The sequence below is a fragment of the Brassica napus genome, chromosome A5, assembly GCF_020379485.1.
Source record: "Brassica napus cultivar Da-Ae chromosome A5, Da-Ae, whole genome shotgun sequence".
NCBI classification, from domain to species: domain Eukaryota; kingdom Viridiplantae; phylum Streptophyta; class Magnoliopsida; order Brassicales; family Brassicaceae; genus Brassica; species Brassica napus.
The window spans coordinates 15,668,081-15,740,169 of NC_063438.1; the positions used below are offsets into that span (position 1 = coordinate 15,668,081).

The window sequence follows — 72,089 nt, forward strand, 5'->3', positions numbered from 1 at the left end:
AGAATCGGTCTATTCCGACGAATTTCTGACAATTTCGGCCATCAGAATCCCCCTGTTTTCTTGTAGTGGCAGTCAGTTACGCTTATTGCCATTGGCCTAGGAGGAGAATAGAATGGATAGCGAAACACAATAGATCATCGTCAAAGGCAATGGTATTTCGTCGATCTCACCTTTTCTCGTTGTTGATATGTTTGTGTATTCATAGTCTAGATTAAGGCTTCGGAAGTTCGTCTGGACGTTTTTTGTGTTGGATCCGAATTCGTCTAACATATGATGCTTGCTACTTGCTTCGAACAGTCTATGATTTTCTTGTTTTGTTTTCTTATCTAATTTATGTAAAAACCGTCGGGTCGTACATTTAATTCCATTCCTTTAATTCATATTATTCATGTATATAGTTTCCAGTTAAACCCATAATAATGTATACCGTTGGACACATCTCATAATTATATGGTAGAGTCAATATTATTCATGATGAAATGGCTCGTAAAAAACGAGGGTGTTTTTTTTTATAATGCATACAATAATTATAAACAGCCCATTACACTAGTTCAACGGATTAACAAACATGTCCATAAGGTTGTAAGTTCACATTTCCTACCATATTATTTTTTGTTCACTATGAATATCAAATGTACCTGATGAAATAACATCCCTCGTGTTTGTTCATCGGAAAAGAAGAATTAGCAGTCAGTCACGTTTATCGCCATTGGCCTAGGAGAAAAATTGAATGGATAAGAAAAACACGATAGATCGTCTCCCAAAGGCAACAATATTTCATAGATGTCACCTCTTCTCGTTGTTGATGTGTTTTTGTGTTCATAGTCTAGGTTTAGGGTTTGGAAATTTGTTTGGAACTTTTGTGTGTTGGATCCGAATTCGTCTAACATATGATGGTTGCTAATTTCTTCTATGATTTTCATATTTTGTTTTCATATCTGATCTATATAGAGCAACTTGGATGTTTTGATGGCCATATCAGCCCACCACGCTAGTCCGGACCAACAAACATGAAGGTCTTTTTCTTTAAACGACAACTTTAGGTAAAGAGACAAAGAAAACTACACCAATATTACAAGAAGGAATAACAGCCCTAGCGTTTGTTCATCCAAAGAGAATAATAACCAGTCGTCATGTTTATCGCCATGGCCTAGGAGGAGAATAGAATGGATAAGAGAAACACGATAGATCGTCGCCCAATGGGAATGATATTTTGTGGATCTCACTTCTTCACGTTGTTGATGTGTTTCTGTGTTAATCGTCTAGGTTTAGGGTTTGGAAATTTGTCTGAAAATTTTGTGTGATGGATATGAATTCGTCTAACATATGATGGTTGCTTGCTTCAACCGTCTATGATTTTCTTGTTTTTTTTTTCGTATCTGATCTATGTAGAGCCAACTTGGACGTTTTGATGGCCATCCATTAGTTTGCGGTTTCTTCAAGTCGACGTATGTGTATGGCTGGTGCCAGATGTCCATTTGCACATAATGTTCCCATAGTTTTTTATAGTAGAATAGGGTAACCTCTATCTCTCGCTCTCCTTGTTGCCTTTCTTAACCACTTTTATGGTGTGAATTTCTGCTTGTCCACAGTTTAGACAATCCAAAAACCCATCGAGTTACTGGCTAGAAATGTTTACATGGGGCATGTGGATCCACCTTTGGATTTAACTATTAAAACGCTTTACTCCGTTTCCTCAACTCGAGTATCCAAGAGCAGCACATACAAGACCGTTTCAGCCCTTATGGAGAAATCGAATCTATCTTCTATTTTGCAATGAGAGGTGTCGACGGTGTGTGTCTCACTTACACAACCCGAGAAGCGGCAGAGAAGGCCATCGAAGAGCACATGGGTTGTTATCAATGACCAAAATGTTAAGCTCTTATGGGAAACACATGTGATTCCCAAAGAAGTTGTGGTTCAGGAGAATCAACCCCATGACCATGATATGGATGTTTTTAGAGTTCTTATCCATTGAAATATTTATTTCATAAAGAAGCATATGAATAAATAATATATCAGAAGTGATTTGTAAAATTGTCGATGAATAAATAATATTATATTTATTGGTTGATTTCACTCTTGGATGATCATTTTAGTCTCGGAAGTGTTGGGAATATTATGCACTTTTATTGCATGTTGTGCATGATGATCTTGTGAATTTGATGGGTGGAGAAGCATCTGAGCTACAGTTTTCTAAGTCATCAGATCCTTCTGTAATACTGTTGGCTGGACTCCAGAGAGTTGGAAAGACAACATTTTACGACCTCGCTTGTTACCCTAAAGAAGGTATGCTCTTTGTATCAGATATAGCTATGTATTAGAACTCAAGCTTTTTATCAATGATGGAGAATTTGTAACAAAATGAAAATGAATTGTATTGCTCAAGTTGATGTTTACAATGTACAATAAATCATATATATACATTCGGTTTAGTAAATGGAAGCTAAACCATTGGTTAAGCAAAAGGAAACTTAACCAATACCAAATCTATGATTTAATAATCTAATACTCTCCCCTCAAGATGGAAGACACAAGCTGTGAATTCTAATCTTGCCAATCAAGCTTTTGAACAGAGCCGGTTGAACTGCTTTAATAAAGATGTCTGCTAGTTGCAACTCCGACCTGACATGAAAAGTCTTGAGAAAACCACTATGCAGCCGCTCCCTAACAATGTGACAGTCTATCTTCACGTGTTTGGTGCGCTCATGGTATACAGGGTTAGAAGCAATGTATAGCGCATATTTATTTTCGCAAAATACGGTAGCAAGCGAATGAGGTAAACAATGCATTTGAGAGAGTAGAGCTGTTAGCCAAATGAGTTCACAAGTGGCGTCTGCCATGGCTCTGTATTCTGCTTCAGAGCTGCTGTAGGCTGTTTCTTCGCACGCCAAGAAAATCAATGAATCACCTAGGAAAACGCAATAGCCTGTTTCCGATTTTCTAGAGTCAAGACAAGCAGCCCAAGTATGCAGTCAGCTTTATATCAGATGTCACGGAATAGAACATGCCTTGTGTTGGATCATTCTTCAAGTAATGAAGTACACGATGATCAGCCTGGAGATGGATAGATATTGGAGCTGACATGAACTGACTGAGCTTGTGTACATCGTACGTAAAATCAGGTCGAGTATGTGTCAGATACAACAAATGACCCACCAAAGCATCTGACAATACCTCACCATTCGAAGCAGAAAGCTTCAAAATAGGATCCATAGGAATAGAAACCGGCTTACATCCCAACATGCCAGCTTCTTCAAGAAGTTCCAAACAATATTTTCGTTGATTTAAAGAGATTCCAGTTTGATTCCGAGCAATCTCAAATCCCAAGAAGTAACGAGCTAGACCAAGAAAAGCAATCTCAGTATGGTTGATGAACACAGAGTGATCCGAGTGTGTATGAGTGAAACCATCACCTAAGATCACACCAGATAGCTTTGAATTCCGTTGGAGAGATGCTTGCTTGAGTCCATAGAGAGATTTGTGCAGCTTACAAACAGAATTAAGAGGACATTTCTTCCCAATGAGTTATTCATAACCATGAGGAAGACACATGTATATCTCTTCATACATAATATCCAACTGCTGAATAGACCATCCTTGAGCTGCAGCAACATCAAGAAGTAGACAAAATGTCTCTAGCTTTGCAACAGGAGAAAACGTGTCGACATAGTCTAAGCCCTATAGTTGTGTGTAACCCTTTGCAACAAGATGAGATGTTGGCCTTTCGACCGTGCCATCAGGATTGTACTTGTAAGTATTAACCCACTTACAACCAACCGGGTGTTTACCAGGAGGCAAATCACAAACAGTCCAAGTTCTTCTGTCTTGTAGAAAAAATTTCAGACTTCATAGCATTCTTAAACTCTTCGGATAGAATAGCCTCTTGGTATGTTTTGGGTGATTTTGTAGTAAAAGAAGGAAGTTGTGTTGAGATTCATCAAGTTTATCATTGGACAAAAAAAGCCGAAATGGGGTAAGAGGTAGTATGAGTGAGGTGAACTGGTGTATCAGGATGGTGATGAAGAAGATAGCAATGGTACTGATCAAGATAACTTGGTGCTCTAACTTTTCTCCTAGTCCTAGTTTCATTATTAGGTTATCCTTGAGGTATTGTAGAAGAAGAATGCAAAGTTGTAGGATTAGTGTTAGAAGAATCAACATGAACAGGATCAAGAAGCATAGATGAGTCAATCACTACAAGAAAATTGACATATTGTGACAAAAGTTTATGACTAAAATTATCCGTAACAAGTTTGTGACTTATCATTGACGATTTTGTGACTAAATTTATACATAAAAAATCAGTAACTGGTTTGTCACAATATTGTGACTCATTTAGACGTAACCAAGTTTTGTCACGGTTAGTGACATAAGTGTGTATGTGGTAGTGTATGTGGTAGTGTTAATATCTCTCGACGGTGTGAACCTAGATGGAGACCTGCTGGGGTTGGAGTTTGGAATGAAATAAAGTGACAGAATTTTGGGATGCGTATTTAGAGGTGTACCAGTGTTCGGGGATGTTGCAGTGTGTTAGGAATAGCATCGGGGCTTAGCGAAAATCTATACGGAGGTTAGAGATTAATGAATAGGAAGAGATCTAGGAAAGCAGCATGTACTCATAATCCTCAATAGGAGAGGAGAGTAGTCCTTAATGGAATAAGGATTAGGATATGGATATAAGCTATCTTGATGTTGAAAGCTGAAGAGTTAAAGGGAAAGGAGAATGATTTGTATTTGGAAGTGAAAGCTTTAAGTATTGGATACCATTGCTGCAGTAGCCGAGTATGCAGACGCTTTTGAGCATTTTTAAGGACCCATTGAACTGAGATAGTGCATACACCATAGAGCGGAAATACAGAACATCGTCTAGTCAAAGGAACCATATCGGTTAGCACTATATAGTTCGTTGAGTTGTTGGAACCTACATCAAGTAGCTTTGGAGTTCACTAAGAGCGATTTGACATTACGGTATTGCCAGATTTTGATATCAAAGAAAAATATTCAGAAGACAACATTACGAGCTGGTAATGGACATTACCAGTTGTAGAAGTGTGTCTTTGGATCAACTGATGCACAACATGTTCCTGTGAAGTGGATGTACGATGCCGCAAGCGTATTAAGATAAGCACGCCGTAGTGATGATCAAAGACACAATATTCTATTCCACCAGAGGAGTGTGATGGTACTTGGGAGTAGCTTGTTAAGTTTCGTGAGATGAAGTGCTCGCTAAGTTAATCAACGGAGATGTGGTTGGGTAGCACGCAACGGTGAAGGAAGAGATCATGGGACAAGTTTATTGGACGCTGATACCACTCAAATTACCTTAAGGAGTGTTACTATCATCAAAAGAGGTTCAGATGTAGTACTTAGGGATCGAATCCACAAGGAGCTAGGGAACAATTAAATCTAGTGTTTATTAATTCTAAAAGTTGTAAATGTTTAAATGAAATAGCAATAGTAATAAACGAAGTAAATAGTAAATGTAACTTGGTTGGAAATGATATTATATGCAGGGCCACTATTCAGGTATTGGAGATTATAATATCTATAGATGCCTATTTGTTGCATGCATGATATGTTAGAGCTCAATCGCTTAACTCAGTGATCAGCTGTCGCATGTTTCACTGGTTAACATGCTAGATCTCGTGTCTCAACGGTTAGTATGTTGACAACGAAATAGTGTCGATCGATGGTCCTATTGGGACGTCGATCGATACACCTTTGCCTACGTCGACCGATAGTCAGTTGAGGACATCGATCGACGGGTTCTAGCCAGGCCTATGCGCGAGTATGATATGCCCTATTAAGATACTAAATTGGCGGTTAGCCCTCTCTAGCAGTCCTAATATGATAGATAGATGTCAGGATAGGATAAGAAGGGTGCTTGAGTATGCAATCCTATGATCAAGTTCTAGTTAGCAAGGCTAAAACAAGCAATGAATACAAATCTATCATGAATATCACAACAAGGCAGATCTATAGTTTGGGGCTAATCCCACAAACCTATCTGAACCCTGGATCTAAAAATTGAACTACTCAGACATAGCAAAGCAATTCATAACAATGAAGAAATGGGAATTCATAGAATAGATGAAAAAAATGAAACAAGGAGTTCCAATCACAAGTGATCTTCTCTCCAAAACTCTCTCTTCTCTCTCAAAGTAAAACTGTAACAAAAAGCTCTTCTTTGCTATCAAAACACTTAGGCAGTATATAATCTACTAGGTTAAAAATTCGTCAGGGCACTTTCGTAATTTGGCTTGGCCTTGGGTTTTAAGTCCGCTGGATCCAAAATGTCGTGTGTCTACTGTCTCGACATCGATCGATGGTACTTGTGTACATCGATCGATATTAATCTTCATCTGTCGAGGCATCTCTTGGTGTCGATCGATAGCACTGATGCGCATCGATCGATTGTTCTTCCTCTCGTCGATCTCTACATGGTCAGCTCGGGTGAAATGTCCTTTAAGCTCCAAAATGCTCCAAAGTCATAGCTTTACTCTGAAATGCACCTGAACCTGAAAACATACCTAGAAGAGTAGAAAACATAGATATATATATATAGTAAAACACTTATATACCATGGATGAAAACAGGTCAAATCCAAGATATATCAACTCCCCCAGACAATTTGTTGAAATATAGCATGACTGGTGATACTTTTTATGTGACAACTCATCCTCTCACTAGGAACCTAGGTTCACAGCGCTGCAGCGCACCGACCCCAACCCTTCCATTATGAGTCCTCTCTGACTCCATAATTAGGTTGTTGGTGAGACTCGAACCCAGGTCCTCACCCTTTAACAACACTCCTCCAGGATGAGTTGTCACCAATTGATACCTTAGCGTCGAGCGATGTGATGGTACACACGTCGATCGATGTGGCTGGTTGTTGGTCCTCTTGCGAATGGTGTCCAGATCTTGCTGTAGTAGCTCGATTTTAGTGCTCAGCCAGTCCACGTTGTTCTTGAGAGGGTTGTATACGTCGTTTATCCTCGTGTCGATGTATGAGACTTCCCAATCATCCTTGTGTTTTGCTGAACATTGCGGTTTTGCAGGGATCTGGGCTGTAGGAAGACTGACGTCGATCGATGGTGCACGTGGTGCGTCGATCGATGCTGAGGTCGTGGCTTCCTTCTCAAGTTGCTGACGTAAACTCTCAATTTCTGTCCTTATTTCTACCGTACTTCTGAAAAGCTCATTGTAGCCGCTATCCAAAGGTTGATGTGTATCTTCTACCAATGATTTGAGCTCCTCTCACAGTTTTTCCTGAGCTCCACAAATACCAAATACCATCTCGTTGATTTCATCTTTGGTGTAGAGTTCTGGTGCCAGTCTTGTGAGTGTGAAGGAAGTGGCATGTTCTAGAAGACAGATGTGACTCTCTTCAAAAAAAGATGCTCTTTCCAATATTTTCCTGATGTCGTCCTTTGTGACATGTATCATCTCACCAGCTACGCCTCGTGCGTTTCCACACTCATCTCTGTAGACTCCATACTCGTCCCTTCGTTTCCAAGTGAACTTTCTGGCTCTGTACATGTCAAAGCTCGGTTCCCAAATTTATAACGTCTGTCGATCGACGTCGGGTCATCCATATCGATCGACGTTGGTGTTACCCTGTCGATCAATGTCTCAGTTGTCCCGTCGATCGATGCTTGCCCTTTTGGTTGGCGTGATAGATCTGAATTGATTTCTGTTGCGGTGACTCCTACGTGGTTGTTAGGATCTGTTTGAATGACGTTTGGAGTGCCACGTTGCTGTGAGAATAGGTTTTCAGGTCCATTGGCTACTTGAAGGATATCTGCTATGTCCTCTCTGGACACTTGTAAGATCCTTCCATCTATTGCACGTGCGTTGCCTTCTGGGTCCCTGGAAATACCGAATTCATCAGGTGTTAGAAAACCGTAATCAATGTTTGCATTATCATTCAATTTAGAAATAGAAAGATTAGGGTTAAGAGTAGTATCGATTGATGTAGATACAGATGCATCGATCGATGGTAGAGTAATTTCTGCAGAATTTGTGTTCTTGAGATGATTGCTCTTCATGGATTTTCCTGTTGATGTAGATGGAAGAGTGTTCATCTTTTCTGCTTGTGTGTCTGCTCTAGTGTGTGGAGGTGGCTTTAGGAGTGCAAAACATTTTATATAGGTATCTATAAACCTAGTTGGAGAGGAAATATTCTCCTGCTCCTGAATTTTCGCTGCGGCGCGAATATCGATCGATGTTCCTGTATGGGTGTCGATCGATGTGAGCGGTTGTTTTGCTGGACGAGGGTGGGTATCGACCGATGTGGAGTGCACTTCGTCGAACGATGTTGGAAACGTGTTGGTGAACTTATGTCATTCAAATCTTTCATCTGTTGGGGTCAAAAACGGTTACGACGGAATTACCACCCGAAAATCCTCGTAGAACGTATTTCCGAAAGAGTTAGTAAAAGAAGAGACGTAATTTTCGTAAAAATAACATATACGAGGTTTTTACGAAGAAGTATCCTTTGGGATTCAAACCGAACAAACCAAGCTCGGTCGCTACGTAGCGACCGAGCGATCGTCCCGCTCGGTCGCTACGTAGCGACCGAGCAATCGTGCCGCTCGGTCGCTACGTAGCGACCGAGTTCAGCCAAGCTCGGTCGCTACGTAGCGACCGAGCGCTCGTCCCGCTCGGTCGCTACGTAGCGACCGAGCGATCGTCCCGCTCGGTCGCTACGTAGCGACCGAGCTCAGCCGAGCGCTCGTCCCGCTCGGTCGCTACGTAGCGACCGAGCTCGAGCCAAAGCTCGGTCGCTACGTAGCGACCGAGCACTCGTCTCACTCGGTCGCTACGTAGCGACCGGGCTCGAGCCAAAGTTCGGTCGCTGTGTAGCGATTGAACCTTTCCGAACATCGATACGACACCAGTCCATGCATTCTCGTCAAACCTTCGAATGCTATCTCCCGAAGACCGTAGCAAGCTCAGTCCATGTTTCCCGCTATTCTAATTCATCGATCAAACTTCGCGGATTAGAAACCGCGGAAAACTCGTAGTAAACGTGTCGAGTCGGAAAACGGCCCAAAGGGACCTAAAACACGATTCGAAGCCCATCCTACGATTTTCCTAACCAAAAGCCCGTAAACCACAGCATGGTTTACGCTTGGCCCACGAGGAAGGATAAATGTCAAGTTTCCGCGGATAAATACGGAAGTTTTGAAGATAATTATGAAGATCGGGAAAAATGGAAAATCTCCATTTTATGCTATGACGGCTTAAGGGCAGAAGAGTAAAAGCGTAAACCGACCTTGGAGCTAGTATATAAGGAGTCCTAGGCGAGGAGCAGAGTGGAGGGACTTTTCAGAGCAAACTTAGCACTTAGAGCAATTTAGGCAATTTTCCGTTTTTGTTATTTCGAGCTGCGAATCAATTAGGTTTAGCCGTCTTAGGGTTGCTAGAACTAGGAATCTCGCCGACAGCTCTCGAGCCCAGGCTTATACCTTGTTGTAACGCTCATACGCAGATTCGGAATAAGATCTACTTTGCTCTCTTTTCGATTTCTTATTTTTATCGTTGTTATTCTCGTGTTCTGATTGCTTGACGTGTGGTAATTAACAGATATCCGGGTCCTCTGGGAAACTAGGGTTTTCTTAGTTTCCTTATTTAAACGGAAATCGACAGTGTGAATTTCGGTTCCCACAGTTTGGCGCTAGAAGGAGGGGGACTTACGGATCAATCTAACCCGCAAAAGCCACACACAATCTGACATGTCAACCAACGACGCGGATAACGTGCAAACTCCTCTTAATGGAGGCAGCGGCACCGATCTCCACACTCCAGTAGCGGACGTATCCGCGGCCAACGCGCAAGCCAACGCCGCGACGCTCGAGGAGTTCAAAAAGATGTTCGCCACCTATGAGAAAAGGTCGGAAGAACAGGATAAGCTCGTGAATACCTTGACCAAACAGGTTGAAACCTTAACGGCAAGGACCCAAGCTATCCGTCCCCGCGGAACCACCAAAATCCGCGGGAAGAGGCTCGACTTCGCCACCCCACTCGATAGAGCAGGACTCGCGCGGGAACGACCTTCCGGTCAAAACCCTAGCGAGAAATCTCCCCTCGAAAAGGGGAACCCTGAAAATCTTCCGCCCCCTGCAAAGGACTTGGAGGATAACGAAGCCGAACACATTGACCTGGATCCTAGCGATGTCTCCAACGACACCGACGAGGATGTCGACAGACATCCAAGAAGGACCAGAAGCCGATCCGCTCGGGAAGGCTCCCCGTTCGAAAAACCAATGACGGAAGAAGAAGAAGTCGCCTATTGGAACGAACAAGAGGAGCTGGCCGAAAGGCAAACCGAGCTCACTCGCAGTAAACGCCGACAGGCTCGGAAATCTACTGACGAGACATCGGATATCCGCGATCTTCGCGACTACATCACTAAGACTGCGGCAGAAGTGAGAGCCGTAAAGTCTCAAATCCATCATGCTACTAGTGCTGCCCCCGAGATCGATCGACTGCTGGAAGGAGCTCGAAAGACCCCCTTTACCAGTCGCATTTCGGACATGAGGGTGTCCGATCCGGGAAAGATCAAAGTACCGAAGTACGATGGTACGGCCGATCCAAAAGCGCACCTTCAGGCTTTCCACATCGCGATGGGAAGAGCAAGACTGAAGGACGGCGAAAAAGATGCCGGCTATTGCCGCCTGTTCGTCGAAAATCTCGAAGGAGCAGCGCTCGAATGGTTCGCACGCCTTCGTCGCAACACCATCGGGAGTTTTCGACAGCTCGCATCGGAATTCCTCAAACAGTACTCTGTATTCATAGACAGGGAAACCTCCGATGTTGACCTCTGGAGTCTCTCCCAGAGGGAAGACGAACCCCTCCGCGAGTTTATCAGTCGGTTCAAGCTGATAATGTCCAGGGTCAGCGGGATAAGCGACAAAGTGGCCATCGACGCGCTGAGAAAGACGCTCTGGTACAAGTCGAAATTCAGAAAATGGATAACTCTCGACAAACCGCGAACGATCCAGGACGCCCTCCACAAAGCAACGGACTACATCATAGTCGAGGAAGAAACTAAAGTCTTATCGCAAAAACATAAGCCGGCAAGACCATCCTCGAAAGACGCAGATCCGAAGGGGAAAAAGAAGAACTCTCGTAACGACAAGTACGTCCATCACGAGGGGGAAGATCTCCAAGGGGCGCATAACTATGCGATCAGTTCGGATCAAGGCCGGACCACGGGCAACACATGGACTCGCAATCAAGGGTATGACGAAAACACCTTCTGCGAGTTCCACCAATCCCGAGGACACTCCACGACCAATTGCAAAGTCTTGGGAGCAAGACTGGCCGCGAAGCTACTCGCTGGAGAGCTTTCGGAAGTAACTAGCGTCAAGGATCTCATCCTCGATTCTGATCGGCCTCCAAAGACGGATAGAAATCCGCCCGCTGAAAAATCCCCTCAACGAAACCATCCTGGGGATAAACGCGGTAGGAGGCCGGATGACAAAGGGAACGATAACAATCGTCGCAGAGTCAATATGATCATCGGAGGATCACAATACTGCGGCGATACCGTGTCGGCCATCAAGGCTTACCAACGGAAGGCAGAATCAAGTGCAAATTGGCCTACATGGTCTCCTCCTCGAGACGGCCAAAGTTGCTCGATCACCTTCACAGAGGAAGAAGCCGGCGGTATCGACCAACCTCACTGCGACCCGCTCGTCATAGATCTCGTCATACGAGATTTAGAAGTCGGAAGGGTACTCGTCGACACGGGAAGCACGGTCAACGTAATCTTCCGCGACACTCTCAAGCGGATGAGTATCGAACTCGGAGAAGTAATTCCGACGCCAAAACCGCTCACGGGTTTTTCAGGCGAAGTGTCGATGACTCTCGGATCAATCCAATTGCCAGTCATGGCCAAGGAGATCACGAAAATCGTCGAATTCGCGGTAGTCGATCATCCCGCTATCTACAACGTGATCATGGGAACCCCATGGCTCAACGCCATGCAGGCAGTTCCGTCAACCTACCACCTGGGTCTCAAGTTCCCAACGCCGAGCGGAGTCGCGGCCATCTGGGGATGCCAAAAACAGTCGCGACTATGCTTCCTCGCGGAGCATAAGTTAAGGCAAATCACGGCTTCCACAAACGGCAAACGCGCGAAGATAGATCGATCTTCAGCCAAAAGCGCCCCGGGAGAAGACGAAGTAAAATCGTCTATCAACGCAAACGCATCGGACGTCGAGGCTCGACATAAATCCGAAGCCCACGCAACAACTCAACCGGAACATCCGGAAAATAGCGTCGACCCAGCCACGATCGACACGGTCAAGGCGGACATCGCGACATCTACCGCCGAGTAAGAACACTCGCGGCATGAAACAGAACTACGAGATGGCTTGATCCTCGAAAGGGGTACGTAGGCAGCTCGTCAAAAGACGAGTTCAGCTATCCCCCTCTCTAAAAAGGGGGGGGGGAGTGGGTGCGTATACTCGTATACTCCCACTTAGAAAAATCTTCATTATTGTAATCGAGTTTTTAGAAACTTCAAAAACTTTTACTACAATATACGTTGTCCTTTTTATCGAAAACGTTTACGCTTCAGTAAAACACAAAAGAAACTTTCAGGACACGCCTGAAAACGTTAAGACTCTTGTCTGCGGCCTCTTCCGGCCCAAAAATCGTAAAGATTATCATCTTTCAAACACACAAAAATACACGCATAATCCTCGAAATAACTGCGAGACGTCGCAAAAGTTAAAATTCGAGGACAATGCTAACAAATTGTCCGAACGCGACCACCAAAAACCTTACACCCCGTTCGTCGATTGGCCCCGACGAACACGCCAGCCGTCTTAAACAAACGCAATTCGATCACTCTTTTGATCTTTAAAAACGTCCAGCACAAGGACAAAAGCGCGCTACAACAAAAATCCGAAATTTTGGTTTAGCACTTCCAGTTGATTCTGAGAAGATGCTCGATTCGTACCATACAAGTCATATAAGCCGAGAACATATCGCGGACTTTAAATCGGTGCGAGTCAGGAAGAAATCGCAACAGGAAAAACGATAGCCGGCTAGTCACCGCACAAACCTTAACCGAAAGTAAACCTAGGTCTTGCCCTAAACCCAACGCTCTGGTCTCAAACATCTCAAGGCATGATATCTAAAAGATACGAGATCCTAAACCATGTCTCTCCGTTCGTATCTCAATGTTCTCGAAAATCGTAAAGATAAGTAAATTTTTACGAAAATCACGAACGAACCAACAGATTGAACGTCTAATCAGAACTAAATACGAGACGACAACTCGTATTTACTTCAACCCTACTCAGGAAAACTCGAAACAAAACATTTATCATATAAATAAACCGCGTAAAGCGGCAAGGGATTCAAAGCCACCAACGGCCAGTCCCGGTAAATACAAATACGGCCATCTAGGCCTAAACGAAATCCAAATTCAAAGGGCCACACTCGGCCGAAAACAGATAAAAGGATAACTGATCCATCCCTCATAATCCAAAGTCAAAGTCCCCGGACAACGAAGCACCAAACGCATCCGCGGGACGATCCACTTCCTCGCCACCATCGGGAAACCGGTCGGAACCTCCTCGGTATCAGGGGAAACCGGGATGGAATCCCAGAACCCTTGAATCCTCTCGTCAATCGGAGGGATAAGCGCCTCAGCATGGGCACGGTCACTCATCCCACTCTTCATCAAGCTCATTTCCTCTTCAAACACATAGTCGTCGGCTCGCGTCCTCCAAAGACTTCCGACCGAACCACGGCACTCGCGAAAATCACCCACCGAGGTAAAGGCATTCTTGAGGTTCCCGTACTCAACCTGGAACTGCGATGCACGAGTCTTCATCACCTCGACGATTTCTCTTTTGCCTTTCCTCTCCGCTTTACGAACAGCCCGCGCATGATCACGAGTAAGCTGCGCCTCTCGCTCCAGCATCTCGCCTTGCACGCGAGCGAGATCCCGCTCCGCTTTCTCCGCCTTGAAGCGGTAGACCATGGCTTCTCTATGGCCCGCCTCAATGGCCGAGCCCAGCAAGCTCAGGCCCTGCAAAATCGATTGGCATGTTATAAATATATACATAGGACAATCACCAAAAAATTCTCAAAAAAAACTAACCCCATTGATGATGCGAGATCCTTCCGCAACGACTCTCGGCCTCGCCGATTCTTTCGTAGGAGGAGGAGCATCGAAACCCGATGGCAGCCCAGCAAAGAAATCATCGAAATCCGGAATAGGGGCCTCGCTCGAACCGCTCCCGTCGCCGTAAGCAAGGTTCGGATCCCATCCTGGAAGCATAGAGTCATCCATCGAAAACTCTATGTCGCCAAGATCGACATCTTTTCCCTTCCAAGAGCTCGACTCCGGCGCAGCTGTCGGAGCTTCGGCGGGATTCTGGTCGTCGGGTTCGGAGTAGCTTCCCGTGTCCAAAGCAGGACCGGGTTGCACGAATCTCAGTGCCTTCCGAACCCTCTTCGGCGTAAAAGAAGTCCAGAAGAAGGGACCGTTCCTGAGAAGATCCCTCACCGAAATGATGTCCTCGGGGAACGGAGCAAGAGGGTTGATGAAGGGACGATCATTCGGCAACCTCCGGAACAATGGAATGCAACTCTCTTCGACGGATGCAGCGTCTATACGGACAAAGAAAAAGAACTTCTTCCACGAGTTGAAGTTCGAAATAAACTTCTTAACCACTGACATAAATTTACGAGGGACCAACCTATGCTTATCCGTATCCCTGACAAGTTGAAGCCTCAAAAGCGCTTCATAATGATCGACGGAAAGGGAAAGGCCATGCTCGTAGCTTAGGATCAGGATCCCAATAAGGTGCTGAATGGCAAGGGGTGTCAACTGACTTATCGCAACTTCGAAACGGTCCAACACTCGGACGAGAATTTCGGGTATGGGGAACCAGAGGCGACAACGCACTACAAACGCCTCATAACAAGTAAAGTAACCCTCCGGGGGATTGTTAGCACATTCCCCGCGGCAGGGAACCCGAAACTCCACAGCATCCGGGATGTGGTAGAACGATCGCATCGTCGCGAGAAACTCGTCAGTAGTCCTGCTTGCATCCTCTTCCTCGACTCCACGATGGACCAGGACCGGGAACGGCTTCTCCTTGGGAGGGGTCAACGAGCCATAATGAGCAACCCACCATGCCTCGTTCTCGGCAGGATGCACCGAGTGAGGCACGAACTCCATCTTCGGAACGACGAGCTCTTCATAAGGACTCGCGGACGAAGACCCTTTTTTCGCAATCTTTTTCTTGCTCGACATCTTTACACTTCTCTTGAGAGAATAGAGGAAAAGGGTGGAGAGAAAGATAGAAAGTTTTTTTTGAAAGATCTTAGAGAAAAACAAGAAAGTGAAAAAATTATGGAACAAGTTACCTCTCTTCTTATAAGACATGAGGATTTACTATTCAAGCTCGGACTTTCGGATATTAATTCCATCCATCACGCCTAACTTGCCAAACATGCCTAACCGCACGCTAGGATCCTACGATACATGATCCTAACGGGCTGGGGGGCTAACTGTTGGGGTCAAAAACGGTTACGACGGAATTACCACCCGAAAATCCTCGGAGATCGTATTTCCGAAAGAGTTAGTAAAAGAAGAGATGTAATTTTCGTAAAAATAACATATACGAGGTTTTTACGAAGAAGTATCCTTTGGGATTCAAACCGAACAAACCAAGCTCGGTCGCTACGTAGCGACCGAGCGATCGTCCCGTTCGGTCGCTACGTAGCGACCGAGCTCGAGCCAAAGCTCGGTCGCTACGTAGCGACCGAGCATCGTGCCGCTCGGTCGCTACGTAGCGACCGAGCTCAGCCAAGCTCGGTCGCTACGTAGCGACCGAGCGCTCGTCCCGCTCGGTCGCTACGTAGCGACCGAGCTCAGCCAAGCTCGGTCGCTACGTAGCGAGCGCTCGTCCCGCTCGTCTACGTAGCGACCGAGCTCAGCCAAGCTCGGTCGCTACGTAGCGACCGAGCGACCGAGCGCTCGTCCCGCTCGGTCGCTACGTAGCGACCGAGCTCAGCCAAGCTTGGTCGCTACGTAGCGACCGAGCGCTCGTCCCGCTTGGTCGCTACGTAGCGACCGAGCTCAGCCAAGCTCGGTCGCTACGTAGCGACCGAGCGCTCGTCCCGCTCGGTCACTATGTAGCGACCGAGCTCAGCCAAGCTCGGTCGCTACGTAGCGACCGAGCGCTCGTCCTGCTCGGTCGCTACGTAGCGACCGAGCGATCGTCCCGCTCGGTCGCTACGTAGCGACCGAGCTCAAGCCAAAGCTCGGTCGCTACGTAGCGACCGAGCACTCGTCTCACTCGGTCGCTACGTAGCGACCGGGCTCGAGCCAAAGTTCGGTCGCTGTGTAGCGATTGAACCTTTCCGAACATCGATAAGACACCAGTCCATGCATTCTCGTCAAACCTTCGAATGCTATCTCCCGAAGACCGTAGCAAGCTCAGTCCATGTTTCCCGCTATCCTAATTCATCGATCAAACTTCGCGGATTAGAAACCGCGGAAACCTCGTAGTAAACGTGTCGAGTCGGAAAACGGCCCAAAGGGACCTAAAACACGATTCGAAGCCTATCCTACGATTTTCCTAACCAAAAGCCCGTAAACCACAGCATGGTTTACGCTTGGCCCACGAGGAAGGATAAATGTCAAGTTTCCGCGGATAAATACGGAAGTTTTGAAGATAATTATGAAGAACGGGAAAAATGGAAAATCTCCATTTTATGCTATGACGGCTTAAGGGCAGAAGAGTAAAAGCGTAAACCGACCTTGGAGCTAGTATATAAGGAGTCCTAGGCGAGGAGCAGAGTGGAGGGACTTTTCAGAGCAAACTTAGCACTTAGAGCAATTTAGGCAATTTTCCGTTTTTGTTATTTCGAGCTGCGACTCAATTAGGTTTAGCCGTCTTAGGGTTGCTAGAACTAGGAATCTCGCCGACAGCTCTCGAGCCCAGGCTTATACCTTGTTGTAACGCTCATACGCAGATTCGGAATAAGATCTACTTTGCTCTCTTTTCGATTTCTTATTTTTATCGTTGTTATTCTCGTGTTCTGATTGCTTGACGTGTGGTAATTAACAGATATCCGGGTCCTTTGGGAAATTAGGGTTTTCTTAGTTTCCTTATTTAAACGGAAATCGACAGTGTGAATTTCGGTTCCCACATCATCCTGCAAAGATATTTCTATTGCACGTTCTTTCCAATAATCCTCATCGTATTCCTCTGTATGTTCCTCGTTAGGTGAAGTAATTACAGTGTCAACTGCAAAACTTTCATGGAAACCACTGTCTGCCCAACTGCCTATGGAATAATCTTCACGTCCCTCTTGCTTGGAGGTTGGAAGGCAAAGTGTGGGTAACAATGATTAGGTAAAGCGAAACGGTCAACCGGCTGATCAACGTCGAGCGACGTGTTGTTGTGGTCATCAGTCATCGTCGACTCATTGGAATTGATCGATGGAAATATGGGGGTGTCGATCGATTCCGAGTACTCTGTTTCGTACTCCGATTCGTACTCTGCTCCACAATGGCATGCGCCAATGAAGCCAAGTTCTTTCCCGTAACCTTTCTCTTAGGTCGGATTGGGTCGTAGTGGATGTTGGGGTCTATGAGCGGCAGACACAATTTTTTTTTGTTCATGTCACATACAGCTCCCACTGTAGCTAGGAAAGATCTTCCAAGCAGAAGTGAAGAGTTCCAGTTAAGCTTGATGTCGAGGACATGAAAATCTTCCGGGACAAGGGCATTACCAATCTGTACCTCCAGATCTCTAATGATACCTCCTGATCGTTTTTCTGAAAGATCCATGAAGGTGAAGGATTCTGTTGAATGTTCGATGGTCAAACCAAGCTGGTCTGCCATGATCCTAGGGAAGATACTAACTGATGCTCATGTGTCACACATTGAATGGGGAAATTCAACACCCTTGACTACACATGGTATTGCAAACTTCCCAAGATCACTCTTCTTCGTCAATGTGATCCTGTGTTTCATCTTCTCTCTGACTTGATGAAACATTCTCCTAATGTCCTCCTCAATTACCTTTGTTTCTCTGAAGATCATCCACAACCGATGTGTGAAGTAAGCTTCATCAAAAGATTTTTCGATTGGGATTCTGAGGACTCTTTTAGTGAAACCATCCATCTCCTTATCGTTAGCTTCTCTCTTAAGGTTCTTAGGAATTTTCTCCTTTCTTTTCCTTAACCTTCTCCCTTCAGTTTCCTGATCTTCTTGAATAGGTTTTGGTGAAATATTTAAAGGGTTGGGTTTTGGTTCGGGTGGGCTAGCTAATGGTTTAGGTGGTGGTCTGAGTGCGTTGATATAATCGTTATCGATTGAGGGTAACCGCACTCGGTATGTCAGAGGTGCCTGTCGATCAATGGGAGGTGGGGTGTGACGATCGACGTCGGACTCACTCTGTCGATCGATGGTTGGCTCAACCGATCGATCGATATTATCATAGAAAGGGGAGGGTGTGTGAGGATGCTTAGCTGTGAATTCTTCATGAGTTAGAATTCGAACCGCATTGTATTCAGTCGATTCAACAGACGACGTCGATCGATGACTGGAGTAACCCGTCCATCGATCTTCGTCATGGTCTGTCGATCGATGCGAGTTAATTGTTGGGGTCAAAAACGGTTACGACAGAATTACCACCCGAAAATCCTCGGAGATCATATTTCCGAAAGAGATAGTAAAAGGAAAGATGTAATTTTCGTAAAAAATAACCAATACGAAGTTTTTACGAAGAAGTATCCTTTGAGATTCAAACCAAACAAACCAAGCTCGGTCACCGCGCATACACGCCGTCCGGTCGCTATGCAGCAACCAAACCCGAGCCAAGCTCGGTCGCTACGTAGCGACCGAGCGTCCGTCTCGCTCGGTCGCTACGTAGCGACCGAGCGCTCGTCCCGCTCGGTCGCTATGTAGCGACCGAGCTCGAGCCAAAGCTCGGTCGCTACGTAGCGACCGAGCGCTCGTCCCGCTCGGTCGCTACATAGCGACCGAGCTCGAGCCAAAGCTCGGTCGCTACGTAGCGACCGAGCGATCGTCCCGCTCGGTTGCTACGTAGCGACCGAGCTCGAGCCAAAGCGCGGTCGCTACGTAGCGACCGAGCGATCGTCCCGCTCGGTCGCTACGTAGCGACCGAGCGCTCGTCCCGCTCCCGAGATCAAATCCATCATGCTACTAGTGCTGCCCCCGAGATCGATCGACTGCTGGAAGGAGCTCGAAAGACCCCCTTTACCAGTCGCATTTCGGACATGAGGGTGTCCGATCCGGGAAAAATCAAAGTACCTAAGTACGATGGTACGGCCGATCCAAAAGCGCACCTTCAGGCTTTCCACATCGCGATGGGAAGAGCAAGACTGAAGGACGGCGAAAAAGATGCCGGCTATTGCCGCCTATTCGTCAAAAATCTTGAAGGAGCAGCGCTCGAATGGTTCGCACGCCTTCATCGCAACACCATCGGGAGTTTTCGACAGCTCGCATCAGAATTTCTCAAACAGTACTCTGTATTCATAGACAGAGAAACTTCCGATGTTGACCTCTGGAGTCTCTCCCAGAGGGAAGACGAACCCCTCCGCGAGTTTATCAGTCGGTTCAAGCTGATAATGTCTAGGGTCAGCGGGATAACTCTCGACAAACCGCGAACGATCCAAGACCTCTCCACAAAGCGACGGACTACATCATAGTCGAGGAAGAAACTAAAGTCTTATCGCAAAAACATAAGGCGGCAAGACCATCCTCGAAAGATGTGGATCCGAAAGGGAAAAAGAAAAACTCTCGTAACGACAAATACGTCCATCACGAGGGGGAAGATCTCCAAGGGGCGCATAACTATGCGATCAATTCGGATTAAGGCTGGACCACGGGCAACACATGGACTCGCAATCAAGGGTATGACGAAAACACCTTCTGCGAGTTCCACCAATCCCGAGGACATTCTACGACCAACTGCAAAGTCTTGGGAGCAAGACTGGCCGCGAAGCTACTCGCTGGAGAGCTCTCGGAAGTAACTAGCGTCAAGGATCTCATCCTCGATTCTGATCGCCCTACAAAGACGGACAGAAATCCGCCCGCTGAAAAATCCCCTCAACGAAATCAGCCTGGGGATAAACGCGGTAGGAGGCCGGACGACAAGGGGAATGATAACAATCGTCGCAGAGTCAATATGATCATCCGAGGATCACAATACTGCGGCGATACTGTGTCGGCCATCAAAGCTTACCAACGGAAGGCAGAGTCGAGTGCAAATTGGCCTACATGGTCTCTTCCTCGAGACGGCCAAAATTGCTCGATCACCTTCACAAAGGAAGAAGCCGGTGGCATAGATCAACCTCACTGCGACCCGCTCGTCATAGATCTCGTCATACGAGATTTAGAAGTCGGAAGGGTACTCGTCGACACGGGAAGCACGGTCAACGTAATCTTCCGTGACACTCTCAAGCGGATGAGCATCAAACTCGGAGAAGTAATTCCGACGCCAAAACCGCTCACGGGTTTTTCAGGCGAAGTATCGATGACTCTCGGATCGATCCAATTGCCAGTCATGGCCAAGGAGATCACGAAAATCGTCGAGTTCGCGGTAGTCGATCATCCCGCTATCTACAACGTGATCATGGGAACCCCATGGCTCAACGCCATGCAGGCAGTTCCGTCAACCTACCACCTGGGTCTCAAATTCCCAACGCCAAGCGGAGTCGCGGCCATCTGGGGATGCCAAAAACAGTCGCGGCTATGCTTCCTCGCAGAACACAAGATAAGGCAAATCACGACTTCTGCAGCTGTAAACGGCAAGCGCACAAAGACAGACCAATCTTCGGCCAAAAGCGCCCCGGGAAAAGACGAATTAAAATCGTCTACCGACGCAAACGCATCGGACGTCGAAGCTCGACACAAGTCTGAAGCCCACGCTAAAACTCAACCGGAACATCCGGAAAATAGCGTTGACCCAGCCACGATCGACACGGTCAAGGCGGACATCGCGACATCTACCGCCGAGTAAGAACACTCGCGGCATGAAACAGAACTACGAGATGGCTTGATCCTCGAACGGGGTATGTAGGCAGCTCGTCAAAAGACGAGTTCAGCTATCCCCCTCTCTTAAAAGGGGGGGGGGAGTGGGTGCGTATACTCGTATACTCCCACTTAGAAAAATTTTCATTATTGTAATCGAGTGTTTAGAAACTTCAAAAACTTTTACTACAATATACGTTGTCCTTTTTATCGAAAACGCTTACGCTTCAGTAAAACACAAAAGAAACTTTCAGGACACGCCTGGAAACATTAAGACTCTTGTCTGCGGCCTCATCAGGCCCAAAAATCGTAAAAATTATCATCTTTCAAACACACAAATATACACGTATAATCCTCGAAATAACTGCGACACGTCGCAAAAGTTTAAATTCGAGGACAATACTAACAAATTGTCCGAACGCGACCACCAAAAACCTTACACCCCGTTCGTCGATTGGCCCCGACGAACACGCTAGCCGTCTTAAGCAAACGCAATTCGATCACTCTTTTGATCTTCAAAACGTCCAGCACAAGGACAAAAGCGCGCTACAACAAAAATCCGAAATTTTGGTTTAGCACTTCCAGTTGACTCTGAGAGGATGCTCGATTCGTACCATACAAGTCATATAAGCCGAGAACCTATCGCGGACTTTAAACCGGTACGAGTCAGGAAGAAATCGCAACAGGAAAAACGATAGCCGGCTAGTCACCGCACAAACCTTAACCGAAAGTAAACCTAGGTCTTGCCCTAAACCCAACGCTCTGGTCTCAAACATCTCAAGGCATGATATCTAAAAGATACGAGATCCTAAACCATGTCTCTCCGTTCGTATCTCAATGTTCTCGAAAATCGTAAAGATGGGTAATTCTTACGAAAATCACAAACGAACCAACAGATTGGACGTCTCATTGGAATTGAATATGAGACGACAACTCATATTTATTTCGAACCTACTCGGGAAAAACTCGAAAAACGAAACATTCATCATATAAATAACCGCGTAAAGCGGCAAGGGGATTCGAAGCCACCAACGGCCAGTCCCTATAAGCAATAAAAACGGCCAAAACAGGCCCATACAAATCTCTCGGCCACACTCGGCCATAAACATAAAACAGAAAGACAAACATCTTTCTTTCGATAACTACTCCACCGCTCATAATCCAAAGTCAAAATCCCCGGACAACGAAGCACCGAACGCATCCGCGGGACGATCCACTTCCTCGCCACCATCGGGAAACCCGGTCGAAACCTCCTCGGTATCAGGGGAAACCGGGATGGAATCTCAGAACCCTTGAATCCGCTCGTCGATCGGAGGGATAAGCGCCTCAGCGTGGGCACGTTCATTCATCCCACTCTTCATCAAGCTCATTTCGTCCTCGAACACGTAGTCATCGGCTTGCGTCCTTCAAAGACTTCCGACCGAACCGCGGCACTCACGAAAGTCACCCACCGAGGTAAAGGCATTCTTGAGGTTCCCATACTCAACCTGGAATTGAGAGGCACGAGTCTTCATCACCTCGACGATTTCCCTTTTGCCTTTCCTTTCCGCTTTGCGGATAGCATGCGCATGATCACGAGTAAGTTGCGCCTCTCGCTCCGACATCTCGCCTTGCACGCGAGCGAGATCCCGCTCCGCTTTCTCCGCTTTGAAGCGGTAGACAATGGCGTCTCTATGGCCCGCCTCAATGGCCGAGCCCAGCAAGCTCAGGCCCTGCAAAATCGATTGACATGTTATAAATATATATATATACATAGGACAATCACCAAAAAATTCTCAAAAAAAAACTAACCCCATTGATGATGTGAGATCCTTCCGCAACGACTCTCGGCCTCGCCGATTCTTTCATAGGAGGAGGAGCATCGAAACCCGGTGGCAGATCAGCAAAGAAATCATCAAAATCCGGAATAGGGACCTCGCTCGAACCACTCCCATCGCCGTAAGCAAGGTTCGGATCCCATCCTGGAAGCATAGAGTCATCCATCGAAAATTCTATGTCGCCAAGATCGACATCTTTTCCCTTCCAAGAGCTCGACTCCGGCACAGCTGTTGGAGCTTCGACGGGATTCTGGTCATCAGGTTCGGAGTCGCTTCCCGTGTTCGCAGCCAAAGCAGGACCGGGTTGCACGAATCTCAGTGCCCTTCGAACCCTCTTCGGCGTAAAAGAAGTCCAGAAGAAAGGACCATTCCTGAGAAGATCCCTTACCGCAATGATGTCCTCAGGGAACGGAGCAAGAGGGTTGATGAAGGGACGATCATTCGGCAACCTCCGGAACAGTGGAATGCAACTCTCTTCGACGGACGCAGCGTCTATACGAACAAAGAAAAAGAACTTCTTCGACGAGTTGAAGTTCGAAATGAACTTCTTAACCACTGACATAAATTTCCGAGGGACCAACCTATGCTTATCCGTATCTGTGACAAGTTGAAGCCTCAAAAGCGCTTCATAATGATCGACGGAAAGGGAAAGGCCATGCTCGTAGCTTAGGATCAGGATCCCAATAAGATGCTGAATGGCAAGGGGAGTCAACTGACTTATCGCAACTTCGAAACGGTCCAACACTCGGACGAGAATTTCGGGTATTGGGAACCATAGGCGACAACGCACTATGGACGCCTCATAGCAAGTGAAGTAACCCTCTGGGGGGCTGTTAGCACATTCCCCGCGGCGGGGAACCCGGAACTCCACAGCATCCGGGATATGGTAGAACGATCGCATGATAGCGAGAAACTCGTCGGTACTCCTGCTTGCATCCCCTTTCTCGACTCCACGATGGATCAGGACCGGGAATGACTTCTCCTTGGGAGGGGTCAACGAGCCATAATGAGCAACCCACCATGCCTCGTTCTCGGCAGGATGTACCGAGTGAGGCACGAACTCCATCTTCGGAACGATGAGCTCTTCATAAGCACTCGCGGACGAAGACCCTTTTTTCGCAATCTTTTTCTTGCTCGACATCTTTACACTTCTCTTGAGAAAATAGAGGAAAAGGATGGAGAGAAAGATAGAAAGTTTTTCTTAAGAAAGATCTTAGAGAAAGACAAGAAAGTGAAAAAATTATGAAACAAGTTACCTCCCTTCTTATAGGCATGAGGATTTACTATTCAAGCTCGGACTTTCGGATATTAATTCCATCCATCACGCCTAACTTGCCAAACATGCCTAACCGCACGCTAGGATCCTACGATGCATGATCCTAACGGGCTGGGGGGCTAACTGTTGGGGTCAACAACGGTTACGACGGAATTACCACCCGAAAATCCTCGGAGATCGTATTTCTGAAAGAGATAGTAATAGGAAAGATGTAATTTTCGTAAAAAATAACCAATACGAAGTTTTTACGAAGAAGTATCCTTTGAGATTCAAACCAAACAAACCAAACTCGGTCACCGCGCATACACGCCGTCCGGTCGCTATGAAGCAACCAAACCCGAGCCAAGCTCGGTCGCTACGTAGCGACCGAGCTCGAGCCAAAGCTCGGTCGCTACGTAGCGACCGAGCGCTCGTCCCGCTCGGTCGCTACGTAGCGACCGAGCTCGAGCCAAAGCTCGGTCGCTACGTAGCGACCGAGCGATCGTCCCGCTCGGTCGCTACGTAGCGACCGAGCTCGAGCCAAAGCTCGGTCGCTACATAGCGACCGAGCGCTCGTCCCGCTCGGTCGCTACGTAGAGACCGAGCTCAAGCCAAAGCTCGGTCGCTACGTAGCGACCGAGCGCTCGTCCCGCTCGGTCGCTTCGGTCGCTGTGTAGCGATTGAACCCTTCCAAACATCGATACGACACCAATCCTTGCATTCTCGTCAAACCTTCAAATGCTATCTCCCGATGACCGTAGCAAGCTCAGTCCATGTTTCCCGCTATTCTAATTCATCGATCAAACTTCGCGGATTAGAAACCGCGGAAAATTCGTAGTAAACGTGTCGAGTCGGAAGACAGCCGAAAGGGACCTAAAACACGACTCGAGGCCCATCCTACGATTTCCTAACCAAAAGCCGGTAAACCACAGCATGGTTTACGCTTGGCCCACAAGGAAGGATAAATGTCAAGTTTCCGCGGATAAATACGGAAGTTTTGAAGATAATTGTGAAGATCGGGAAAATGGAATATCTCCATTTTTATGCTATAACGGCTTAAGGGCAGAAGAGTAAAAGCGTAAACCGACCTTGGAGCTAGTATATAAAGAGTCCTAGGCGAGGAGCATGGGGGAGAACTTTTTCAGAGCAAACTTAGCACTTAGAGCAATTTAGGTAATTTTCTGTTTTTGTTACTTCGAGCTGCGACTCAATTAGGTTTAGCCGTCTTAGGCTTATACCTTGTTGTAAACGCTCATACGCAAATTTGGAATAAGATCTTCTTTGCTCTCTTTTCGATTTATTATACTTTATCGTTGTTATTCTCGTGTTCTGATTGCTTGACGTGTGGTAATTAGCAGATATCCGGGTCCTCTGGGAAATTAGGGTTTTCCTAGTTTCCTTATTTAAACGGAAATTGACAGTGCGAATTTCGGTTCCCACATTCATCGACATCAGTCGACACCATTGGGATCCGCCGAGACTCATGGAGCTTTCGATTTTGAAGTCTCCTTCCTCAAGCTTTTCATGTCTCACCAATTGCCAGAAATCATCATCTATGATGGCATTTACGTGGTGTTTTCCTTTATCTACTCATGCCTCTCTAGCGGTAGCTTCTTGCCTCTTTATAGTCTCGCCAGTCTGAATTACTCGTGTTTCAAGTTTTCTCACCTGAGTCCCTAAGGTCTCGATTTTGGTGTTCAGATTGTTGTAGGCGGAGTCTATTTTACCGTTGAAATCCACGGTGATTTGTTGTTGTTCCAACAGTACTCGATCAAGCATTTCTTTGATCTTGCTTTCCTGAGTCTGGGGTGGTGGATTCTGGTAGTAGGAGTTCGAGTAGCTTTTGCTGTTGTTGAAGGGTTTTTGAAATTGTGAACTCTGGTTACTTATTTGCCCATTTCCAAAGAAGTTTTTGTTTCCGCCCTGGTTTCCAAATTTCTGGAATCCGGTACCTCCGATGTAGTTCGCATTTTCTTCTCCTTCCGTATCTGCTACTTCTCCTTCAGCTGAACAGACTTTCTTCCTAAGAAGCTCGTGCACCACATCTAACTTAGCTCTTACTTAGTCCATCTGTTCCTTCCCGATAGAGGCTACAGACTTCTTCCGTTCAGAGTTAGTGTTTTTGGTGCTGCTGCTGTTAGCAAGGTTTTTGATAAGTCTCACAGCTTCCAACGGATTCCGAGTAGTGAAGTTTCCTTCACTCGCCGTATCAAGAGCCATTTGATACTGTAAGGCGAGACCTCGGAAGAAAGTGCTTAGCAGCTGCACTTCGTTAAATCCGTGGTGTGGACAGTCTCGCTGGAAGAACCTAAATCTAATCCACGCATCTTTGAAGGACTCTCCAGCCTCCTGCGAGAATGTGAAAATTTTTTTCCGAATTTCTTCAGCGCGCGCCTCATCGAAGAAGTTTCGTAAGAAAGCATTCTTGATGTCGGCCCAGGATGTTAAGGATCCTGTGGGTTGCTTCCTAAGCGAGTGCATCGCTTCTCCATTCAGCGTGTATCTGAAGAGCTTGCACATCAGGTAATCTTCGGGGACTCCTTCCATCCGAATAGCAGCAATTAAATCCTCGAACCGTTCCAGATGGTCCATAGGATGCTCGTGCGGTAACCCAGAGTAGGGTATCTGCGACACGAGAGTATAGTATTGAGGCTTATGCTCGAAATTCTGCTTCTGGATCTCCGGAAGTCGAATAGCTGATCTGTTGGAATAGTACTCATCTGGGCTATTGTAGTCGGCCAGTGGTTTCGATCGAGCGTCCTCATCTACAGGTTGAGCAGCTTCTGTAGCATCAGCATCAGGGATTACAGTCCCCTGAGCGTCTATTTTCTGACCTATTGCATTACGCAGATGACCGGCCTGGTCATACAGGTTTCCGTTCTCGTCCTGTGTTAAAATAAGAATGTTTACCATTTTGACGACACGGTATCGATCAACGTACGCGGTGCAGTATCGATCGTTGTCGAACGATTTGGATCGATCGACGATGAAGGTCTGGTGTCGGTCGACGGTTGGTTGTGTGTATCGATCGACGACGAAGTTGTTGCGTCGAGCGATGTGGAACGTTGACCTCTACGGATGGTGCGTTCCAAATGAGTAGGATCGTCTGAGAACAGCAAGTCTTTCTCCTTGTTGCTTCTGGTACCGCTGGGCATGCACCTGAAAAGACAAGAAAAAGATTATGTTAGAAAGGGGGTAGAGAAAAGAATAGGAATCAATAAAACTAAATCTAATGGCGATCAAAGCTCCCCGGCAACGGCGCCAAATTTGATACCACTCAAATTACCCTAAGGAGTGTTACTCTGATCAAAAGAGGTTCAGATGAAGTACTTAGGGATCGAATCCACAAGAAGCTAGGGAACAATTAAATCTAGTGTTTATTAATTCTAAAAGTTGTAAATGTTTAAATGAAAGAGCATTAGTAATAAGCGAAGTAAATTGTAAATGTAACTTGGTTGGAAATGATATTAGATGCAGGGCCACTATTCAGGTATTGGAGATTATAATATCTATAGATGCCTATTTGTTGCATGCATGATATGTTAGAGCTCAATCGCTTAACTCAGTGATCAGCTGTCGCATGTTTCACTGGTTAACAGGCTAGATCTCGTGTCTCAACGGTTAGTATGTTGACAACGAAAGAGTGTCGATCGATGGTGTAATAACCCTCACGAGCCAGTTAATTTTTGGTCGAGAAAAACTCCGCTCGACCAGTTTGGAGTTTGGAGTTGGTCGATCAGATTTAAAAATAAAGTCGACCCGGTGAATTAATTCCTCGACGAGACTGTCTTGTGGTCGAAAGGCCTCTCATTGATAGTTCTGGTAGAGTTTTAATAATGTGGGTCGAATTTTATTTAAGCTAGACAAGCTTAGTTGAAAGCAAGACGAGATTCGAAGGATGAGAAATTTTAGTCGAAAACTGTCCGAAATTGTCGTTAAGTTTCTTAACTAAATTTGGACCAGTCTAATACCTTCACCAGCTATTCTGCTTGCTTTCTCAGTAAATCAGTCACATGAGCTGCACCTACCTGCTTGCTTGCTTCACTAAAGTCACATGAAAGTCACAAGCTGGTTGCTTGTTTAATAAAAACAAAATAATCTTTCTTCAAAGGAGGGAAAGGACAGCAACTTTCTTTGGTTTAAGTAAACCCTCACCTGAAGCAACTTCTTATGTTATAAAACACCATCTTCTCTCCTCTGGACGTTCATAACCTGCAAGAAAAACCAGAGAAAAATTCAGAGAGAAAGAGAGAAAGAAGAGAGAAAATTTTGTTTAGAACTGAATTGAGCTGAGTATGTTCTGATCTGATCTGAGCCGAGCTGTCTATGGTCTGAAATTGTCTTGAACTGATGTCGTCTGAGTATAACCGAGTTAAGCTGTTGGGAACTGATTAGAACCGGAGTTAGCTGAGCATGAACTAAGCTGATATGAACCGAGTTAAATTGTTAAAGCTTGAACCGAGCTGAACATGGTATCAATCTGTCTTGAACCGAACTGATATGAGAGAACTGAACTGAAATGTTATGAACTGAGTTGAGTTTCTTCTTGAACCAGACTAGTGAACCTTATGTTCCAACTGTTGTGTTTTGAATTCAGATGGCCAAGGAGAGTATTCGGATCAGCCGGATCCTTGTGATGGTTCTGAACCGGGAGTTTATCTAGAAGTGAAGTGTGATTAGCTTGAGCTCGAGTCTAGTACTCCTTAGCCAATCTCATGGATTTAAAGGTGAGTCTAGATAGATGATGAATGAATTATGAATGAGTATGCATGATTGCATATTGAATATGGTTGATTAATTAAGAATTAATCATGAATTAATTAAGGGATAATCATTGATTAATTAAGGATTAATCATGGATTAATTAAGGAGTAATTATGGTTGATTGATTAAGTATTATCCCTTGATCTATATTTATATATGAAGTATTTATCTAGTTTAAATACTTAAGAATTAATAAGAATAATTCTTTGAGGGTATCCCGAGCCTTAGTACTTGTTCTCAAGTACTAATCTATAAGTATTCTATTAATAAGTGTGAATCATGTGAAGTCTTATTGTATACTCACTCTCCCGAAAGTCCCGCATTGCCGTGAATTGGTCCTGCGATATGGATCAAGGTCATGAAGACACGATGATGGGGTCGCACCCTGGAGGCCGTGTAACTGCATGCAGCGTTGGATGTTCTATTTTGGAATATCTGATGGAGGTGATGTTTAAGATAGATTCACATGGATGGATTGAGAGGCCTTATAATTATATTAATTATGGAATATAATTCTACTGCATTCAAATGGTGTCGCTTGCTCGGGATACTATTGATATGTGTTTGGGTGTGGGATTAGACTCACTGAGTAAACTAGTTACTCATGACTCATTTGATATGCAGGTAACCAGTAGGTGGGAGACCTTTACTCTAGGACGGGAAGGAACGGCATTAGCCAGAGGTAGTTTTATTATCCTTGCAGTCGTTTTGATATACTTTATGTATAAGGTTTGTTGACCGAAAACCTCGAGGTTAATCTATAAGATTTTGTAAGATTCTTTTAAATGAATAAGTATATAGTGTATAAAGAATGTTTTTAAAGTACGGGTTCCAAATGATATTAGTCCTTGTCCGGACAAACCAACTATTGGGTATTACTCTTAAGGTTGTAAAGCCTCGGGTTGTACCTAATAGGATATGTGTACTTAGGCGGTTGGCCTAAGGTACCTGGATTTATTTCGGGAACTTCGGGTTAGTCGTTTATGTACACATTGTGGCTTCTCGGTTTGGTTTCAGTTACGAGTGATCGGCTGTGCATGTTCTTGTTCGATTGTTGCACGGCTGGTCAAGTCAACTTATACTTAGACCAGATCGGGGGTGTCACAAAGGTGGTATCAGAGCATGGTTATACGATGCTTGAATGGAACTTGTTTCAAACGTTTTTCGAGTCAAAATGAGTCGCAAGGATAATTAGGATGTGCTGGCTGGTTCCTTCCTCTTAGGATAGATAGTCATGGGTAGTTACCTTACTGTTATCTTTCATACGAGATGCATCAAGACAAGCTCGACGGAGTGGAGTGTACTTACCAATTTTGATCCTGTCAAGATCGAGATTCCTACAGTCATGATTGAGCTTTCTACCGTCATGATTCGGTTTGTTATCGTCATGTTTTGGTTCAATCCGATCATGCTTCAATCCATTATCATCATGCTCGGGTGAGCTAACGACGTGCTCGGGTTTGCTACCATCATGCTCGGAGTTGGTATCATCATGCTTTCCTGCGGTTCCTACAATTTCTAGTGTGGATATCGATATTCAAAGATATATGAGAAAGAGTTGACACATCACTTACATCTTCGGCCCGTGTTTTGTTGAAGTCAAAGTTGACGTTGTTGGTGATGATCCGGTTCAGAATATCCTACTGCATATGACTTATTCTTTCGGCTGCTCATTTCAATCCAGCTTATGCCCAAACGTACCAGAACCAGAGACGTACAAGCCTGATTGATTCAGCACTTGTTTCAAGCTTAACGTTGGTGGCGGAGATAGTTCAGCAGTAGTACAAGACGATGGACGCACCAGCACCATTCCGTTGCAACAAGACATCTTGAAGTTTGTGAACAAGATAAAGAAGTTGGGACAACACCGACAAGTACTAAACCATTCGATGTAGATTTTGTATAGAGGAAGATTTCGAATGCAACACTAGGACCAGAACAACTAATGTGGCCCATTGTTCACAAGATTGCAAGAAGGATATGGAACCATACATCATCAAGAATGATACAGTAAGTTGGTGATTAAGCGTCAAGCATCATTTGGGAAATGTTAGTCCAAGTTAGGCGGATTTCTTTCAAGAGTTCAAGATGGAGTGTTTTCTACCCAAAACATGGGACCGATATGGAGTTCGCACAGTGAGATGTTTCCGCCAAGATTTCGAAGTCAAGTTAATCTGATTTATCCATTATGGTTTGGAGGATGAGCTAAAGATCATGAAGATGTACTATTGTGACTTAGCCATTAATCTCAGAGTAACCCAAACTATAAAGCTTAAGAGCTATGAGGAGTTGGTGAAGGATCACATGAATTCTATAGAAGCCGGTTTTACTGAAGAAGTTTACCAAGTCATGCAGATTATTTAACTATCAACCTATTCAGAAAGAAGGTCAGTTTCAAGTAATGAATCAAGAAAGTCGATGGAGATAATTTTTGTTGGACGTTTCATCAGATCAAGACCGAGGACCCTGAGTTGTTTTGGTTTTGGCTAGAAAGGAGAGTAAGGTGATGATTGTTCAAGCATATAAAATCCTCGATCGCTTACGTCTTTTGCGCTTCGGTGGTGCCAGTAATGAGTACAGAGGTTATCCTACCATGGCCCATGAAGTTACCCGATCTTTTTACCTATACCTAGGGTACCGCTTGTTAAACTTGTTCGCTTTCCTTACCATTAGTCACTAACTAAGTGTTTGGCTATTTGGGTAGAGCCTACACTTTATAGTTGCCTGGACCGTCGAAACCTCTGAAAAGGTCCAATCACAGGTTTGCTTTATATCCCATTGCGTGTTGTGTGCATTTTAAAAATTTATGAATGATTAAATAAATAAGTGAAGGAGTGATCAAGGTGTTGTATGAGACCTTGCCTATGGACGGAATTTTCCGCCCATATTGTGTTTGATGCGGGAACAACACATAGATGTAGTTCTCGGGTAGTGTCATTGTTTTAGGAAGGATTCACTTTAGTGAATTCAGGTACACTGTTCTTATTCGTGGAAGTACTGGCTGCCATTTAGAGTTATGGTATGCCTTCGTATCCCATCCCCATTCCTTAGTACTTCCATTAGAGCGGTTTGTTTCTATCTAGAGTGAGATTGGCTATCTAGTTATCGATCTCAATTAGGATGTTGTTGAGGAAGGAAGTCTTTGAGAGAAGACCAGTTACCGTTGGCCTGCAGTCGTATTCTACTAAGTGTTGGAGCCTCGCTCATATCAGTCTGGAGAGAATAGATAACCTTCAAGATTGCAAGTAGAAAATCAAGATGGCTTATTCATTCGTATTTGAGGAACTCAGTTGAAGGATGAGAATCTAAGGAATTCATAGAAGGAACTGGGTGAAGAGAATTTCGAAGAATAGTATGAGGACTGTGTCATGTACAAGTTCATAAAGTGGAGATGTGGGAGAAGGAACCCAAATTCAACCTAAAATTAAGCAGATGTGAAGTAAATCCCAAGGAAGATTAAAGAGTGCAAGGAAAAAGGTATAACCATAAGGCATATGGGAATGCTCAAGTTGTTAAGAGATCAGAAGATGTATTAACAAAGAAAGTGTGAAGTCATCATACAAGAGTACTTCGTTGGTAAATCAAGTTTGGTATAGGCGGACTTGTTGATTCCTCAGTTACTAGACAGAAGAAGGAAATCAGAAAGTAATAGAACAAGACTTGGATATGCGAAACTTCAATGAGATTGAGTCGTTCAAAAGTTTTTGAAGAGTATCTCAGATAGATAAGAAGGGTATGGAATACTGTAAGGGAAATCATTCCTGGAATAAGTGTGTGTGTGTGTATTTGAGAGTGGCACCCTTGGTCTGAATCATGTTAGCGTGATTGATCGTGCATGTTCTTGTTTGATTGTTGCACGGTTAATCAAGTTGACATTGACCAGACTGAAGATGTTACCTTCACGTATGGCACATCACCTGACGTTCCATATTTCCATGTTATTGAACTGGAGGAAAGCAGATAGAAAGGTTTCAGAAGTAATGGTATTCAGAGATTCAATGATGTCAAAGGAAGTATGTAGATCGCAGTATATGAAAGTTTTGTGCGATGAAGAATTGGTTATCGTGAAAGTGTTTGCTCAGAAAAGAAAGAATTGTTTTAGAAAAGTTGGGGAAATCCGCAAATCTGTTATTTGGTATGTACCGAGTTGTTAAGAGTCGAAATGGTTATCTGTTGACCGGAACTTCTTTTAGTTATGCTATTGGTGAGCCGATTTTGCGTAATCTTATATCAGAGCCAGTATGATAGAACTGCTGAGACCAGAAAACTTGTAACCCTATTTAGCCTATCCTAAAGGTCCTTTGCGGATAGGTGAGCACCATATCAGAAGATTGGAGAAAAGGAAAAATTTGTAAAAGTTCAAGTATTTGGGGAACCATCAGTTGTTTTGACACGGGCAGATGAGGATAAGTTTAGAGTTGGTTATCTTAAACTTCTTGCAGAGACTCCAGTGTTCAGTAAAAGTCTGTACAGCTATGTTTTGAGAATTCGGGGACGAATTCTTTTAAGGGGGGAAGAATGTAATAACCCTCACGAGCCAGTTAATTTTTGGTCGAGAAAAACTCCGCTCGACCAGTTTGGAGTTTGGAGTTGGTCGATCATATTTAAAAATAAAGTCGACCCGGTGAATTAATTCCTCGACGAGACTGTCTTGTGGTCGAAAGGGCTCTCATTGATAGTTCTGGTAGAGTGTTAATAATGTTGGTCGAATTTTATTTAAGCTATACAAGCTTAGTTGAAAGCAAGACGAGATTCGAAGGATGAGAAATTTTAGTCGAACACTGTCCGAAATTGTCGTTAAGTTTCTTAACTAAATTTCGACCAGTCTAATACCTTCACCAGCTATTCTGCTTGCTTTCTCAGTAAATCAGTCACATGAGCTGCACCTACCTGCTTGCTTGCTTCACTAAAGTCACATGAAAGTCACAAGCTGGTTGCTTGTTTAATAAAAACAAAATAATCTTTCTTCAAAGGAGGGAAAGAACAGCAACTTTCTTTGGTTTAAGTAAACCCTCACCTGAAGCAACTTCTTATGTTATAAAACACCATCTTCTCTCCTCTGGACGTTCATAACCTGCAAGAAAAACGAGAGAAAAATTCAGAGAGAAAGAGAGAAAGAAGAGAGAAAAATTTGTGAGAAAAACTAGTTGGAAAATTCAGAAACAAAATTCAGAGAAGAGAATTGAGCATGGACAAACCTTTCTCACCATCCTGTGACTTTATCCAGTGTGTTCTGGTGTGGTTAAGAGCTGAAGGTTTGGTGTCCAAGAGTTTAGAATCACCCATGTTCTTCAGCTATTGATTTTGATCGGTAAGATGGTTGTGGATCAGTTTCTGTGAGAAGTTTTGTTGGTTTGCCTACACTGGAGATAAATTCTGAATAATCCAACCATGTATTCTTGTGGTGTTGATCAGGTTAATTCGTGGTTAGCTTGAAGAGAGACAACCAGTCAAGTTTAATTAGTTGAGTAAAACCGGTAAGCTTCAGTTTCTTGATTCAGCCATGTTTTGATGAGAACCAATTGCTCTATGTTGGTTAACCTGTCAGGATCAGTTGTCTAAGGTCTTGTTCTCTTCAGTCTTGGTTGGTTTATGATTTAATCAGTCTCATAGAACCAGTAGACGAACTGATAAGAATTATGGGAATTAACCGAACTGATTTGATCTTGTTTAGAACTGAATTGAGCTGAGTATGTTCTGATCTGATCTGAGCCGAGCTGTCTATGGTCTGAAATTGTCTTGAACTGATGTCGTCTGAGTATAACCGAGTTAAGCTGTTGGGAACTGATTAGAACCGGAGTTAGCTGAGCATGAACTAAGCTGATATGAACCGAGTTAAATTGTTAAAGCTTGAACCGAGCTGAACATGGTATCAATCTGTCTTGAACCGAACTGATATGAGAGAACTGAACTGAAATGTTATGAACTGAGTTGAGTTTCTTCTTGAACCAGACTAGTGAACCTTATGTTCCAACTGTTATGTTTTGAATTCAGATGGCAAAGGAGAATATTCGGATCAGCCGGATCCTTGTGATGGTTCTGAACCGAGAGTGATCTAGAAGTGAAGTGTGATTAGCTTGAGCTCGAGTCTAGTATTCCTTAGCCAATCTCATGGATTTAAAGGTGAGTCTAGATAGATGATGAATGAATTATGAATGAGTATGCATGATTGCATCTTGAATATGGTTGATTAATTAAGAATTAATCATGAATTAATTAAGGGATAATCATTGATTAATTAAGGATTAATCATGGATTAATTAAGGAGTAATTATGGTTGATTGATTAAGTATTATCCCTTGATCTATATTTATATATGAAGTATTTATCTAGTTTAAATACTTAAGAATTAATAAGAATAATTCTTTGAGGTTATCCCGAGCCTTAGTACTTGTTCTCAAGTACTAATCTATAAGTATTCTATTAATAAGTGTGAATCATGTGAATTCTTATTGTATACTCACTCTCCCGAAAGTCCCGCATTGCCGTGAATTGGTCATGCGATATGGATCAAGGTCATGAAGACACGATGATGGGGTCGCACCCTGGAGGCCGTGTAACTGCATGCAGCGTTGGATGTTCTATCTTGGAATATCTGATGGAGGTGATGTTTAAGATAGATTCACATGGATGGATTGAGAGGCCTTATAATTATATTAATTATGGAATATAATTCTACTGCATTCAAATGGTGTCGCTTGCTCGGGATACTATTGATATGTGTTAGGTTGTGGGATTAGACTCACTGAGTAAACTAGTTACTCATGACTCATTTGATATGCAGGTAACCAGTAGGTGGGAGACCTTTACTCTAGGACGGGAAGGAACGGCATTAGCCAGCGGTAGTTTTATTATCCTTGCAGTCGTTTTGATATACTTTATGTATAAGGTTTGTTGACCGAAAACCTCGAGGTTAATCTATAAGATTTTGTAAGATTCTTTTAAATGAATAAGTATATAGTGTATAAAGAATGTTTTTAAAGTACGGGTTCCAAATGATATTAGTCCTTGTCCGGACAAACCAACTATTGGGTATTACTCTTAAGGTTGTAAAGCCTCGGGTTGTACCTAATAGGATATGTGTACTTAGGCGGTTGGCCTAAGGTACCTGGATTTATTTCGGGAACTTCGGGTTAGTCGTTTATATACACATTGTGGCTTCTCGGTTTGGTTTCAGTTACGAGTGATCGGCTGTGCATGTTCTTGTTCGATTATTGCACGGCTGATCAAGTCAACTTATAGTTAGACCATATCGGGGGTGTCACAGATGGTCCTATTGGGACGTCAACCGATACACCTTTGCCTACGTTGACCGATAGTCAGTTGAGGACATCGATCGACGGGTTCTAGCCAGGCCTATGCACGAGTATGATATCCCCTATTAAGATACTAAATTGGCGGTTAGCCCTCTCTAGCAGTCCTAATATGATAGATAGATGTCAGGATGGGATAACAAGGGTGCTTGAGTATGCAATCCTATGATCAAGTTCTAGTTAGCAAGGCTAAAACAAGCAGTGAATACAAATCTATCATGAATATCACAACAAGGCAGATCTATAGTTTGGGGCTAATCCCACAAACCTATCTGAACCCTGGATCTAATAATTGAACTACTCAGACATAGCAAACCAATTCATAACAATGAAGAAATGGGAATTCATAGAATAGATGAAAAGAAATGAAACAAGGAGTTCCAATCACAAGTGATCTTCTCTCCAAAACTCTCTCTTCTCTCTCAAAGTAAAACTGTAACAAAAAGCTCTCCTTTGCCGTCAAAACACTTAGGCAGTATATAATCTACTAGGTTAAAAACTCGTCAGGGTATTTTCGTAATTTGGCTTGGCCTTGGGTTTTAAGTCCGCTGGATCCAAAATGTCGCGTGTCTACTGTCTCGACATCGATCGATGGTACTTGTGTACATCGATCGATATTAATCTTCATATGTCGAGGCATCTCTTGGTGTCGATCGACAGCACTGATGCGCATCGATCGATTGTTCTTCCTCTCGTCGACCTCTACATGGTCAGCTCGGGTGAAATGTCCTTTAAGCTCCAAAATGCTCCAAAGTCATAGCTTTACTCTGAAATGCACCTGAACCTGAAAACATACCTAGAAGAGTAGAAAACATAGATATATATATATAGTAAAACACTTATATACCATGGATGAAAACGGGTCAAATCCAAGGTATATCAGACGCAATGGGCATTATAGTGGGCAGCAAACAGATTTATCAGAATTCGAAGAGGAACTGCCATGGGTAAGGATAAAGAGGGTTTTAATGGAGCTTTGCAGTTGAGACTTGTTAGTTGAGAATAGTGGGGTGTGAGGCCGTATATGATTGATGCAAGAGTTGTATGTGTCAAAATGGAAATGGAATATGATAACAATATATTTTTGTTGTTGGGTCGCCAAGGACATGGCAATCAACCTATGTGGTGTACATGTGTGTTGAGCTTAGAGAGGAAGTTGGTTAATGGATCTGATAATAGTTGAATCCATGCAAGACATTAGCTACGACTCGAGCAAATGGATATCCCCTATGAGAATTGTGTGAACAACCATGTTGAATCTCTTATGTTGGACCAAAGTGTGGGAGGCAGAATCTCGAGCCTGAGATGATCCAGGAAACCGCTTAGCAGATATAATTGTTGATGATGAGCTGCTTTATGAAAGGATAGAAGAGGTACATGACCATCAGAGAATTACGTCGACAAGAGTGCTGGTGATATAGAAATGCATATGAGATGAAAGCAATCTAGAGATGAGAACGCTGTTGGAGAATCGATTTGGGATTTAAGAGGACGGTTGATCTCCGTGAGGAATATGGAACCTGGTCTGTTGCATGAACCATTAGATTTCAAAGGACGAGTTGTTTACCCATTGGGGTTCGAGATGTTAGAGTTGGAGTATCGACACACGGAATTCGGGGACGAATTCCATTCAAGTGGGGGAGAATTGTAACGGCCCGGTTCCTGGCCCAACAAGTTTCATAAAGGAATGGACCCTTCTACGGCCCATTTGACAAAAACCTAGGGTTCCCTTCACATTTTCCTATAAAATGAGTTGCAGCCCCTTCTTTTGTCTCATGGAGAAACTGAAGCGAAGCTCTGCAGAGAATTCCCGGAGACCGAAAACCCTAACCGTCGAGCTCTCTCTCCTCTGAGCCGTCTCTCTTCTTCTCTCTCTCTCTCTCCGTGATCTCTCTCCTCTCTCCCTCCTCCTCGCCGGTGCCGTGTGGTGGTGGTCGTGGCGGTTGCAGCCGATTGGTGGCGGTGGTCATATCTCGCAGCTCTCTTGTTTACTTGTTCCAGATCTCATCCCCTTTGTCTCTTGTTTCAGATCCGGATCCAGATCTAGGCTAAGGTGGAGTGTCTTGAACCCATCTTGTTCCCATGTACTGTATACTCCTTTATCTTAGAGTTAGGTTTGATTAGACCTTGTTTGAGAGCTAGGTTGATAGAACATGTTTATTACTAGGTTGATAGATGAATGGATCATGATGCATAAGAACCCTCATACTGTTAAATGGGACTTAATGAACTATCTTTTGTTGTTGTGGTGATGCTTGATTGGTAAATGATACTTGTATGATTGGCTTGTGTACTCCCATATGTTGATTGTGAATGAAAGCTAGGAGGCTAGTAAGAAACGAATGCTAAGATAATAGATGACTATTGATTGTTAATGCTACTATAAGTAGAACTTGAGTGCAATGTGTAATGTGTGTGACACCGATAACGGGTTGCGTCTAGTGAAGGAGTTCAAGTACGAGTCTAAGTGTAAAGGAAAGTGAATGAGAATGAGAATGAGAATGGATAAGTGAAAGTGAATAAGGATGTGAAAGCATAAGTGAGTGTATAAGTGAATAACGTTAAGGTTAAGCATGAGTTAAGGGAATCATATAGAGTCTAGAGGGAGTACGTGGGGTAGTAGTTCTACGCTAGGCACCCATAGGAGTGTTGGAAAAGCTATGAATAGCTAAGAACATGAACTCACTCTTTAAGAATGGAAGAGACAATCAACTTGTGATTGAATCCTCTCAGCAAAATAATCTACACAACCATCTGAATCTAGAGAGATTAAGTGGCTGTGAGATTGATACAATAATTAGAATTAAACTAAGAACAGATTAAAGACTCTAGTTTGAATCTATTCCTTGAGAAGTGACACAACACTTTCAGTTTGTTCACTTAAGGAGAATAGGAATTAGAATCAGTAAGCTAGAGTTTAAGATAAATAAAAGAAGAGTTTAGAGTGAGGTTTTACAAGTATTAGGCTGCCTTAAGAGAAAGAAAGTTAAGACAGCCTCTAAACCATAACTCTAAGATCCTTACATTGTGAGTATTGTTTAGACACAAGTAAGGCAGAGAGAGCCACGAAAATAGACTGAGAGACTTGTATTGATACTGGATAATTATTACGTACAAGTGATGGAGAAGCCTTTAAATAGGCAATACACAAGACTAAACAATTATTAAAACATGGAAACATAAACAAATAATTATGTAGGGAACCAGAACATGCCAAAGGAGATACAGCCAAGGTATGGCACGTCCAGGAAGAGTAGAAAGGGACAGGAGGAGAGGCACAGTCTCCTTAGGTTGATAGTGACAGCCCAGCTCCCTTTCATATGCACCCATGTGACTTTTCTCTTCACAAGGAAACCAGCCTTTCATATTTAAATTCAAACAGGTTTCCTTGACATCTTGGAGGTTTCCAACGTCCCTTATTAAGTCTACACAACTCCATTCTTGCCTTGCAAGGTAAGTTAGGTCAATATGGTAGCTTGTGGATCAAGTCTGAATGGACCAACTTCCATTTCAAGTCAATGCAGCATCTTTTCTTCTACTTGCCTTGAATCCATAATGGCTTGCTTCTTGTTTCATTTGTTGGCTCCTTTCCTTGTTGCACAAGTCATGAATACTTGCAACACACTTCATGACTCTACAGCCTCCTTCTCTTCTTGCACACACGCCTTGATCATCTTTTCATTGTCTTGGCCGTGTGATCACTCTCTTGAGGCTTGTTCATGGCTTGGATAGCTTCTTCTTCTTTAGTTTGGTGTGGAGATGCTTGGCCTTCACTTCCTTTGTTTGGCCTTCACATCTCCTTGTCTTGCTTCACTTTAATAAGGAGCTGTGGTGGAATCCACAAGAATATGGGGTAGTGGTCTAGCGAAAGCTACCCACGGAGAAAAGAGAAGACGAGCCAGCCGCGAGAGGCGGGATATAAAAATGTGCATCGTAGAGTTCTTAGTTCATGGTCGGGCATATGAGTGTTAAAGGTGGCATAAGATTGAGTCGGTCTTGTATGTCGTGTCGGTTAAGTCTATGGTTTGACGTGTGTGGCAATGAGTGAGATCATTATATTGACTGATCGCTAGTTCATGGTCGGGTATCCGGATGTTAAAGGTATAATAGGATTGAGTCTTATGCTTTTGTGGGGCCCAAACCCTTTAAACCCCCTCTAAGAGCATCCACATTGGTTTAGTCTCTCAAACATTGTTTCTCATATATTTATATTAGTATTTCAACAGATATGATTTATTGAATTAAATTTTAATCTCTAAAAAATTAGAGCACTAATAGATGAGAGACAGCTGTGGAGCTCATTTTTTCCCATTCGGTCAAAATCTCCTTACAAATAAGCGTTCTTCAATCCATTCTTCTCTTTCATCATTTAATGTGTTTAATTTTATTTTTTTGTTCAGGTACTCTCTTAAGAGATTATCAATAATGCTGCGCTAAGGACCCTTTTAAATACTCCGATAAAGATGGCCTTAGTTGATTTGGGAGATAATTGATGAGAAATCACCTTATTCCCTTTATTTATGAGGCGTGACATCTTAAATCCAAAACACGCCGAGTTGTTGCAAAATACACTACTCAAACATTAATACCCAATCAGTATAAAATTTTGCATGAATTTTGTGACCTTTTTGAAAACTCATATACTATAGTCATAGGTAGAGAATCAAAGACGATGCAATATGACACTGGTCGTAAAGTAGAACCGAAGACTAGGGAACGAGAATATCAGCCAGCCGGAATATACGAGGACAAGAAAACTTAGCGTAACAGTTAGGAATATATTAAACCTTGTCATGAAGAATGATACTAGTTATTTTCTGTGGGAAAGAGAAGAACTATATAATGCTGGCTAGCAGTATTGTTTACGCATGTAATGTTTTCAATAAAACCATAATTGTTCCTTCTCACATAGTAACATGGAGTGATGGAACTATCTAAGTAAATACACTTTGCCATGGAATAAATTTATAAATTAAATAAGGGTACGATATCATAATTTTAATCATTAAAAATATAAAATATTTATATACTGAAAATATAAAAATCTGAAGTGGTATATAAATGGTTTGTGTCAAGTAGTTTTTTTAATTGGAGGCATAGCAAATAATGAGCATTAAACAAGTTATTCCTTGATGTATTTTTTTTTAATTCCTTGATGTATAGTAAGATTATTTCCGAACCAATGAAACCACTAGAGTGACAGACGTTTTGTTCATGCAGCTAGCATGTTGAGAAACATGGTGTGCATATTTTGCAAACAATGTATCGATACTAATGGCATCTCCAAAGTGAGCTACGAGCATCGTTTCAATCGCTGCTCTAACGCAATTAGCCTCTTTTTCCCCTGGTTTAGCTCTACATAATTGCAAGCTACTTTCTTCCTTACTATGGCCAAGATCAAATGCATGTGTCTCTAAGTCGTTTATTTGGAATGACCCCTCATTTCTAATAATTTCGTTTACTTCTTCTTCGGTGGGATCATAAAATGGCATGTTGAATGAATTCACGGTTGATGCACTCACAAGTCCCTATACAAGGATCACGATGAAGCGAATCATTAAAGCCAATCAACCATGCGTGAACATATAAAATGAATATCTTATTATATTTTACGTACCTCGATGACTAGGTCGCGGAGAGAATCGGATAACAATGTCAAATGATGACAACAGTCCCTGTACAACGGATCATCTATAGTGTTTCTGCCGAATAATGTGATAACCATGCGTCCATTAGATACCATCTCTTCAGACCGCATTCTTAAAAATGTCGTAAAATCTTTTTGGAATTGATTCAAGTAAGCCTTGTATTCACTTAGAGGACTTGAACTTGTTATGTACACACCCATCTTGTTCTTCTCCAGTCCTTCCGGAACCTTATAAGACCCAAATTTTCATTATTATAAGCTTTGCACTTATAAAGAATTGTAAATGTCTTTTTTAAACACTTTTGAATGTCTATAAGTAGAAAGCTATAATTAAATACTTATGATACCTTAGAGGGGTAATTAACACTGTAATTTGAATGAATGAAATGGAGACTCTTGCTAGGAAAGAGCCTTGAGTAAAAGGAACCAGGTACTCCAGAGACAAAGCATGGTGTATTGCTTGTGAGCTTTTCGTTGAAGAAACTTATGAATTTGAACGTCGTGTTGAAATCATTACCAGGGAGATCGTTCAGACAACAATCTATCTCTGGCGGGTTTTGGTTCCGTTCTTGACATAACGCATTAATTGTGTTGACGATCTCAGACATCGCCAAAAATGTGTTTTGTCCAGAAGAACAGCCCAAATCTGATATTTTAATGCATTTGGGAAAGTCCAAGTTTGTCATCATTTCTTTGGTGTTTTTAACCAATATGGGCTTGCTCATTGATAAAACTCTTCTCTGCAGAAAACAACGAGAGCTACAAATATTACTTAACAGATTGTTTCTTTTTTTCCCTTGCTTGCGCTCGACATTTACGTTTATACTTTGTAAATATTTTATTTTACATGCATATCTTATGAAGTCTAACTAGTTGGAGTATAGTCAGAATATATGATAAATATTAGTTTGTGTATGCTTTTATGTCTTACAAAAAAAGGAAAAAAAAAATACATAGAAGATGAAAGAACCTGAAGAAGAGAGTTAGTGGCGTAACTATTGTGTCCATCACCTCCCCTCATACTTAAGATACTCACACCAGTGTTATTACTTCTCTCTTCATCAAGGTTGTTCATTTCATTTTCACTCTTCCCATCAGACCTGCATCGATCGCATGTATAGAAAAATACATAAGATAAATACATACATCTAAGTCAAATTAGCATACACAATCATGTGATGTGAAGGATGAATTGGTGAGAAGAACCTTGACGAAGAAATCGAACGGATGAATCTTGAATTCATTTTGCGCACTATTCAAGAAAATAATTAAAATTGAGAACTATAACAAGATGTTATGTTTTGTTTGAGGGAGGCTTACCCCTCATTCACGGTATTTATAGAGGTGGCACATGTATTCCACACCGAGGTTTTCCAACCAAACACATCTGCACCTTGAATCCGTTTCTTGGTCAAAACTTTCAGTTTATTTTTTCTTAATCATGCTGAATAGTAGGGACCATCAGTTACCTGCCATGCCGTTTTTTGTTGCTACTTGTTGCCTTTTTATATATTTTTGTAACGGTCACATTTAAGATATTATTATAGTTATAATGTTTTAGTTGATTAGGGAAAACTAAGAAGTCACCTTATTCACTTTATTTATGAGGTGTGACACCTTAAACGTGAAACACGCCGAGTTGTTGCAAAATACACTACTCCAACAACATTAAATACCCAATCGGTAAAAAGTTGTTTTTTTTTGGTCAAAACCCAATCGGTATAAAGTTTTGTTGTGAATTTTGTGACCTTTTTGAAAGCTCAAATACTACAGTCATAGACTCTAAAGAATAAAAATATTCAAAAAAATAAAAATGCACGAAACGTTAAAAATCAACCCACTAACGAAAACATGACATAAAGCATTCGAATTTATATATAAACCTTACATTATTTCAGTATAAGTAGATGAACAAATTCCAATCAAATAAGTCTGTTACATTTTAAATAATTTTTTTTAACAACACATTTTAAATAAATTGTTATTAGTGTGAATGAAAAAAAAACATCAAAATAAATTTAAACATTATATATAAATGCAACATAACAAAATGATATTAAAAATGAAATAATATAACTAAAAATAACAAAAGTATGAAACTCGAGCGTGGGCAAAAACCCTGTTTTGGACACTTTAAAAGGACTGCACGCCGTCGTCACCCAGCTTGCTCTCGTCTCCACTCTTGACCTCTCTCTCTCGTTTCCACCGTTGAAGGTGTAAAGTCTGGTTCAATCAAACTCCGGGTTAGTCTGAATAGTGTTAAACCGAGATTGGAGGTTTAGCGAAGTGATCAGAACGATGACGTTTTGATAAGTGGGAAGCACGTGTACAAGAGGTCGTTACACTTTAAAAGAGGACGTTGAGAAGTTTGTTACGATCATCGGAAAAACAGAAAAGATCAGAGAGAGCTTTGGCGATCAGATCAGAGAGAGAGAGAGAGCTTGAGCCGTCATGTTGAAGAAGCTTGGGAAGCATCACACCACAGAGTATAGGAGGTAGATCGATTACGTGTTGTAAGTCGATCACATACTCTGTTCTCAGCTCGATTGAGATCTCCGGATCACGTATCTTGTTCATACGTTGTAGATCGCCATTGTTGATTGTTTGAAGCTCTCTGAAGCGTAGTAAAACGCGCCGAGGGACGTTCTTTCCCTCCCCTGTGAGTAGATCAGCGAACACAGGGTTAACAAAATCGTGTCATCTTGTTCTTGCTTTAACTGGCAATTAAACCTGAATCGATAGTATTCTAGGTCAAACTGGTTAAGATCTTGAGCTCAAATCGGTTTAAAACTCTACAGAAGGTAATTTCATAAGTTAGAAACAGTATATTCTTTCAAAAAAATGTTTTTCAATCTACTTTTAGAATAATAAAATGTATTTTTTGGCCCACTCTTGGTTGTCCCCATCTATAAATAATCTTTTTTTTCCATGATAGTAGCAACTTTGGTGATTTATAACAGTATCAATGTTGGTTTCTCTCTACGGAAAGATTTTCTCGCGAAGTTTTTGGATTCGTTTAATGTGCTGATTCCATAATGTCTCTGGGTTTGTTTAAATGTCTTTGGGTTTGTTTTAACTTTTATTGTATCTGGGTTTGTTTATATGGAACTCAGGCACAATCGATTACAGTGTGTTTGTGATGCAGCGCATCTATTAGCCGTTGAAGACTTACAAGCTGTTCGTCTTACTTGCGCGCCAAGCAAAGGATATTGTAGTTGTTTTGGTTTTCTTTTATTTCAGAGATAATTACAAGTTATTTTCCAGTTATGATTAGGAGTTATCTATTTAGGTTGTATATATATTCTCCTTAAGACCTTTGTAGTTCTCACGTTGAATTTAATACATTGCTTTTGCAAATCGAGCTATCTTACCTTCAAGAGGAGAACTCTTAACCTATTGTTTTCGTCGACTGTTTCGTCGAGAACGAGATCCGAGCTTGAATTTGAATTCTTCTGGAGAGTTAGAGTTTGAATTCGTTAATAAAGCTTCCGCCTCTCTATCAGTTGGTATCAGACACAGTACATTCTGGGAATCAACTTCTCCTTGCAACAATGCCGCCAAAGAAACAAAACGACTCTCCGAACAACCGTGACGTTACAGATTGGACGGAACTTCGTCAAACGCTTACGGCTATGCAAGAGAACATTCAGACTACCATTCAGGCGTCTATGATGGAGATGGGAGACATGCTAGCACAGAGATTCGCTGCTCAACTTCCTCCTATCAACGAGGACGACGACGCAGAGAATGAGGATGTTAGGGTTAATCCGTTTGCAAGGATAGGACCGTTTGGTGATCAACGACGCCATAATCAACGACCTGCTGAGGTCATCGATCGAGGACGTCTCCAAGATCAGCGCTGGGAAGCGGGTTTCAAGGTAGAGATCCCGGAGTTCTATGGCGGAGTTCGTGGTGACACACACCTGGATTGGATGGTGGCAATTGAGGAAATTCTGGATTTCAAACAGGTTCTTGAGGAGCGCAGAGTACCATTGGTTGCGATGCGATTTCGTGGTCATGCGGCTTCGTGGTGGAAGCAGTTGAAAGTCACGCACAACAGGACAGGTCGAACTCCAATACACACTTGGGAGAAGCTTAAGAAGCACCTGCGTGCCACTTTCCTACCACACAACTACTATCGTCTTACTTACAACAAGCTTCAAAACTTGAAACAAGGATCACGATCTGTGGAAGAGTATGCTGAGGAATTCTCTCTGTTATTAACAAGAATAGAGATATATGACAGTGAAGATCAACTTGTGTCGCGATTCATTGGAAGACTTCAGTTGCGGAGGCTCACTGCCGTGCTGTCTCCTTTGAACAGCAATCACATTCTTCATCCTCCAATTTGTCTTTCTCCAGCGTCAAAACTTCGGACGTCAGAGTCTACTTCGTCTGTGCCATCAATGCATGCTAAGGACTCTGACACAGGCACGACGGCGACACGACCGCAGCCGACACAAGATATCAATAATTGAGACTCTCAAATCGCATACCTGCGATAAAGTGTTTCTCTTGCGGGGAGCAGGGTCACCGACAAGCGGCTTGCCCGCATAACACTCGGCGTGGTATGATCGCAGATGACAAAACCGGCGAGGATGAGGCTGTCTATGATTCTTATGAAGATGAAGACATCGTCGAAGATACGACAACGCCGGATCAGGCAGGCACTGTCAAGTTGCTCGTGGTTCGTGATAACCTTGGATTTGACCCACTTTTATCCATGGTATATAAGTATTTTACTATATATATATATATATATATCTATGTTTTCTACTCTTCTAGGTATGTTTTCAGGTTCAGGTGCATTTCAGAGTAAAGCTATGACTTTGGAGCATTTTGAAGCTTAAAGGACATTTCACCCGAGCTGACCACTTAGAGGTCGACGAGAGGAAGAACAATCGATCGATGCGCATCAGTGCTGACGATCGATATCAGGAAAATGCCTCGACAGATGAAGATTAATATCGATCAATGTACACAAGTACCATCGATCCATGTCGAGACACCAGACGCGAAATTTTGGATTCAGCAGACTTAAAAACCAAGGCCAAGCCAAATTACCAAAATGCCCTGATGAGTTTTTAACCTAGTAGAATATATATTGCCTAAGTGTTTTGACGGCAAAGAGAACAGAGCTTTTTCTAGACCTAGTTTTGTTACAAGTTTCATTTGGGAGAGAAGATCACTTGTGATTGGAACTCCTTGTTTCTATTTCTTTTCATCTATACTATGAGTTTCTATTCCTCTGTTGTTATGAATTGCTTTGCTATGTCTGAGTAGTTCAACTGTTAGATCCAGGGTTCAGATAGGTTTGTGGGATTAGCCCCAAACTATGGATCTGCCTTGTTGTGATATTCATGATAGATTTGTATTCATTGCTTGTTTTAGCCTTGCTAACTAGAACTTGATCATAGGATTGCATACTCAAGCACTCTTGTTATCCCATCCTGACATCTATCTATCATATTAGGATTGCTAGAGAGGGCTAACCGCCAATTTAACATCTTAGTAGGGAATTTCATACTCGCGCATAGGCCTGGCTAGAACCCGTCGATCGATGTCCTTAACTGACAATCGATCGACGTTGGCAAATGTGTATCGGTCGACGTCTTAATAGACCATCGAACGACACTCTCTCGTTGTCTGCATACTAACCGTTGAGACACGAAATCAAGTCTGTTAACCAGTGGTACATGCGACAGCTGATCACTGAGTTAAGCGAATGAGCTCTAATATATCATGCATGCAACAGTTAGGCATCTATAGGTATTATAATCTCCAACACCTGAATAGTGGCCCTGCATCTAATATCATTTCCAACCAACGATGAGGCCACAAGAAGATGGATGACAAATGGACAAGAAATGATGAGGCCACAAGAAGTTTCATTGCATCTTGGTCCAGAATGTGCAGAGATGACGTGGATGCTTGCTTTCCAACAAGCAGCTGTTTCTCCACCCAATAGCCAATCACTACCACAGTCAAGCTAAATGACTATAACCAAGCGCTGAGTGGGAGGCAACACACTATTAGGTATTTTATTTAGGTTTTATTAGCTAGCATTTAATTCCTTTTGTTTTATTTCTTTCAGATTTAGGAGACCCAAGTAGGAGGATCTGAATATCGACCGACGACGAGACGTCGACATCGTTCGACATAGACAACCACACGACGATCGATGTAACACTTTCACATCGATCGATATCTAATCCGGTCAGATGTATCTTTCTTACTTGTTACATTTCGTACATCATAAACTATTCATCATAACTTCGGCTGAGTTACACTGGGACAGTGTAATTTAAGTCTGGAGGGAGATTTACTGATATAATTTATTTTATTCTTATGTAAAAAGGAATTTTAAATAAATTATGCTTAGCTATTGAAAATAGGGACTATAATCTTATATTGATTTAAACATGAATATCTAACCAATCTTTAGAACCATTTTAGATTTACTGATTGCAGATAGCACTAAAGATGCTAAAGCGGATCAACCAATCAACTACACACTTGCTTTGAACCGTATGAAGTAACCAAAGCTGATTTCCAACACTAAACCTGACATAACCGCTTGTCTTGGGGCTTGGTATACATGGGATCGGATTCTTCAGACAAGTCTGGAAGGTAACGCCTGGTTTAGATTATGTATCACATTTTCTCTCTCTAAATTTCGACCCTAGATTAGTTAGTGAGTGTCAAAAAAAAATAATAATAATAATAATAAAATAATATAAAATAAGATCTATTGTTTAATTATGATGAGTCTGAACAGGACTTGGTGGCTAAAACCATTAAGGCTTGATTCATAAAGACTCAAATAAAAGAGTTCGAAACGAGACTTGGAGGCGGTAATCTTCAAGGCTCGCTTTCGTAAAGAACTCTTGGATATAGATCAAAAAGAAGTGAACAGAACTTGGTGGCAACCACCATTAAGTTTTGATTCATGGAAGCCTGTCCAATCTTGGTCACTGATCCTGCAATGGAAGCAGACTTTGACTCAAGAGAGAAATTTAGAGAGAGAGAAACTAGGAACTAACTTTTACCTGCAGCTCCAGATACCTGTCTGAAATCCTTGCATCCTGTGATCGATACTCCCAAAGTAAAGCATTCACTTTATATTTATGCTAAGAAATGAAATCAGTAGAGGGGATGTCAGACGTGAATTGATGAGTTGTGTAATGTTAGAAATGGTTGCTAAGCTAGGATATTCCATAGTGTGCTTTTGTGATTAGGACTTTTTAATTGTGGTTGCAAAATTGTTGAGGAAAGATTTCTATGCTTTAAAATTTTAAGTCCCCAATATTTTCAAACCTCTTTCAGAGAGACTGCCTGTATGGTTTGCTTGAGGACAAGCAAAAGGGTAAGTCTAAGGGAGTTGATATACCTTGGATTTGACCCACTTTTATCCATGGTATATAAGTATTTTACTACATATATATCTATGTTTTCTACTCTTCTAGGTATGTTTTTAGGTTCAGGTGCATTTCGGAGTAAAGCTATGACTTTGGAGCATTTTGGAGCTTAAAGGACATTTCACCCGAGCTGACCACTTAGAGGTCGACGAGAGGAAGAACAATCGATCGATGTGCATCAGTGCTGACGATCGATATCAGGAAAATGCCTCGACAGATGAAGATTAATATCGATCGATGTACACAAGTACCATCGATCCATGTCGAGACACCAGACGCGACATTTTGGATTCAGCAGACTTAAAAACCAAAGCCAAGCCAAATTACCAAAATGCCCTGATGAGTTTTTAACCTAGTAGAATATATATTGCCTAAGTGTTTTGACGACAAAGAGAACAGAGCTTTTTCTAGACCTAGTTTTGTTACAAGTTTCATTTGGGAGAGAAGATCACTTGTGATTGGAACTCCTTGTTTCTATTTCTTTTCATCTATACTATGAGTTTCTATTCCTCTATTGTTATGAATTGCTTTGCTATGTCTGAGTAGTTCAACTGTTAGATCCAGGGTTCAGATAGGTTTGTGGGATTAGCCCCAAACTATAGATCTGCCTTGTTGTGATATTCATGATAGATTTGTATTCATTGCTTGTTTTAGCCTTGCTAACTAGAACTTGATCATAGGATTGCATACTCAAGCACCCTTGTTATCCCATCCTGACATCTATCTATCATATTAGGTTTGCTAGAGAGGGCTAACCGCCAATTTAGCATCTTAGTATGGAATTTCATACTCGCGCATAGGCCTGGCGAGAACCCGTCGATCGATGTCCTCAACTGACAATCGATCGACGTTGGCAAAGGTTTATCGGTCGACGTCTTAATAGACCATCGATCGACACTCTCTCGTTGTCTGCATACTAACAGTTGAGACACGAGATCTAGTCTTTTAACCAGTGGTACATGCGACAGCTGATCACTGAGTTAAGCGAATGAGCTCTAATATATCATGCATGCAACAGTTAGGCATCTATAGGTATTATAATCTCCAACACCTGAATAGTGGCCCTGCATCTAATATCATTTCCAACCAAGTTACATTTATTATTTACTCGCTTGTTACTATTGCTATTTCATTTAAACATTTACAACCTTTAGAATTAATAAACACTAGATTTAATTGTTCCCTAGCTCCTTGTGGATTCGATCCCTAAGTACTACATCTGAACCTCTTTTGATGAGAGTAACACTCCTTAGGGTAATTTGAGTGGTATCAGTTCGACACTTGTGCGGCTCCTCGTCGACAAGATAACATGTGGCTTCGCACAAACATATTCAAGTCAACCTGCATCATCAAAGACCATCTTTGCACGTTCGTCATTGATTCTGGAATCTGTCGCAATGTAATCTCTGAGGAGGCAGTCGCCAAGCTTGGCCTCACACGAGAACCTCATCCTGCGCCTTATACATTGGGTTGGCTTGACGAGAGAGTCAACATACGCATCACACATCATGCTCTGGTGGCTTTCTCGATTGGAGAATTCTTCAAAGATCGCACATATTGTGACATCGCGCCGATGGATATCAGCCACTTGTTGTTGGGACGACCGTGGGAGTTTGACAGAAAAATCATTCACGATGGTGCGCTGAACACTTACACCTTTTACTGGGAAGCTCACAAAATCGTGTTACTACCTTCTCGAGAGGATGCTCTTCCCGCTCCACCTTCACCACCGCGTCAACTCCAGCATCAAACTTCAACAACACGCAACACAACATTGCTCTGTTCGTACTCTGTTTTTCTTGCAGAGCTAAAGCAGGAAGGTGTCGCATTTGCGCTATTACCGGCTTCTTCTCAACGAACACTCACCACCACGACGAGCCCTACACTGGCACCGGTTCTGGCAGAGTTTACAGACGTGTTTCCTGCCGATCTCCCAACGGGTCTACCTCCGTTACGAGATATACAGCATCAGATCGACCTTGTCCCAAACGCCTCTCTTCCCAATCGACCCCATTACAGAATGAGCCCGACTGAGCATGAGGAATTGCGACGGCAGGTTGAAGATCTGTTAGGCAAAGGATACGTGCGTGAGAGTCTCAGCCCATGTGCGGTACCAGCTCTACTCATTCCTAAAAAGGATGGAACTTGGCGCATGTGTGTGGACAGTCGCGCCATCAACTAAATCACAGTACGTTATCGTTTCCCTATTCCACGCTTAGACGACCTGCTCGATCAGATTGGCTCCGCTGTCATCTTCTCCAAAATCGACCTCGAAAGTGGATATCACCAGATCAGTATCAGACCTGGCGATGAATGGAAAACAGCATTCAAGACCAGAGAGGGATTATTCTTGTTCACGTTAGATGTTCTTTATTTTTTTTGTTTATTACAGGTTATTATTATGTCAAGGCGAGACATCTCTCATGTTGTGGAATGTTATGGAACTGATATTAGTTCCAATAATGATTTGGAGATGGATATCACCTTACCTGGTTATCAAGTAACTGGGAATATCATTTACGAGAACGATTCATCGTCCTGTAGAAGGTATAGATGTGTTATTAGGCCAGATGAGAGAGGATGAAGAAATATATGATTTTTTCGCCCATCTACCTGTACATGCCATGACAAACCGATCTTCCCTTCATCATTGCATTGCGGAGTACCCGCCGACGGAAAAAAGAAGAATCATACCCCACCAGTTTGATGCTTTAGATTGGAATTGGAATGATACCGCAACTGTTCTCTCCAATTACGTGAATGATACTCACTTCAACAACTTTATCCCTTTCATTGTTGAAGGCAATGAAGCTTTTGGCACAATACAACTTCTGAGAGAGGATAATAGGTGGGTCAATGAAGATTGGCGTGAAAATCCACCTGTAGCGCTTGTTTTCACAAAATGTTGTATTTGCTTAGACGATATCACTGACACTCCGGTCAATGATCTTCTTGGGTTGCAATGCTGTCAACATGTCTTCCATGGAACATGCATTCTTAACTGGGTCTAGAAAAACTATGCTTAACCTTCTTGTCCCGTATGTTCCCGTATGATTTATGTATTATGGTTTGTTGGAATTTGTATTTGGTTATTTATGTTTTATCTGTCAAAGATGGTTAGTGGTTTGTGTGCTGTGTTGTGATGTAGCTTGTTTGGTTATGTACTCTTAGTTAAGTCGTCTAATAATAAATAATAATAGTTTTCATGTTTCTGCAAACATTGAGATCGCTAGCTAGCTAGCTGCTGCTGCATCTAATTCTCCTATTTGAGGTAATCTTAAATCTTCTTTCGATTCTGAATCTCTTTCTTGAATTATGATGATTGATTAACTTTCTTCTTAAAAAAATCATCTTCGCGCTTGCTGCAATTTCTTACGGTTCGATATTTATGGAGAAATGACCTACCTACCTTTCTTGTTCACGCTAGATGTTCTTCAAATTATTCGTTTGGAATGTTTCATTGAAAACGACCTTGTTTGTTTTATTTTTTTTTAAAGTTCATAGGAAAAATAGATTTGTTTTTTTGTGTAAAATATATTAAAACACATACTTACTCATTTTTCTTCATTTTCTTTGTTTATTACATGTTATTATGGCAAATGAGAGAGGATGAAGAAATGTATGATTTTTTCGCCCATCTACCTGTACATGCCATGACAAACCGAGCTTCCCTTCGTCATTTCATTGCGGAGTACCCGCCGACGGAAAACAGAAGAATCATACTCCACCAGTTTGATGCTTTAGATTGGAATTGGAATGATACCGCAACTGTTCTCTCCAATTACGTGGATGATACTCACTTCAACAACTTTATTTTGTTGAAGGCAATGAAGCTTTTGGCACAATAAAACTTCTGAGAAAGAATAATAGGTGGGTCAATGAAGATTGGCGTGAAAATCCACCTGTAGCGCTTGTTTTCACAGAATGTTGTATTTGCTTAGACGATATCACTGACACTCCGGTCAATGATCTTCTTGGGTTGCAATGCTATCAACATGTCTTCCATGGAACATACATTCTTAACTGGGTCTAGAAAAAATATGCTTAACCTTCTTGTCCCGTCTGTTCCCGTATGATTTATGTATTATGGTTTGTTGGAATTTGTATTTGGTTATTTATGTTTTATCTGTCAAAGATGGTTAGTGGTTTGTGTGTTGTGTTGTGATGTAGCTTGTTTGGTTATGTACTCTTAGTTAATTCGTCTAATAGTAAATAATAATAGTTTTCATGTTTCTGCAAACATTCAGATCGCTAGCTAGCTAGCTGCTGCATCTAATTCTCCGATTTGAGGTAATCTTAAACCTTCTTTCGATTCTGAATCTCTTTCTTGAATTATGATGATTGCTTAACTTTCTTCTTAACAAGATCATCTTCGCGCTTGCTGATATTTCTTACGGTTCGATATTTATGGAGAAATGACCTACCTACCTTTCTTGTTCACGTTAGATGTTCTTCAAATTATTCGTTTGGAATGTTTGATTGAAAACCACCTTGTTTGTTTTATTTTTTTTTAAAGTTCGTAGGAAAAATAGATTTGTTGTTTTGTGTAAAATATATTAAAACACATACTTACTCATTTTTCTTCATTTTCTTTGTTTATTACATTTTATTATGGCAAGGCGAGACATCTCTCATGTTGTGGAATGTTATGGAACTTATGTTAGTTCCAATAATGATTTGGAGATGGATATCACTTTACATGGTTATCAAGTAATGGGAATATCATTTACGAGAACGATTCATCATCCTATATAAGGTATAGATGTGTTATTAGGCCAGATGAGAGAGGATGAAGAAATGTATGATTTTTTCGCCCATCTACCTGTACATACCATGATAAACCGAGCTTCCCTTCGTCATTGCATTGCGGAGTACCCGCCGACGGAAAACAGAAGAATCATACCCCACCAGTTTGATGCTTTAGATTGGAATTGGAATGATACCGCAACTGTTCTCTCCAATTACGTGGATGATACTCACTTCAACAACTTTATCCCTTTCATTGTTGAAGGCAATGAAGCTTTTGGCACAATACAACTTCTGAGAGAGGATAATAGGTGAGTCAATGAAGATTGGTGTGAAAATCCACCTGTAGTGCTTGTTTTCACAGAATGTTGTATTTGCTTAGACAATATCACTGACACTCCGGTCAATGATCTTCTTGGGTTGCAATGATGCCAACATGTCTTCCATGGAACATCCATTCTTAACTGGGTCTAGAAAAACTATGCTTAACCTTCTTGTCCCGTGTGTTCCCATATGATTTATGTATTATGGTTTGTTGGAATTTGTATTTGGTTATTTATGTTTTATCTGTCAAAGATGGTTAGTGGTTTGTGTGCTGTGTTATGATGTAGCTTATTTGGTTATGTACTCTTAGTTAAGTCGTCTAATAATAAATAATAATAGTTTTCATGTTTCTGCAAACATTCAGATCGCTAGCTAGCTGCTGCATCTAATTCTCCGATTTGAGGTAATCTTAAACCTTCTTTCGATTCTGAATCTCTTTCTTGAATTATGATGATTGCTTAACTTTCTTCTTAACAAGATCATCTTCGCGCTTTCTGCAATTTCTTACGGTTCGATATTTATGGAGAAATGACCTACCTACCTTTCTTGTTCACGTTAGATGTTCTTCAAATTATTCGTTTGGAATGTTTCATTGAAAACGACCTTGTTTGTTTTATTTTTTTTTTAAGTTCATAGGAAAAATAGATTTGTTGTTTTGTGTAAAATATATTAAAACACATACTTACTCATTTTTCTTCATTTCCTTTGTTTATTACAGGTTATTATGTCAAGGCGAGACATCTCTCATGTTGTGGAATGTTATGGAACTGATATTAGTTCCAATAATGATTTGGAGATGGATATCACCTTACCAGGTTATCAAGTAACTGGGAATATCATTTACGAGAACGATTCATCGTCCTATAGATGGCATAGATGTGTTCTTAGGCTAGATGAGAGAGGATGAAGAAATGTATGATTTTTTCGCCTATCTACCTGTACATGCCATGAAAAACCGAGCTTCCCTTCGTCATTGCATTGCGGAGTACCCGCCGACGGAAAACAGAAGAATCATACCCCACCAATTTGATGCTTTAGATTGGAATTGGAATGATACCGTAACTGTTCTCTCCAATTACGTGGATGATACTCACTTCAACAACTTTTCCCTTTCATTGTTGAAGGCAATGAATCTTTTGGCACAATAAAACTTCTGAGAGAGGATAATAGGTGGGTCAATTAAGATTGGCGTGAAAATCCACCTGTAGCGCTTGTTTTCACAGAATGTTGTATTTGCTTAGACGATATCACTGACACTCCGGTCAATGATCTTCTTGGGTTGGAATGCTGCCAACATGTCTTCCATGGAACATGCGTTCTTAACTGGGTCTAGCAAAACTATGCTTAACCTTCTTGCCCCGTCTGTTCCCGTATGATTTATGTATTATGGTTTGTTGGAATTTGTATTTGGTTATTTATGTTTTATCTGTCAAAGATTGTTAGTGGTTTGTGTGATGTGTTGTGATGTAGCTTGTTTGGTTATGTACTCTTAGTTAAGTCGTCTAATAATAAATAATAATAGTTTTCATGTTTCTGCAAACATTCAGATCGTAGCTAGCTAGCTGCTGCATCAAATTCTCCGATTTGAGGTAATCTTAAACCTTCTTTCGATTCTGAATCTCTTTCTTGAATTATGATGATTGCTTAACTTTCTTCTTAACAAGATCATCTTCGGGCTTGCTGCAATTTCTTACGGTTCGATATTTATGGATAAATGACCTACCTACCTTTCTTGTTCACGTTAGATGTTCTTCAAATTATTCGTTTGGAATGTTTGATTGAAAACGACGTTGTTTTTTTTTTTTAAGTTCATAGGAAAAATAGATTTGTTGTTTTGTGTAAAATATATTAAAACACATACTTACTCATTTTTCTTCATTTTCTTTGTTTATTACAGGTTATTATGGCAAGGCGAGACATCTCTCATGTTGTGGAATGTTATGGAACTGATGTTAGTTCCAATAATGATTTGGAGATGGATATTACCTTACCTGGTTATCAAGTAACGGGAATATCATTTACGAGAACGATTCATCGTCCTATAGAAGGTATAGATGTGTTATTAGGCCAGATGAGAGAGGATGAAGAAATGTATGATTTTTTCGCCCATCTACCTGTACATTCCATGACAAACCGAGCTTCCCCTCTTCATTTCATTGCGGAGTACCCGCCGACGGAAAACAGAAGAATCATACCCCACCAGTTTGAAGCTTTAGATTGGAATTGGAATGATACCGCAACTGTTCTCTCCAATTACGTGGATGATACTCAATTCAACAACTTTATCCCTTTCATTGTTGAAGACAATGAAGCTTTTGGCACAATACAACTTCTGAGAGAGGATAATAGGTGGGTCAATGAAGATTGGCGTGAAAATCCACCTGTAGCGTTTATTTTCACAGAATGTTGTTTTGCTTAGACGATATCACTGACACTCCGGTCAATGATCTTCTTGGGTTGCAATACTGTCAACCTGTTTTCCATGGAACATGCATTCTTAACTGGGTCTAGAAAAACTATGCTTAACCTTCTTGTCCCGTCTGTTCCCGTATGATTTATGTATTATGGTTTGTTGGAATTTGTATTTGGTTATTTATGTTTTATCTGTCAAAGATGGTTAGTGGTTTGTGTACTGTGTTGTGATGTAGCTTGTTTGGTTATGTACTCTTAGTTAAGTCGTCTAATAATAAATAATAATGGTTTTCATGTTTCTGCAAACATTCAGATCGCTAGCTAGCTGCTGCATCTAATTCTCCGATTTGAGGTAATCTTAAACCTTCTTTCGATTCTGAATCTCTTTCTTGAATTATGATGATTGCTTAACTTTCTTCTTAACAAGATCATCTTCGCGCTTGCTGCAATTTCTTACGGTTCGATATTTATGGAGAAATGACCTACCTACCTTTCTTGTTCACGTTAGATGTTTATCAAATTATTCGTTTGGAATGTTTGATTGATAACGACCTTGTTTGTTTTATTTTTTTTTAAAGTTCATAGGAAAAATAGATTTGTTGTTTTGTGTAAAATATATTAAAACACATACTTACTCATTTTTCTTTATTTTCTTTGTTTATTACAGGTTATTATGGCATGGCGAGACATCTCTCATGTTGTGGAATGTTATGGAACTGATGTTAGTTCCAATAATGATTTGGAGATGGATATCACCTTACCTAGTTATCAAGTAACGGGAATATCATTTACGAAAACGATTCATCGTCCTATAGAAGGTATAGATGTGTTCTTAGGCCAGATGAGAGAGGATGAAGAAATGTATTATTTTTTCGCCCATCTACCTGTACATGCCATCACAAACCAAGCTTCCCTTCGTCATTGCATTGCGGAGTACCCGCCGACGGAAAACAGAAGAATCATACCCAACCAGTTTGATGCTTTAGATTGGAATTGGAATGATACCGCAACTGTTCTCTCCAATTACGTGGATGATACTCAGTTCAACAACTTTATCCCTTTCATTGTTGAAGGCAATGAAGCTTTTGGCACAATAAAACTTCTGAGAGAGGATAATAGGTGGGTCAATGAAGATTGGCGTGAAAATCCACCTGTAGCGCTTGTTTTCACAGAATGTTGTATTTGCTTAGACGATATCACGGACACTCTGGTCAATGATCTTCTTGGGTTGAAATGCTGCCAACATGTATTCCATGGAACATGCGTTCTTAACTGGGTCTAGCAAAACTATGCTTAACCTTCTTGATCCGTCTGTTCCCGTATGATTTATGTATTATGGTTTGTTGGAATTTGTATTTGGTTATTTATGTTTTATCTGTCAAAGATGGTTAGTGGTTTGTGTGCTGTGTTGTGATGTAGCTTGTTTGGTTATGTACTCTTAGTTAAGTCGTCTAATAATAAATAATAATAGTTTTCATGTTTCTGCAAACATTCAGATCGCTAGCTAGCTAGCTGCTGCATCTAATTCTCCGATTTGAGGTAATCTTAAACCTTCTTTCGATTCTGAATCTCTTTCTTGAATTATGATGATTGCTTAACTTTCTTCTTAACAAGATCATCTTCGGGCTTGCTGCAATTTCTTACGGTTCGATATTTATGGATAAATGACCTACCTACCTTTCTTGTTCACGTTAGATGTTCTTCAAATTATTCGTTTGGAATGTTTGATTGAAAACGACGTTGTTTGTTTTTTTTTTTTTAAGTTCATAGGAAAAATAGATTTGTTGTTTTGTGTAAAATATATTAAAACACATACTTACTCATTTTTCTTCATTTTCTTTGTTTATTACAGGTTATTATGGCAAGGCGAGACATCTCTCATGTTGTGGAATGTTATGGAACTGATGTTAGTTCCAATAATGATTTGGAGATGGATATTACCTTACCTGGTTATCAAGTAACGGGAATATCATTTACGAGACGATTCATCATCCTATAGAAGGTATAGATGTGTTATTAGGCCAGATGAGAGAGGATGAAAAAATGTATGATTTTTTCGCCCATCTACCTGTACATTCCATGACAAACCGAGCTTCCCCTCTTCATTTCATTGCGGAGTATCCGCCGACGGAAAACAGAAGAATCATACCCCACCAGTTTGATGCTTTAGATTGGAATTGGAATGATACCGCAACTGTTCTCTCCAATTACGTGGATGATACTCAATTCAACAACTTTATCCCTTTCATTGTTGAAGACAATGAAGCTTTTGGCACAATACAACTTCTGAGAGAGGATAATAGGTGGGTCAATGAAGATTGACGTGAAAATCCACCTGTAGCGCTTGTTTTCACAGAATGTTGTTTTGCTTTGACGATATCACTGACACTCCGCTCAATGATCTTCTTGGGTTGCAATGCTGTCAACATGTCTTCTATGGAACATGCATTCTTAACTGGGTCTAGAAAAACTATGCTTAACCTTCTTGTCCCGTCTGTTCCCGTATGATTTATGTATTATGGTTTGTTGGAATTTGTATTTGGTTATTTATGTTTTATCTGTCAAAGATGGTTAGTGGTTTGTGTGCTGTGTTGTGATGTAGCTTGTTTGGTTATGTACTCTTAGTTAAGTCGTCTAATAATAAATAATAATAGTTTTCATGTTTCTGCAAACATTCAGATCGCTAGCTAGCTGCTGCATCTAATTCTCCGATTTGAGGTAATCTTAAACCTTCTTTCGATTCTGAATCTCTTTCTTGAATTATGATGATTGCTTAACTTTCTTCTTAACAAGATCATCTTTGGGCTTGCTGCAATTTCTTACGGTTCGATATTTATGGATAAATGACCTACCTACCTTTCTTGTTCACGTTAGATGTCCTTCAAATTATTTGTTTGGAATGTTTGATTGAAAATGACGTTGTTTGTTTTTTTTTTTTAAGTTTATAGGAAAAATAGATTTGTAGTTTTGTGTAAAATATATTAAAACACATACTTACTCATTTTTCTTCATTTTCTTTGTTTATTACAGGTTATTATGGCAAGGCGAGACATCTCTTATGTTGTGAAATGTTATGGAACTGATGTTAGTTCCAATAATGATTTGGAGATGGATATTACCTTACCTGGTTATCAAGTAACGGGAATATCATTTACGAGACGATTCATCATCCTATAGAAGGTATAGATGTGTTATTAGGCCAGATGAGAGAGGATGAAGAAATGTATGATTTTTTCGCCCATCTACCTGTACATTCCATGACAAACCGAGCTTCCCTTCGTCATTTCATTGCGGAGTACCCACCGACGGAAAACAGAAGAATCATACCCCACCAGTTTGATGCTTTAGATTGGAATTGGAATGATACCGCAACTGTTCTCTCCAATTACGTGGATGATACTCAATTCAACAACTTTATCCCTTTCATTGTTGAAGACAATTAAGCTTTTGGCACAATACAACTTCTGAGAGAGGATAATAGGTGGGTCAATGAAGATTGGTGTGAAAATCCACCTGTAGCGCTTGTTTTCACAGAATGTTGTTTTACTTAGACGATATCACTGACACTCCGGTCAATGATCATCTTGGGTTGCAATGCTGTCAACATGTCTTTCATGGAGCATGCATTCTTAACTGGATCTAGAAAAACTATGCTTAACCTTCTTGTCCCGTCTGTTCCCATATGATTTATGTATTATGGTTTGTTGGAATTTGTATTTGGTTATTTATGTTTTATCTGTTAAAGATGGTTAGTGGTTTGTGTGCTGTGTTGTGATGTAGCTTGTTTGGTTATGTACTCTTAGTTAAGTCGTCTAATAATAAATAATAATAGTTTTCATGTTTCTGCAAACATTCAGATCGCTACCTAGCTGCTGCATCTAATTCTCCGATTTGAGGTAATCTTAAACCTTCTTTCGATTCTGAATCTCTTTCTTGAATTATGATGATTGCTTAACTTTCTTCTTAACAAGATCATCTTCGCGCTTGCTGCAATTTCTTACGGTTCGATATTTATGGAGAAATGACCTAACTACCTTTCTTGTTCACGTTAGATGTTCTTCAAATTATTCGTTTGGAATGTTTGATTGAAAACGACCTTGTTTGTTTTATTTTTTTTTAAAGTTCATAGGAAAAATAGATTTGTTGTTTTGTGTAAAATATATTAAAACACATACTTACTCATTTTTCTTCATTTTCTTTGTTTATTACAGGTTATTACGGCATGGCGAGAATCTCTCATGTTGTGGAATGTTATGGAACTGATGTTAGTTCCAATAATGATTTTGGAGATGGATATCACCTTACCTGGTTATCAAGTAACGGGAATATCCTTTACGAGAACGATTCATCGTCCTATAGAAGGTGTAGATGTGTTATTAGGCCAGATGAGAGATGATGAAGAAATGTATTATTTTTTCGCCAATCTACCTGTACATGCCATGACAAACCAAGCTTCCCTTCGTCATTGCATTGCGGAGTACCCGCCGACGGAAAACAGAAGAATCATACCCAACCAGTTTGATGCTTTAGATTGGAATTGGAATGATACCGCAACTGTTCTCTCCAATTACGTGGATGATACTCAGTTCAACAACTTTATCCCTTTCATTGTTGAAGGCAATGAAGGTTTTGGCACAATACAACTTATGAGAGAGGATAATAGGTGGGTAATTGAAGATTGTCGTGAAAATCCACTTGTAGCGCTTGTTTTCACAGAATGTTGTATTTGCTTAGACGATATCATTGACACTCCGGTCTGAGAGAGGATAATAGGTGGGTAAATTTCTGCAACCATGTATTCCATGGAACATGCATTCTTATCTGGGTCTGGAAAAACTATGTTTAACCTTCTTGTCCCGTCTGTTCCCGTATGATTTATGTATTATGGTTTGTTGGAATTTGTATTTGGTTATTTATGTTTTATTTGTCAAAGATGGTTAGTGGTTTGTGTGCTGTGTTGTGATGTAGCTTGTTTGGTTATGTACTCTTAGTTAAGTCGTCTAATAATAAATAATAATAGTTTTCATGTTTCTGCAAACATTCAGATCGCTAGCTAGCTGCTGCATCTAATTCTCCGATTTGAGGTAATCTTAAACCTTCTTTCGATTTTGAATCTCTTTCTTGAATTATGATGATTGCTTAACTTTCTTCTTAACAAGATCATCTTCGCGCTTACTGCAATTTCTTACGGTTCGATATTTATGGAGAAATGACCTACCTACCTTTCTTGTTCACGTTAGATGTTCATCAAATTATTCGTTTGGAATATTTGATTGATAACGACCTTGTTTGTTTTATTTTTTTTTAAAGTTCATAGGAAAAAATGATTTGTTGTTTTGTGTAAAATATATTAAAACACATACTTACTCATTTTTCTTTATTTTCTTTGTTTATTACAGGTTATTATGGCATGGCGAGACATCTCTCATGTTGTGAAATGTTATGGAACTGATGTTAGTTCCAATAATGATTTGGAGATGGATATCACCTTACCTAGTTATCAAGTAACGGGAATATCATTTACGAAAACGATTCATCATCCTATAGAAGGTATAGATGTGTTCTTAGGCCAGATGAGAGAGGATGAAGAAATGTATTATTTTTTCGCCCATCTACCTGTACATGCCATCACAAACCAAGCTTCCCTTAGTCATTGCATTGCGGAGTACCCGCCGACGGAAAACAGAAGAATCTTACCCAACCAGATTGATGCTTTAGATTGGAATTGGAATGATACCGCAACTGTTCTCTCCAATTACGTGGATGATACTCAGTTCAACAACTTTATCCCTTTCATTGTTGAAGGCAATGAAATTTTTGGCACAATAAAACTTCTGAGAGAGGATAATAGGTGGGTAATTGAAGATTGGCGTGAAATTCCACTTGTAGCGCTTGTTTTCACAGAATGTTGTATTTGCTTAGACGATATCACTGACACTCCGGTCTGAGAGAGGATAATAGGTGGGTAAATTTCTGCAACCATGTATTCCATGGAACATGCATTCTTATCTGGGTCTGGAAAAACTATTCTTAACCTTCTTGTCCCGTCTGTTCCCGTATGATTTATGTATTATGGTTTGTTGGAATTTGTATTTGGTTATTTATGTTTTATCTGTCAAAGATGGTTAGTGGTTTGTGTGCTATGTTGTGATGTAGCTTGTTTGGTTATGTACTCTTAGTTAAGTCGTCTAATAATAAATAATAATAGTTTTCATGTTTCTGCAAACATTCAGATCGCTAGCTAGCTAGCTGCTGCATCTATTCTCCGATTTGAGGTAATCATAAACCTTCTTTCGATTCTGAATCTCTCTCTTGAATTATGATGATTGCTTAACTTTCTTCTTGACAAGATCATCTTCGCGCTTGCTGCAATTTCTTACGGTTTGATATTTATGGAGAAATGACCTACCTACCTCTCTTTGTCAAGTTAGATGTTCTTCAAATTATTCGTTTGGAATGTTTGATTGAAAACGACCTTGTTTGTTTTATTTTTTTTAAAAGTTCATAGGAAAAATAGATTTGTTGTTTTGTGTAAAATATATTAAAACACATACTTACTCATTTTTCTTTATTTTCTTTGTTTATTACAGGTTATTATGGCATGGCGAGATATCTCTCGTGTTGTGGAATGTTATGGAACTGATGTTAGTTCCAATAATGATTTGGAGATGGATATCACCTTACCTAGTTATAAAGTAACGGGAATATCATTTACGAGAACGATTCATCGTCCTATAGAAGGTATAGATGTGTTATTAGGCCAGATGAGAGAGAATGAAGAAATGTATGATTTTTTCGCCCATCTACCTGTACATGCCATGATAAATCGAGCTTCCCTTCGTCATTGGATTGCGGAGTACCCGCCGACAGAAAACAGAAGAATCATACCCCACCAGTTTGATGCTTTAGATTGGAATTGGAATGATACCGCAACTGTTCTCTCCAATTACGTGGATGATACTCAATTCAACAACTTTATCCCTTTCATTGTTGAAGACAATGAAGCTTTTGGCACAATACAACTTCTGAGAGAGGATAATAGGTGGGTCAATGAAGATTGGTGTGAAAATCCACCTGTAGCGCTTGTTTTCACAGAATGTTGTTTTACTTAGACGATATCACTGACACTCCGGTCAATGATCATCTTGGGTTGCAATGCTGTCAACATGTCTTTCATGGAGCATGCATTCTTAACTGGATCTAGAAAAACTATGCTTAACCTTCTTGTCCCGTCTGTTCCCATATGATTTATGTATTATGGTTTGTTGGAATTTGTATTTGGTTATTTATGTTTTATCTGTTAAAGATGGTTAGTGGTTTGTGTGCTGTGTTGTGATGTAGCTTGTTTGGTTATGTACTCTTAGTTAAGTCGTCTAATAATAAATAATAATAGTTTTCATGTTTCTGCAAACATTCAGATCGCTAGCTAGCTGCTGCATCTAATTCTCCGATTTGAGGTAATCTTAAACCTTCTTTCGATTCTGAATCTCTTTCTTGAATTATGATGATTGCTTAACTTTCTTCTTAACAAGATCATCTTCGCGCTTGCTGCAATTTCTTACGGTTCGATATTTATGGAGAAATGACCTAACTACCTTTCTTGTTCACGTTAGATGTTCTACAAATTATTCGTTTGGAATGTTTGATTGAAAACGACCTTGTTTGTTTTATTTTTTTTTAAAGTTCATAGGAAAAATAGATTTGTTGTTTTGTGTAAAATATATTAAAACACATACTTACTCATTTTTCTTCATTTTCTTTGTTTATTACAGGTTATTATGGCATGGCGAGAATCTCTCATGTTGTGGAATGTTATGGAACTGATGTTAGTTCCAATAATGATTTTGGAGATGGATATCACCTTACCTGGTTATCAAGTAACGGGAATATCCTTTACGAGAACGATTCATCGTCCTATAGAAGGTGTAGACGTGTTATTAGGCCAGATGAGAGATGATGAAGAAATGTATTATTTTTTCGCCAATCTACCTGTACATGCCATGACAAACCGAGCTTCCCTTGGTCATTGCATTGCGGAGTACCCGCCGACGGAAAACAGAAGAATCATACCCAACCAGTTTGATGCTTTAGATTGGAATTGGAATGATACCGAAACTGTTCTCTCCAATTACGTGGATGATACTCAGTTCAACAACTTTATCCCTTTCATTGTTGAAGGCAATGAAGGTTTTGGCACAATACAACTTATGAGAGAGGATAATAGGTGGGTAATTGAAGATTGGCGTGAAAATCCACTTGTAGCGCTGGTTTTCACAGAATGTTGTATTTGCTTAGACGATATCATTGACACTCCGGTCTGAGAGAGGATAATAGGTGGGTAAATTTCTGCAACCATGTATTCCATGGAACATGCATTCTTATCTGGGTCTGGAAAAACTATGCTTAACCTTCTTGTCCCGTCTGTTCCCGTATGATTTATGTATTATGGTTTGTTGGAATTTGTATTTGGTTATTTATATTTTATCTGTCAAAGATGGTTAGTGGTTTGTGTGCTGTGTTGTGATGTAGCTTGTTTGGTTATGTACTCTTAGTTAAGTCGTCTAATAATAAATAATAATAGTTTTCATGTTTCTGCAAACATTCAGATCGCTAGCTAGCTGCTGCATCTAATTCTCCGATTTGAGGTAATCTTAAACCTTCTTTCGATTTTGAATCTCTTTCTTGAATTATGATGATTGCTTAACTTTCTTCTTAACAAGATCATCTTCGCGCTTACTGCAATTTCTTACGGTTCGATATTTATGGAGAAATGACCTACCTACCTTTCTTGTTCACGTTAGATGTTCATCAAATTATTCGTTTGGAATATTTGATTGATAACGACCTTGTTTGTTTTATTTTTTTTTAAGTTCATAGGAAAAAAAGATTTGTTGTTTTGTGTAAAATATATTAAAACACATACTTACTTATTTTTCTTTATTTTCTTTGTTTATTACAGGTTATTATGGCATGGCGAGACATCTCTCATGTTGTGGAATGTTATGGAACTGATGTTAGTTCCAATAATGATTTGGAGATGGATATCACCTTACCTAGTTATCAAGTAACGGGAATATCATTTACGAAAACGATTCATCATCCTATAGAAGGTATAGATGTGTTCTTAGGCCAGATGAGAGAGGATGAAGAAATGTATTATTTTTTCGCCCATCTACCTGTACATGCCATCACAAACCAAGCTTCCCTTAGTCATTGCATTGCGGAGTACCCGCCGACGGAAAACAAAAGAATCTTACCCAACCAGTTTGATGCTTTAGATTGGAATTGGAATGATACCGTAACTGTTCTCTCCAATTACGTGGATGATACTCAGTTCAACAACTTTATCCCTTTCATTGTTGAAGGCAATGAAATTTTTAGCACAATAAAACTTATGAGAGAGGATAATAGGTGGGTAATTGAAGATTGGCGTGAAATTCCACTTGTAGCGCTTGTTTTCACAGAATGTTGTATTTGCTTAGACGATATCACTGACACTCCGGTCTGAGAGAGGATAATAGGTGGGTAAATTTCTGCAACCATGTATTCCATGGAACATGCATTCTTATCTGGGTCTGGAAAAACTATGCTTAACCTTCTTGTCCCGTCTGTTCCCGTATGATTTATGTATTATGGTTTGTTGGAATTTGTATTTGGTTATTTATGTTTTATCTGTCAAAGATGGTTAGTGGTTTGTGTGCTATGTTGTGATGTAGCTTGTTTGGTTATGTACTCTTAGTTAAGTCGTCTAATAATAAATAATAATAGTTTTCATGTTTCTGCAAACATTCAGATCGCTAGCTAGCTAGCTGCTGCATCTATTCTCCGATTTGAGGTAATCATAAACCTTCTTTCGATTCTGAATCTCTTTCTTGAATTATGATGATTGCTTAACTTTCTTCTTGACAAGATCATCTTCGCGCTTGCTGCAATTTCTTACGGTTTGATATTTATGGAGAAATGACCTACCTACCTCTCTTTGTCACGTTAGATGTTCTTCAAATTATTCGTTTGGAATGTTTGATTGAAAACGACCTTGTTTGTTTTATTTTTTTTTAAAGTTCATAGGAAAAATAGATTTGTTGTTTTGTGTAAAATATATTAAAACACATACTTACTCATTTTTCTTTATTTTCTTTGTTTATTACAGGTTATTATGGCATGGCGAGATATCTCTCATGTTGTGGAATGTTATGGAACTGATGTTAGTTCCAATAATGATTTGGAGATGGATATCACCTTACCTAGTTATAAAGTAACGGGAATATCATTTACGAGAACGATTCATCGTCCTATAGAAGGTATAGATGTGTTATTAGGCCAGATGAGAGAGAATGAAGAAATGTATGATTTTTTCGCCCATCTACCTGTACATGCCATGATAAATCGAGCTTCCCTTCGTCATTGGATTGCGGAGTACCCGCCGACAGAAAACAGAAGAATCATACCCCACCAGTTTGATGCTTTAGATTGGAATTGGAATGATACCGCAACTGTTCTCTCCAATTACGTGGATGATACTCACTTCAACAACTTTATCCCTTTCATTGTTGAAGGCAATGAAGCTTTTGGCACAATACAACTTCTGAGAGAGGATAATAGGTGGGTGAATGAAGATTGGCGTGTAAATCCACCTGTAGCGCTTGTTTTCACAGAATGTTGTATTTGCTTAGACGATATCACTGACACTCCGGTCAATGATCTTCTTGGGTTGTAATGCTGCCAACATGTCTTCCATGGAACATGCATTCTTAACTGGGTCTGGAAAAGCTATGCTTAACCTTCTTGTCCCGTCTGTTCCCGTATGATTTATGTATTATGGTTTGTTGGAAGTTGTATTTGGTTATTTATGTTTAATCTGTCAAAGATGGTTAGTGGTTTGTGTGATGTGTTGTCATGTAGCTTGTTTGGTTATGTACTCTTAGTTAAGTCGTCTAATAATAAATAATAATAGTTTTCATGTTTCTGTGAACATTTTCTTTCTTTTCAAGGTTCCATCAATCGTTTCCGATGGCTAATGCAAACCCTTTAAGTGCATGATATGAATCACAAAAAAAATTTGTATTTTGGAGTACCTAATCGAATTAAGGAACAATATCTTAAAATTGTGAATAAAATAGTTGTAGAATAAGACATAACTACAAAAATAAATGATGTACAAATAATTAAATAAAATCAGCTCCATAAAAAAGATCTTTGGACAAAAATATCATAATTCCATATTTCGTTTGGTGAGATTCTAGGCCAAGTTGGCATTGTTGCCCGTGTGATAGTCAGTACGGTTAAAAAGAACTATTAATCTAAACTTTGGACTTGCAAAACCTGCAGTGGTGTAAAATAATCCCAAGTTACAATTTATAGCACATAAAAAAAAAGTATTACACTGAGCAAAACTTTACTTGAAATACACTTTTATCTGACCACGATTCTTGAATTGCAACAGTTGCATTGAGATAATTAAGGTTCAAAGTTTTATGATTGCAAGTACAAAAAGAGCTGTTAATCTTGTAAAAAAGGAAGTTCTAGCTACTAACAATCAATCTTAAGAACAGCTGAATGAGTGCTATAGTGAGTTTTAGGCTTCAAAAAGCAAAATTTTAAAGTAAAAACCATCACACTCAACAGCTAAAGCATCGATTCAGGAGCGGTACTCCGAGCAAAATGTCACTATGACTACAGAAGGATTCATTACCCTGACTCTAAGTTGCTAGGTTCTCATCAGGCAAAGTAATAGTTAACCCAAAACACAATTACCTAGGGTCTTAGCTCTCTCCTCGTCTCCCACCGTTACTCCTCCTTCCCCTCCTCTTCCCAGCTACTATCCTCGCCGCTCCTTCCCTCTCACCAACTCCTTCTCCAACAATCTCTTCTGTTCCACGCACCTCTTCCACTCCTCCCACCTCTTCTCCCCATAAGACCCAACTCCTTCTCAACCGCTCTCGAATCTCTCAACATCCCCATCGTCAAAAACTCTTGCGGTCACCATCCCTCCTCCAATTCCCCCACCACCGTCTTAAAGTGCGACGTGGGCACCCCACCTCGTCACTTCAATCTCCATCACAAACTGCTCCTCCGATCTCTTCATCTCCTCCACGACACTCAAAGCTCTCTCCCCATCTCTCGTCTCCCTCTCTTTCCTCATTTTCCCTTCGCTCTCCACACCACCTCGCCTTCCTGAATCACTCCACTCCTTCTCCGCCGTCTCTTCCTTCAACCGCCGCCGCAACAGCCTCTTAGGACTCTGCCTCGCTCGTCTAGTTAACCTAACTGACCTCACCGTCTCCTCCATCCCCATCTCCACCTCTGGTCTCTTTGTCAAATCGGAAACATGCACAAGATCGTCTCCCATCTCCAATTGAATCTCTTCGGCAACATCCCTAAAACGTTCGGGTCGGGTTGAATCTCCGATTCAACTATTTATCAGAAAATCTGATAAGTGGATCAATTACTTTACTCTCCAACCTTCAACCCTAAAGCTCTAAACTTATCGTCAAAATAAATCTTCGTCTAGATACCGACAACATCGGCGATCTAGCCTCCCTAAAGAACCCATCTTTCCGAGATGTCATTACATGTACGATAGGTTAAAGAGCAATTAAAGTTTAGTTATAATATAATTTACATACATGGTAGTTTTTGTATTAAATAAAATGTTATATGACTGCCAATGGTATATAGTGTAATTTTTCTAGTAAATTAAAAGTTGTTAAAACTGAAAGTTGAGGAAAGCTGTGGTGACGACACATAAGCTAATAAAATAAAGGCTAGACTTTAAAAATACTTCTCTATTAATAAGTAAGGGATAACAACACCGTTGTCTTTCATACGACAACACTATTAGCACTTAACGGGACAAAATCAACATTACGAAAAAATGAAACCCAAGGCATTGTATTAAGAACAAGGCATGTTACCAAGAGAATATTATGGTACAGAGAATTGTATTGTTAAAAAGGATAGGTTCAACCATTACTCACTTCAACAAACACTGTAGTTGTTCTTGCCGGTACAGTGAAGCCGCCGGAAAATGCGTCATTGATATCACTCAAATTACCCTAAAGAGTGTTACTCTCATCAAAAGAGGTTCAGATGTAGTACTTAGGGATCGAATCCACAGAGACTCTAGGATTACTCAACAGACTTAAATAATTAGAAATGAAGATAGACTGAAAGGTTTTAATAGTTTTAAAAGCAGTAAATGATAAATCGAAAACAATAGTGATTCAATAGATTGAATTGAAGTGGTTTCAAGAATGGGAAAGTAGCTAGATTCAGGTAAATCTTAGGTATGAAAGGTATGCACTTAGTTTAGACTAAAGGGTTTGATGGTTTTTGAACTAAACAATGATTTAACCGGATAGGTTATCTTCGCTAGATCTCGGATCTCAACTGTCGTATTTTGATCTCGAGAGAGTGTCGATCGATGTGACTTGATGTACATCGACCGATACACCTTTGTAACAATCGATCGACAGAACGATAGTTGCGTCGATCGATGGTTATTCTAGCGAGCCTTGCGAACGGGTTTAATTTGTTCTCTAATCTTCTCAGACCAACAGTCGTTGCGCCTGAGTTAGTTAGATCACGCAAATGGGTTCAGGTATTGAGGGGAAACGGTTAGTTGGACTCAATTAATCCTAAGATCTAAAATGAAGGTGATCAATCTCAATTTTAGCATTAAGTTCACAAGCAATGAAAGAACAATCAAAACACCTTTTTAATAGTCATATTAGCAGTACATAATTTCAACCATGGTGAGAAACCTAAATCTAACAATTGGTTTACTCAAACATATTCATGAGAGACAAAGTCATGATGGTGTGAAATAAACTCAAATGAAACATAGAACACAAATAGATAGAGTAATAGAGATAAAGGAGTTCAAGATCTTCTCTGTTTTGCAGTCTCAAATCTATCTCTCCAATCCTAAGCTCTTCTAATGGTAGCCAAAATGCTTCTTCTCCAAACTAGGTCTTTTTGCAAGTGTCTCCCTAGAAATGATACAAAACCCTAGTACATATAGCCTAACAGGCGGCTAGGGACTTAATTTGTAAATAATAGATCTTCTGGGAAATGAAATCTTTTAATTTGCGATTTCATTCGTGTGACTGGGCATCGATCGATGCACATGTATGTATATCGATCGATGGTAAGTGATTATGATCGACCGATGTTGCTCTTCAAGCGTCGATCGATTTTCCTTGCGTAAAAGCATTCCAAAATGTCCCAAAAGTATCATTTCCTTCCATCAGGTGAATAAACCTGTATTTGCTTTAAAAAGACTCTAAAACATGATTAATACATCTTAAAACCTTTATATACTATGTATAAAAACGGGTGAAAGTCATGGTATATCAACTCCCCCAGACTTATCTTTTGACTTGTCCTCAAGTTAAACCAACGGACAATCTCTCTGGAAGAGGGTTGAAAACATCAGAGACTCACAGATTTGAAACATTGAAATTATCACCTCTATAATGTTTCATTCCACATCTAAAGTTCCTTCTTACAGATATGCATTATGCAATATCCTCGCTTAGCAACCAAAATCATCTAGCCAACAATCTTAACTAATCTTATTGTCAATCTCCTCAACCAACCTCATTTCTTAATGTAAAAAGTGTAGGCTTTACCTTGGGAGTATCGATCACAGGATGCAAGGATTTCAGACAAGTATCTAGAACTGCAGGTAAAAGTTAGTTCCTAATTTCTCTCTTTCTAATTTCTCTCTTGAGTCAAAGTCTGCTTCCATTGCAGGATCAGTGACCAAAATTGGACAGGCTTCCATGAATCAAAACTTAATGGTGGTTGCCACCAAGCTCTGTTCACTTCTTTTTGACCTATATCCAAGAGTTCTTTGCAAAAGCGAGCCTTGAAGATTGTCGCCTCCAAGTCCCGTTTTGAACTCTTTTATTGGAGTCTTTTATGAATCAAGCCTTAATGGTTTTAGCCACCAAGTCCTGTTCAGACTCAACCTAATTAAACAATAGATCTTATTTTATTTTATTATATGTATATATATATATATTTTTTTTTTTGACTAACTAATCTAGGGTCGAAATTAGAGAGAGGGATGTGATATATAATTCTACACAAGGCTTTACCTTCCAGACTTGTCTGAAGAATCCGATCCCATGTATGCCAAGCCCCAAGACAAGCAGTGAAGTCAGGTTAGTGTTGGATGTTAGCTTTATAATCCCCTTCACTTTAGCATCTATAGCTTTATAATTCTACACAAGGCTAACAAGCTAGCAAGTGTGTATAGTTGACTGGTTGATCCACTTTAGCATCTATAGTATTATCTGCAGTCAGTAAATCTAGAATGGTGCTAGAAAGTGGTTAGACAT

The 72,089-nt window shown here is 41.1% G+C and overlaps 1 protein-coding gene and 1 non-coding gene across 3 annotated transcripts; one reads left to right on the plus strand and one right to left on the minus strand.

Moving 5' to 3' along the window:
- The first annotated feature begins 26,393 nt into the window (after positions 1-26,393).
- Positions 26,394-26,499, plus strand: LOC125609674. Its single transcript, XR_007339826.1, has one exon. It is a non-coding gene; the product is annotated as a small nucleolar RNA R71 (small nucleolar RNA).
- A 10,483-nt stretch (positions 26,500-36,982) lies between these two features.
- Positions 36,983-45,300, minus strand: LOC106345178 (salicylate/benzoate carboxyl methyltransferase-like). Of its 2 annotated transcripts, XM_013784420.3 has the most exons (5): positions 43,049-45,300; positions 42,813-42,942; positions 42,190-42,582; positions 41,813-42,070; positions 36,983-41,723 (listed from the first exon to the last, which is right to left on the minus strand). In XM_013784420.3, exons 1-5 carry the CDS (start codon positions 43,084-43,086, stop codon positions 41,364-41,366), a joined length of 1,179 nt encoding a protein of 392 aa, XP_013639874.1. In that variant the 5' UTR covers positions 43,087-45,300; the 3' UTR covers positions 36,983-41,363. The 2 variants fall into 2 exon arrangements, with proteins under 2 accessions (XP_013639874.1, XP_048637122.1); XM_048781165.1 differs by lacking the exon at positions 43,049-45,300 and having other exon boundaries at positions 42,813-42,986.
- Between the last annotated feature and the right edge of the window lie 26,789 nt (positions 45,301-72,089).

What these genes read in the sequence shown, in the direction of transcription:
- LOC106345178 (XM_048781165.1), bottom strand. Translation starts at nt 42,986, where the DNA reads ATGTATTTATCTTATGTATTTTTCTATACATGCGATCGATGCAGGTCT. An exon ending in CCACTAACTCTCTTCTTCAG is followed by an intron (nt 42,583 to 42,812) that starts GTTCTTTCATCT and finishes TGTTTTCTGCAG; the next exon opens with AGAAGAGTTTTATCAATGAG. An exon ending in GTGTTAATTACCCCTCTAAG is followed by an intron (nt 42,071 to 42,189) that starts GTATCATAAGTA and finishes GGGTCTTATAAG; the next exon opens with GTTCCGGAAGGACTGGAGAA.